General features: G+C 49.6%; 1 protein-coding gene across 1 annotated transcript; it reads left to right on the top strand.

The window, feature by feature from the left end:
- The first annotated feature begins 28,192 nt into the window (after positions 1-28,192).
- Positions 28,193-39,827, top strand: LOC138520477 (uncharacterized). Its single transcript, XM_069632847.1, has 7 exons — positions 28,193-28,657; positions 30,939-31,021; positions 32,787-32,943; positions 36,091-36,249; positions 36,387-37,541; positions 37,626-37,688; positions 39,606-39,827. The coding sequence occupies exons 1-7, from the start codon at positions 28,193-28,195 to the stop codon at positions 39,825-39,827; spliced, it is 2,304 nt and encodes a 767-aa protein (XP_069488948.1).
- The last annotated feature ends 32,262 nt before the right edge of the window (positions 39,828-72,089 follow it).

The raw sequence follows: 72,089 nt of genomic DNA on the forward strand, positions 1-72,089 counted from the left end.
TACGGCGGCGTAATTTAGCGCCTTCCCCACTCCCATTATGCCCTATGGGGCAAAAATGGAAATGGGGAAGGGAAAATGGGAAATGGGGATTTACCGCCCCACTCACCTTGGAATGGGGCGGTAAATCCGCCATCCACCATGGTGTAAACAGAGTTTACACCATGGTAGTAAAGTTGGTGCACTTAGCACCAAGGTTGTAATGAGGCCCAATGAATGCCCTTGTTTTCGACTTTTGAATCACATTTGAAGAGACCACAAAGTTGTCAATTTCGACATCCTGTTTATTGCTATTTGATATAATTATACTGGGTGTTCTTGCTCCTCTTGGCCCATAGAGACTTGCCCACTCCATCTTGAATAGACCTTATTCACTGTTAGTTGTCCAATACTTGCCAAATGTTTTCTTCTTCTTTAATCTATGAGAAATATCTATTACATACATGGCTTATCCGTCTGCTTCCCTTTGTGCCTTGCAATATCCCTTGAAATAGCATCCTTCATCCTGACTCTGCATCCCTGTTATATTTCTGAGGGAGATGTGTCAAATCTTAACACAAGTTGTCATCCATTTTCATATCATGGCCGTCCTAGCCACGTTAGATTCTATATTTCTCATGTACCGTGCGTTACTGCGTATTTACACTTATTGGCCAGCAAGGTACGTTATCTTCTTTGTGTATATGATTACTTTATCATTTCGTCCATGTTTCTTTTGTCACTGCAGTTACTTCATCACTCTTAAGTATTTTCATATTGTTTCTGTACGTCCTCGTATATCTTCTTCATGACATCACTCTGCCCTTGTCAGATTTCACTCAGCAATACATGATGTCCATTGGTGTGTGCTGACATCCTTCCACTCTTTTGTATGTGGTTACATTTGGTATGGTTGCCTGAGTGCATATCGTCTCTCATACACTTGATGCGGTACAGAGATAACACATGGAGTCCCACTCACAGCTCTTCTCCTGCTGTTCCAGTATGATGATGGTGAGGGGGCGAGAGCTAGGGAAAATGTGTCCAACTGCTCCTATACAAAAGAAAAGAAATTATAAGTTCTTATAAATCTAAAAGTAGTGAGTTTGAGCTGAGTGCCTGTGCAATTGATGGGAGACAAAACCAATCGGTCACGGGCTGCAATCTATATTTCGCCCAATCATGAGGCACAGATGTTCAATAAGAAAGAACAATGGGGGTCATTTTGCATGGCACCTAAATTGCACTAGAGGAGACCATGGGCCTGGTTCATGGAATTTTTAGCATGGTGCAAAGTCACTTTGCACCAGTGTTCCCTCTAAGCTGTGCACATATGCGCTTGCCCAGCTTCCTTCTGGGTGCCGCTGAAAAGATTTTTAGCAGCGCACAAAGAGAATTCTCACCTATTAAAGAAAAATGTAATACGGCACAAGTCACAGCAATTACTTGAAATGTTCTTTCTCTTAAAATAAGCAACACGTCTTGATATTCTGCTCATTTGCATTACACTACTATGCGAGAGTGACCGTAAATACCCAAAATCCCTAACAGCAAAAAACACACATAAGAGATTAAAAACTAATATGAAAAACTGGCTCCATGAACAGAAGAATCTAACCAAGATATTCCTGCACACATTAACCGAGTAATGTTCCCTCCCAACCCATGACTCCTAAGCCTGATTCTACCACTCTTTTACCTTATGACTCTAACTTCTGCCCCAGAACACAGATTAGGATAGTACCAGACAACCTTTACTCCTCCTCTCTTGGCTCTGCTAAAGGTTAGCAGATGTGTACCTACATCCACTTGTTTTATGTTTGTTGCAATACGAATAATATTCACATGCCAGAATGTATGTTACTCATTGTGCCTTTCCAAAATCATCACCCACACGATACACTCAAACTACCTGCTCAAATATTGAATACTGACTGTAAGGCCACCTGGATGTGTAACCTTATCCCATACGTCCTCTTCTTTGTACATATGCCACACAAGTGTTTTGAAGCAGCCCCCTTGCAAGTTAACACATTATAAAACTCAAATATTAATTTGCCCTGTAAGGATTTAGAGAAGACAAATGTGATGCTCAGTGTCTCCAACATTAGCATTACTAACATCACCCTATAAGTGGAGAGCACATTGCAATATAATTTACTTTGCCTACAAGAGATAATGGGTATGGACAATGCATGGGATTGCTCGTCCATAGTGTCGGGGCACCGGATATTCAGACAGGAGAATGCTTTTCACACAATCTGCCTTGCTTCCAAGTGTTCAGATTTTTTTTGGGCATAGACCTTCACACATTTTATGGTAACGTGCTGCTATACAAAAAACGGTTTCACTGAGCACTGTGTAATCCTACACAATGATATACGGGTGGAGTATGTTGCAAACAATCTTGTATGCACTGAAAAAGAATTGCATACATGCAGAGGCATGACATTTTTAAAATGCACATAATATGTTGAGGCATTAAATATGCCTTGCTTGCAAAGTATTGAGGGTCTGTAAAAATCCCAGTAAGTGTTTACTGCTACAATCCCTCACTTTTTACAGTGTTCTATCAACTAGTATTGGAGGCTAGCGCATTGGCCGGGGAAGGGTATGGGTGGAAGCGCACAGGTCATCACTCCTTGAGGTTGATGAAAAAAGCAGCTCATTTCAAAAACCAAGTCAGACATGTCGGCAGTACACTGAAGGAAATGTGCTGCTTGTTTGCTAAAGGATAGGAAATTCTAGTACCCATCTAGACAACAGATGCTTCTTTTTCTTTCTATGCTCAGCTGCTGAGGGATTTTCAGTATAACCATGTGTTCTGTGTGTATCGGCTCTAGCATCCCCCTGTGTCTTGTTTAACTGATAACAAAGAATTACAGAAGAGGCATTCATAGTTATAGAAGACTAAAACTATTGACTTTATTATGTGCCCTATCATTTAACTTCCGATGTCAGGGGTATAAGAAGGGCTCTAATCAGATTTTGCTCCCTACTTGGAATCAAACGATTTTTCAGGGAGTAAAAAAAAAGTTCCTTCCTATACCACTACTCTACTGGTCACTAATTCGAAAAAAGATCAGTGGAACTTTGTGGGTTGAAGCAACAACATTCCATGGTTTCTCGTTTTTGTTGGGCACACTTTCATTTTTTTTAGGGAGTAAAAATGGATGGTGTATATGTCTCTTAGTTGGTTTTATCACTACCCACAGGACACGTAATGTGGATAGTAAGCAGAGGCACAGGAATTGTTTATCATATTCTGAGCTGCAGTTATTTCGATACAATAATCATCCTTACACACATTATTAGAAGCATGTTATCCTGTTTCATGATTTACTTCATTAAAGTGGCACTTGAACTCCTATCCGTATGTTTTTTGACACATTGCTTTTAATTGCCATGAATTCAATGTATTCTGTCAGAATTTCTTGACAGCCACATCAGTTTATGACGAGATATTTGTGCTTTGTAGTACATATCAGTGATTTTCCAGTGGCATAAAACTTTTGCAAGGTACTGTGGCAGATGTTGAAGTCTTAGACTGGTTAATGAGTTTTCTGTTTAATCACATATGACATATTTTATTTTAGCCTATGTGTTTGGAAAAAGTGTTGTACAATTTGTCAAGACTTGCAGTGGCTGGGAAGAGGAAATTCCTTTCCAAACTCTCTTCTGTGATGGTAGTTCACTAAATAGGCATGCTCACAAAGTGGATGACCTCATTAGTCAGTTGCGCACATGCAAAGTAATGTGTGCACAACAGAAAATCAGTTCTGCACATAGAGAAAAATATTTAGAGGGAACATTGCTTTGCACTGGTGCAAAGTGACTTTGCACTGCCAAAAAACACCCTGATTCACAGAGTGGTGCAAAGGACATTTTTACAGTGCAAAGTGACTTTGCACTGGTGCAAAATCACTTTGCACTGCAAAAATATGCTTTGCACCACTCTGTGAATCAGGGTGTTTGTTGGCAGTGCAAAGTGACTTTGCACCATGCTAATAATTCCATGAATCAGGACCCATGTATGTTTTCACGGCCAGTAATAGTGGCAGAATCCCCATATAGAATCCTAGGGGACTCCACAGAATGGGGATTTACCACCCTTTCCTGGCACTTAGAATCTGCTGGTTCCATTTGCCGGTCTTCCGGTGGATTCACCAGTAATTAGGCCCAATTGCACTGCCTTTTCCTGCCATTATTGAATTCCCTCCCCTTAACACTGGAGACCCCTTCCCCACTTTCAAACCTACACTCCATAACACCTGTCAAAATTCCCATCCCGAACCCCAACAATTCCTAACTTCACTACCCCGAACACTCCACACGTCACCTTTCCAGTGTCAGCTACTGGTATCTTCAGTCACCACTTAATCCCAAATACACTAAAACAACATTCTCCTCCAACATTCACCAAGTCCTGTTCCGCAAAAAAGGGACCACTTTAGTTTGTAACGACTAACAGGGTAATTCATAGAATTTCGCAGAAAAGTGTCGCAAGCGGCTGGCGCAGAGTGTCCGCGTGCGATTGTCTGCGCCAGGCACGTGCGCTAAAACCGATTTCCGCGCACAGCGTATTCATGGATTTTAGGCTCCCAAACCAGCCGTGGCGCAGAGTATCGCAGCGACCCTGCAGCAGCGCCAGTAACGCCCCCAAGAACGCCCTCGCGCAAGGAAAAGCCATCAAAATCGCTAAATCATCGCAAAGGGCAGCGCTAACCCTGGACCAGTCCACAGGGCTGCCAAACAAGGAACGCAAAGCGGGTAACGTGCATATCAGGGGTACGCGTGAAGTTATACACGCGATTAGCCAGGGTACGTGTATTACAGGGGTACGCGTGAAGTTTTACACGCGATTAGCCTGGGTACGTGTATTACAGGGGTGCGCGGGAATTATCACACGCGATTTGGCTGGGTACGTGTATTACAGGGGTTCGTGGGAATTATCACACGCGATTTGGCTGGGTACGTGTATTCCAGGGGTGCGCGGGAATTATCACACGCGATTTGGCTGGGTAGGTGTATTACAGGGGTACACAGGAAGTTCTACACGCGATTCGGCTGGGTACGTGTATTACAGGGGTGCGCGGGAATTCTCACATGCGATTTGGCCAGGTACGTGTATTACAGGGGTGCGCGGGAATTATCAGACGCGATTTGGCTTGGTACGTGTATTACAGGGGTGCGTGGGAAGTTCTACACGCGATTGGCCAGGGTACGTGTATTACAGGGGTACGTGGGAATTATCACACGTGATTTGGCTGGGTACGTGTATTACAGGGGTACACGGGAAGTTCTACACGCGATTCGGCTGGGTACGTGTATTACAGGGGTGCGCGGGAATTTTCACATGCGATTTGGCCAGGTACGTGTATTACAGGGGTGTGCGGGAATTATCACACGCAATTAGGCTGGGTGGGTCCTCACAGGTGTTCCCTGTACACCCTCCACGGCCCCTGCAGGCAGCCCACAAAACAGGGGACTACCCTGCACACCTGCTCATGTCCCCCTGCACCCCCACCCCCCAGCAGTGCAGGGGCAGCCTTCACCAGGCCCCCACCCATGTCTCCCACCACCCCCACCCCCCAGCAGTGCAGGGGCACCCTCCACCAGGGCCCCACTCATGTCCCCTATGACCACCACCCCCCCGCCACCAGGGGCACCCTCCACCAGGCCCCCACTCATGTCTCCCACCACCCCCACCCCCCAGCAGTGCTGGGGCAGCCTCCACCAGGCCCCCACTCATGTCTCCCACCACCCCACCCCCCAGCATCCAGGGGCACCCTCCACCAGGCCCCCACCCATGTCCCCTATCACCCCCACCCCCCTGCCACCAGGGGCACCCTTCACCAGGCCCCCACTCATGTCTCCCACCACCCCCACCCCCCAGCAGTGCAGGGGCAGCCTCCACCAGGCCCCCACTCATGTCTCCCACCACCCCCACCCCCCAGCATCCAGGGGCACCCTCCACCAGGCCCCCACCCATGTCTCCCACCACCCCCAACCCCCAGCAGTGCAGGGGCAGCCTCCACCAGGCCCCCACCCATGACTCCCACCACCCCCACCCCCCAGCAGTGCAGGGGCACCCTCCACCAGGCCCCCACCCATGTCCCCTATCACCCCCACCCCCCAGCCACCAGGGGCACCCTCCACCAGGCCCCCATCCATGTCTCCCACCACCCCCACCCCCCAGCAGTGCAGGGGCACCCTCCACCAGGCCCCCACCCATGTCCCCTATCACCCCCACCCCCCAGCCACCAGGGGCACCCTCCACCAGGCCCCCATCCATGTCTCCCACCACCCCCACCCCCCAGCAGTGCAGGGGCACCCTCCACCAGGCACCCACCCATGTCTCCCACCACCCCCACCCCCCAGCAGTGCAGGGGCACCCTCCACCAGGCCCCCACCCATGTCTCCCACCACCCCCAACCCCCAGCAGTGCAGGGGCAGCCTCCACCAGGCCCCCACTCATGTCTCCCACCACCCCCACCCCCCTGCCACCATGGGCAGCCCCCACCAGGCCCCCACTCATGTCTCCCACCACCCCCACCCCCCAGCAGTGCAGGGGCACCCTCCACCAGGCACCCACCCATGTCTCCCACCACCCCCACCCCCCAGCAGTGCAGGGGCACCCTCCACCAGGCCCCCACCCATGTCTCCCACCACCCCCAACCCCCAGCAGTGCAGGGGCAGCCTCCACCAGGCCCCCACTCATGTCTCCCACCACCCCCACCCCCCTGCCACCATGGGCAGCCCCCACCAGGCCCCCACTCATGTCTCCCACCACCCCCACCCCCCAGCAGTGCAGGGTCAACCTCCTCCAGGCCCCCACTCATGTCCCCCTGCACCCCCACCCCCCGGCAGTGCAGGGGCAGCCTCCACCAGGCCCCCACTCATGTCTCCCACCACCCCCACCCCCCTGCCACCATGGGCAGCCCCCACCAGGCCCCCACTCATGTCTCCCACCACCCCCACCCCCCAGCAGTGCAGGGTCAACCTCCACCAGGCACCCACTCATGTCCCCCTGCACCCCCACACCCCAGCATCCAGGGTCACCCTCCACCAGGCCCCCACTCATGTCTCCCACCACCCCCACCCCCCGGCAGTGCAGGGGCAGCCTCCACCAGGCCCCCACTCATGTCTCCCACCACCCCCACCCCCCTGCCACCATGGGCAGCCCCCACCAGGCCCCCACTCATGTCTCCCACCACCCCACCCCCCAGCAGTGCAGGGTCAACCTCCACCAGGCCCCCACTCATGTCCCCCTGCACCCCCACCCCCCGGCAGTGCAGGGGCAGCCTCCACCAGGCCCCCACTCATGTCTCCCACCACCCCCACCCCCCTGCCACCATGGGCAGCCCCCACCAGGCCCCCACTCATGTCTCCCACCACCCCCACCCCCCAGCAGTGCAGGGTCAACCTCCACCAGGCCCCCACCCATGACTCCCACCACCCCCACACCGCAGCAGTGCAGGGGCACCCTCCACCAGGCCCCCACCCATGTCCCCTATCACCCCCACCCCCCAGCCACCAGGGGCACCCTCCACCAGGCCCCCATCCATGTCTCCCACCACCCCCACCCCCCAGCAGTGCAGGGGCACCCTCCACCAGGCCCCCACCCATGTCCCCTATCACCCCCACCCCCCAGCCACCAGGGGCACCCTCCACCAGGCCCCCATCCATGTCTCCCACCGCCCCCACCCCCCAGCAGTGCAGGGGCACCCTCCACCAGGCACCCACCCATGTCTCCCACCACCCCCACCCCCCAGCAGTGCAGGGGCACCCTCCACCAGGCCCCCACCCATGTCTCCCACCACCCCCAACCCCCAGCAGTGCAGGGGCAGCCTCCACCAGGCCCCCACTCATGTCTCCCACCACCCCCACCCCCCTGCCACCATGGGCAGCCCCCACCAGGCCCCCACTCATGTCTCCCACCACCCCCACCCCCCAGCAGTGCAGGGGCACCCTCCACCAGGCACCCACCCATGTCTCCCACCACCCCCACCCCCCAGCAGTGCAGGGGCACCCTCCACCAGGCCCCCACCCATGTCTCCCACCACCCCCAACCTCCAGCAGTGCAGGGGCAGCCTCCACCAGGCCCCCACTCATGTCTCCCACCACCCCCACCCCCCTGCCACCATGGGCAGCCCCCACCAGGCCCCCACTCATGTCTCCCACCACCCCCACCCCCCGGCAGTGCAGGGTCAACCTCCACCAGGCCCCCACTCATGTCCCCCTGCACCCCCACCCCCCGGCAGTGCAGGGGCAGCCTCCACCAGGCCCCCACTCATGTCTCCCACCACCCCCACCCCCCTGCCACCATGGGCAGCCCCCACCAGGCCCCCACTCATGTCTCCCACCACCCCCACCCCCCAGGAGTGCAGGGTCAACCTCCACCAGGCCCCCACTCATGTCCCCCTGCACCCCCACCCCCCAGCAGTGCAGGGGCAGCCTCCACCAGGCCCCCACCCATGTCTCCCACCACCCCCAACCCCCAGCAGTGCAGGGGCAGCCTCCACCAGGCCCCCACTCATGTCCCCCTGCACCCCCACCCCCCGGCAGTGCAGGGGCAGCCTCCACCAGGCCCCCACTCATGTCTCCCACCACCCCCACCCTCCTGCCACCATGGGCAGCCCCCACCAGGCCCCCACTCATGTCTCCCACCACCCCCACCCCCCAGCAGTGCAGGGGCACCCTCCACCAGGCCCCCACTCATGTCCCCCTGCACCCCCACACCCCAGCATCCAGGGTCACCCTCCACCAGGCCCCCACTCATGTCTCCCACCACCCCCACCCCCCGGCAGTGCAGGGTCACCCTCCACCAGGCCCCCACTCATGTCCCCCTGCACCCCCACCCCCCCGGCAGTGCAGGGTCACCCTCCACCAGGCCCCCACTCATGTCCCCCTGCACCCCCACCCCCCGGCAGTGCAGGGTCACCCTCCACCAGGCCCCCACTCATGTCCCCCTGCACCCCCACCCCCCGGCAGTGCAGGGTCACCCTCCACCAGGCCCCCACTCATGTCTCCCACCACCCCCACCCCCCAGCAGTGCAGGGTCACCCTCCACAAGGCCCCCACTCATGTCCCCCTGCACCCCCACCCCCCGGCAGTGCAGGGTCATCCTCCACCAGGCCCCCACTCATGTCTCCCACCACCCCCACCCCCCAGCAGTGCAGGGTCAACCTCCACCAGGCCCCCACTCATGTCCCCCTGCACCCCCACCCCCCGGCAGTGCAGGGGCAGCCTCCACCAGGCCCCCACTCATGTCTCCCACCACCCCCACCCCCCAGCATCCAGGGGCACCCTCCACCAGGCCCCCACCCATGTCCCCTATCACCCCCACCCCCCCGCCACCAGGGGCACCCTCCACCAGGCCCCCACTCATGTCTCCCACCACCCCCACCCCCCAGCAGTGCAGGGGCAGCCTCCACCAGGCCCCCACTCATGTCTCCCACCACCCCCACCCCCCAGCATCCAGGGGCACCCTCCACCAGGCCCCCACCCATGTCTCCCACCACCCCCAACCCCCAGCAGTGCAGCGGCAGCCTCCACCAGGCCCCCACTCATGTCCCCCTGCACCCCCACCCCCCGGCAGTGCAGGGGCAGCCTCCACCAGGCCCCCACTCATGTCTCCCACCACCTCCACCCCCCTGCCACCATGGGCAGCCCCCACCAGGCCCCCACTCATGTCTCCCACCACCCCCACCCCCCAGCAGTGCAGGGTCAACCTCCACCAGGCCCCCACTCATGTCTCCCACCACCCCCACCCCCCAGCAGTGCAGGGGCAGCCTCCACAAGGCCCCCACCCATGTCTCCCACCACCCCCAACCCCCAGCAGTGCAGGGGCAGCCTCCACCAGGCCCCCACTCATGTCCCCCTGCACCCCCACCCCCCGGCAGTGCAGGGGCAGCCTCCACCAGGCCCCCACTCATGTCTCCCACCACCCCCACCCTCCTGCCACCATGGGCAGCCCCCACCAGGCCCCCACTCATGTCTCCCACCACCCCCACCCCCCAGCAGTGCAGGGGCACCCTCCACCAGGCCCCCACTCATGTCCCCCTGCACCCCCACCCCCCAGCATCCAGGGTCACCCTCCACCAGGCCCCCACTCATGTCCCCCTGCACCCCCACCCCCCGGCAGTGCAGGGTCACCCTCCACCAGGCCCCCACTCATGTCTCCCACCACCCCCACCCCCCAGAAGTGCAGGGTCAACCTCCACCAGGCCCCCACTCATGTCCCCCTGCACCCCCACCCCCCGGCAGTGCAGGGGCAGCCTCCACCAGGCCCCCACTCATGTCTCCCACCACCCCCACCCCCCTGCCACCATGGGCAGCCCCCACCAGGCCCCCACTCATGTCTCCCACCACCCCCACCCCCCAGCAGTGCAGGGTCACCCTCCACCAGGCCCCCACTCATGTCTCCCACCACCCCCACCCCCCTGCCACCATGTGCAGCCCCCACCAGGTCCTCACAATCCCCAATCATGTGCGTAATGGTCAGCCTCCACAGCCAAAAAGCCCTACCAAGTAACCCATTCACCCACATGGAAATGGAAATCACATGTTACACCCCCAATGTTCATGAAGCAAATGAACCCATGTCCGTCACACACATATTTTCCAATTGAATGGGAAAACACACAACATGACATGCATGAAACCAATGAGATGAAACCACACAGTGAACAATGGAAAAAAAAATGTATTGGAAAAAAATACGAATGCTAAAGAAAGAAAACTAACTACAATGTAAATGTGAAAAAATAAGCTGCATGTCCGCATAAAAACACAAAAGTAGAAAATCAAATCCAAAAAATTTTGTCCAAAGTGAAATGTAAAAACTCTCCATGCAACAAAGAACTATGTACAAAAATAACAAGGGTCCATCATCACAACTGAACTAAGGAAACCTCCTAAAAAACCTACCTAAATATCAACTATATACAAAAAGTGGAGCAGTGTCCGTCGACTCCAAATCATAAGAAAAAACAAAGGAAACCTAAAACTAAAGAACTATATACAAAGGCGGCGGGCAAGTCCAGCGGCTCACTCCGTGGTGTTCCGGGCCAGGGCATCATCGAACTCCTGTTCGATGTCCCGGAGGCGGTCCAGTTCCATGGCCCCGAGGGTCCGCAGGGACGACGCCGTGTCCTCCTCCAACCCCCTGCGGATTGCCTCGAGGCACTCGGCCCGCCTCAGGGCCCTCCGCATGGAGTTCTCCGCCCTGACCATTGTGAGCCGCGCCTCTGCCTCGCACCTATGGCGTGGCCCAACCGCTGCCACACGGAAGACACTCTCTGTCGTGGGTCCTCCTGCCCTCCGGCCGATGCCTGCCCTTCCGATGTCGAAGGCCCCGAGCCTTCATGGCTCCCACCATGTTGCTGCTGCTGCTCTGCCTCTGCCCGTGCACTGCCTCCTGCTGCCTGCACATCCTCCGCCGGCTGGGATGCAGTTGTTGATGTGGCCACCCCTGCTGGACGTCCGACTCCCGACTGTGGCAGGGATGCCTCCTCCACCAGCCTGGCCGCACTGTCAGAGGCAGCTCCACAGGGCACCCAGGTGACTGATGGGTGGGAAGATGGCACAGAGGACGACTGGCGCGTAGGGGGTCCAGTTGAGGAGGGGGTCGGAACAAGCCCCATCAGACGGAGGAATCCGGTCTGGGTGACCTGTCCCAGCAGGCTGACGTGGTCAACGAGCCATTCGAGATGACGTGCAGTCTCTCCATGAAAAGACTGCAGGTCACCTCGCATGGCCCGTTGACGCAACGCCACACCAGCCAGGACAGGCTCAACCCGGACCTGGATAGCCACGTCCGCAGGCAGAGGAAGGCCAGTTGACGTCAGCTCATCCCCTGCCTGGAAACGGGTCTGGACGTAGGCATCCCTGCTGGTGCAAGATGATGCAGGGACAGGATCGGGGACAGGATTGCACACAGGCACCTCCGCGGCGGCCTGTGCTGCCTCCTGTCCCTGGTCCTGGACTGCACCACTAGCACCAGTGGGATCCCCACCTCCAGACCCTGTCTCTGGTGCTTGCACGGCCTCCTCCTCCACCAGACCCCCCACCAACCTGGATGACTCCGTGCCATCTTCCCCTGTTGGGCCCTGTGGGGTCCCAGCTGCCCCTTCTGCTGCCGAGGAGTCCAACTCCAACCTCCGCCTCTTGGACCTCCCCCCGGCAGCTGCGGCCTGGGACGCGGCACCGGACTCCTCACTCCCCGACGAGATGACAACACGGGAGGGGAGCCGGGCCTTGCGTCTCCGGCTGGCGGTCGGATCCCCACCGCTGTGCTCCACAGCACCTTCTCCGCCCTCTTCATCAGTTGACGCTGCAGACAGGGAGAAACAAAACACAGGCAACAGGGCACTGTACAATGGACACATACACACATGACAGTTGCACATGAGTGGCATTGGCAAACCTCAGACATGTCATCACAATCCCCAACACACATGTCATTGCAACTCGCACACATGAGCCATACCACAGCCATATCGCAACTGCCACCACCATCCATACACATACAACAGCATGAGCAGCCAAAGGTGACCCAGACATCACATGCAACACAGGAAGTGCACCACACATGTACACACACCACCACACTTGCATGCATGTGTACACCTCTGCCAAGTGTCACACTGTTCAGACGGGCATCCATGTCACATCTGCCAATCAGGCTTACACATACCGCAGTCACATGCATCCATGTTGCATCACTGTTGCACCCTTGTCAAATACACACACATGCACATGTACACAGTGCTCATACATGCAGCCCAAAACAACATACATGCGTGACATCACGGACATGTCTACTTACATACACATACATACAAACATGTGTGCACGCACAACTGCATTTGCCATGCAAGCCTACACACACAAGCACCATCCATGTCTCACACATTACAGCCCTCGCATGTGTCAGCCCCACGGCCATGTACACCCCCACCCATACTCGACCCCATACAAACAGATGTGCAACCTGCACAATACCGAATAATCACCACACGCACTGCTCACAATCAGGATGCATGTACACTCACCGCTCGACTCCAGACGGGTCTGCTTCTCCAGGACCTGGACGTGGAGCGCTGGGGATATGCGTTCCAGGACCCCCATCTGTTCTTCCGACAAGTGGCCCCGGCGCCCCTTGGCATCCGCTGCCTTCAAGAGGCGCCGGGCCTTGTTCAGGGTCCTGAACCTGAAGTCCTCCCAGCGCTTCCTGACATGTTGTAAGTCCCGGACTGCCACCCCCTCCGCGTTGATGGCAGTCATGATGTCAGTCCAGATCCGAGTCCGTCCTTCCTTGTCGGCGCGGGAACTTCCGAAGAGGGCATCATACTGCCCCAGGACTTGCTCCACCAGGACACCAACTTCGGTGGCACTGAAGCTGGTGCCCCTCTGCCTCTCTGGCCGGGGGTTGTCAGTGGTCACAGATGGTGTTTGCCCCGACATGACAACCCCAGAGGCAGGAGTGGGTGGGCAACTGGGTCCTGGGGCTGGGCTTTGGAGCGATGGAATTCCAGTCGGGAGTCTTCGGTTCCAGCAGGGGTGGTCACAGCAACAGCACCCCTGGCTGATGCGCAGGCAGCAAATGGCAGTGCACGTGGGCAGCAGGCAGCAGCAGATGGTAGGTGGGAGCGTGCTCGGGGCTCTGGGGGGCAGTAGTTCGGCCTTCTGGGCAGGAGCGTGGTCTTCCGTGTGCTTACGCGTGGCCAGCTTGGTACGGAGTGATTTGGCACGTGAAAATCCTGCACGTCAGCGTGAAAATCGAGGAAAGGCCCTTAGCGCGTAAGCGCGTCAGCACGCATACGCGATTCTATTGGACCAAAGGCCCTCAGCGCGTAAGCGCGTCTGTGACGTGACCCGCACGGGTGTTTCCCACACAGCACGTGATGACAGAGCACACGTGGAAAGACTGCACGTCAGAGTCTCATCGCGTGTGATTGGTGGAAATGGCCCTACACGCAGAAGTGACAAAGCGTGTAATTGGTGGAAATGGCCCTACACGCAGAAGTGACAAAGCGTGTAATTGGTGGAAATGGCCCTAGCGCGTACACGCCGCGTAAGTGACGCTGGACGTGTGGCCCTGTATAAAAGGTATGTGTAGAACACGTTTTCCTTGTACGTGCTTTTCGTGGAGAGCGAGTGGGTGAATTCTGTACTTCTTGTCGTTTCACACGCGATTTACTTCACGGCGTTTCAAGTTCGTATTCCCTGTTACCTCTGACAGCTTTTTCTCTTTTTTCGCTTTTACTGGTTTACCTGGGCCTGTTCCCTCGAACAGTGTTCCCTTCTACTGTTGTCCTGTCTCCTCAGACAGCGTACAAATCTTCTTTTGGCGGGGGTGTTGCCAACCAAACGTGCTCCTTTTACACGCTCGTTTACCAGGCAGACGGTGAGTCACGCACGTATCTAACATCTGTGCTTGCCCCGTGTGTAGCCTACCCCTTCAGAGGTCATTCTAGGCTGCGTGTGACACGCATACGTTCATTCTTGTGTTACTGGGTGCCACAGCGTAGTGCAGGTTTTTCTTTCTGCACACGTGGTCTAGGAGGGGTTGCGTGCACGTCATCTCCCTTTTTTGGGGCTCCTGTGCGTAGCGTGACCCGTCATCTTTCCCCAGGGGTTACAATCAGCCTTGCAAGAGCACTAGGGTACAATTACCATCTGGTACCCAACCCCTTTGACCCCCTATTGCCCAGGACAATAGTTTCCAGCCACTCCCATACGCACATTTACATCAGTGCCATGGCTGGGAGGCGAGGATTCCGTAAGGGTGGCAAAGGTGGAAGAGCCACAAGTGGTGGCCGTGGTGGATCCGGTAGGGGACGTGGTCGTTACTTGCAGGGTGAGCCTGTCACCCCATGTGTGGAGGACCAGTCAAGGGCACCCATAACCCCCCCCCTCCCGTTGAGGCTGATGTGGCTGACACCATCCATGCTCAGCCCTTGTTGGACCAGCCCATTGTGGCACCAGATCTGGCTGACTCCATGGCTGACTTCCAGGTCAGCAGGCCTATGACACGTGCGCTGGTGCACGTTGATGTCACCATGCCACGTGCATCTGGGCCAGCAAGGTCATCTGCTGCACCAAGGAGGCAGGGCGGAGAGGCTGCAGGGGCAGCTGCGGCTCCATCCACCCCAGCCCTCACACACCCAGCCAGGACAGTGTCGGTCCTAGTCCATGCTGCTGACATTCCCCCTGACACCATCACACTAGAGCCAATGCCTGCACCAACTCCCATGCTGAGTGTGCAATCCCACACTCCTGATACAGAGTCCACCAGGGCTCCTGCCCCTAGTGTCCAGAGCGGCGCAGGACACTCAGGATCACCACCACCTTCCAAGCGGAAGAGGAAGAGTGCTCGTCCGGCACTGGCTGATGCCCCAGACACGGCTACACAGTCCGGCCCATCCAGGAAGCCCAGCTTCACGGATGACGAACTGAATGCACTTGTCGAGTATGTGTCCGGACATGACAACGAGATGGTCATTGTTGCAGGATCCAAGACCACACCTGCACAATGCCAGGCACACTGGCAGACCGTTGCGGACATCGTAAGTGCCCTTGGAATCGTGAGGCGCACAGCCAATGATTGCTATAAGCGCTGGAATGACCTAAAGCGCAGGGCAAAGAGTAAGCTGGCCTCAAGTCAAGCCGCAACTCTAGTGACTGGAGGTGGGTCTCCAGTAGTAGACATGGAACTCACTCCACATGAGTCAGTCGCTGGGACCTACGTCACGGAGGAACAGATCCAAGGCGTGGGAGATCTGGCTGATTACGAGGCATTGTCCGGTGAGTGCACATGCATGTGTGTGTCATCCATGTGCATGGTGTGTGTGTGAGGGCTTCTGTTTGTGTGCCAGGTGAGAGTGTGTGCGCCTGAGTCGTATGGGTCAGCCATGTGCTTCATGCAATACTTCCTGCGCAGCTGCATTTGGCCATAGCAGTATCCCTTCTGCCAACAGTAGACATCTAGCCCAACTGCACGCCAGTTGCCCTTGAAGTGTCACCTTGCCACAACATAGTTGCTTATTTTTCACTGTTCATTCAGTCAGTTTGTTTGCATTCCACCACTTTCACTAGGCATGTCGCTGTCCACTAGTCACATGTCTGACATGGCTATGGTAAAGTGGAGTGACTTTGTTACCTGGATATCATTTGTACACACATGTCCCTGTGCAATTGGACCATTTCAGACTGGCAGCTCCAGGTGAAAAATCTGACCTGTTAGAATTAGAAAAGCGATTACATGCGGGAACTGGACTGAATGAATAGGTGCTGCCCTCCTCTCCATCTTCACTCAATAGCAATGGTACATGCCATCTGTGTGATGGCATGTGTGTTTCACCTGGCAATCACAGGCCAATGTGTGATGCCACTGCCAGGCAGCATGCAGAAAATGTGTTCATCTTCCATCTTGGTGTCATCAGTGTGTGCCATTTGCCTGCACTTCATACGCAGTGAGGGTGCATGCATGGGAGGGTTTTAGTCATGTGGGACATGTGTCAATCAAGTACTGGTTCTCTTGCTTCTCAGCCCTCATTGTGTGCCATGGTGCTAATGCCTGTTTCCATTTCTTTGTTTTCATGTCTTTGCAGGGGAAGACGCACCTGATACTGCTGGGGTTGTGGAGATGGTGCAGACCCAGGAGGGGTCCGAGGGCCGACCAACCACCAGTGAGGGACGTGGTGTGGTGGTGGGGGAGAACCCACAAGTGCTGCAGGTCGTGCTCTCAAGGGGTGTCTCTGGCTGCACCTCCCCCGAGCTGTACTCAGGTGTTGATTCGGATGAGACCTACGTGCCGTCGCAGGTGAGTGTTCCAGGGAGGGATTTTGTTCTGTCTCACCCACCTGCACCAGGGTCAGAACCCTCCATGGGGATGTCAGTGTTGGCAGCTACGCCTTCGGTGGTTACGGATGCAGGGTCACACTCCGCGACATCTGATCCTGTTCCTGGGCCAGCAGATCAGAGGGGGAATGCAGTCCTGCAGCCTCAGGCAGTGCCGGCACAGCAAGGCGCAGTTCGCCTTGCCCCAGACAGGTGTGGTGCCCGCCGACGTGGTGGCCGTACGCCACCCGGCAATACCGCATGGGAGCAATCCATTTACGGTATGGCAACCCAACAGGCTGCATCATCCGAGATGATGGCTCAGGCCATGGATAGGGTGGCCACTTCCATTGTCCCCCCAGAAAGGCTGATGGAGCGACTAGAGCAGGCAACCGACTCCATCTGCCAGTCACACAGGGAGGACATGTTGGGGTCCAACAGGGACAGGCGGGCGGCACTGGCGACTCTGCAGGAGGCCATCTCCATTGAGTCCCAGGGCCACAGGGAAGCCCTGAGGCAGGAGCTCCTTCACCTCAGGACGACTCTTGTTGAGCTTGAGGCTTCAACACACCAAAGGACAGAACAGCAGCTGGAGCGTCTCACCCGTACGCTCTCAGCTGAGATGCAGGCAACGAGGGCGGAGGTCCGGGCATCCCGTGAGTTGTTGCATGGGGACCTCCGCACACTCATCCTCCAGAACCAGACCTACCACACCCGCATGCTTACAGCCATGGAGGAGCAGACTAGGGCCTTGCGTGGGCTGCCTCCCATAGTGCAACCACCTCCGGATGCAGCTGCACAGGGTGATAATAGCGACAGCAGTGATACTCCCACAATAGGGTAGCCGTGTGGGCCATGAGCCCATGGAGGTGTTTTATCTTCCCAGGATCCACGCAGGTGGGTTCTGGTGTGCATCCTGTCCTCGGACCTCCTGGGTGGCCTCCCCAATCTCCCCGGGCCCATCAATGGCTATTTTTGATTGTTTCTTATTTTTATTTTTATTTTTATTTCTTTTATTCCCAATTTTTTTGGGACGATTTGTTGGCTTCCGTGGTTCCTGTGGGCATACGCTGCATTGTGGCTGGGCACATGCAGGCTTGTAATGTATTTGGTTCAGATGCTTGGGTTTGAGTCACACACACCCCTCCTGCTTCCCGTTTCCATGGGCTTGCAAAGGGTGTGCCCAAGTGACAGTGAATTACACAGTGACGTTGGACTCCCATGAGCTGTGTGGGCAGTCTGTAGTCAATACTGTGTATACATTCCTAGTGCATATTGCTGTTGTGTTGTACACTGCATGTTGCATTGATGTGTAACTCTTCTTCTGTGTCTACCTCCCAATTTGCAGGTCCCTTCCTCATGTCTACACAAGGACCTCTAGTCTGGAGATGGGGTCCATGTTGGCAGCAGTGCACCTACAACTCTACATGGCGCCAACACTGCACAGTTGGTAGTGGTGGGAGTGCAGGCATTTCCAGGTGGTGAGACTACTAATATGTAACATTTGTGATGTCATGTTAATGGTAGTACGTGCTCAAGTATGTTGTTGGTCCGGCATTGCTGTGAGCATTTCAGGTGTTGCAGGTTTCTAATAGGGACACTGTACATAGTGAGACTAGTGTCATGTTGTGGGGATTACTTTGTTTACCTGCAATTAGCATGACATGGCACGGTGTGTCGTGTGGCGGTGCTGGGGTTGGGTTGGCTGACATGGCACTGTCCTCTTGTTGCATTTTGCAAGTGGGTATTCATTTTAGCTGCTTCAATGTGTAACTTCACAAAACTGCATTGGTGGTGTCTGTGTGGGTAGGGATGCACACATTGTGACACTTCCAGGTGAACAATCTCAGGCTGATATGGTATTCACGGTTCATTCTCCAGACATTCAGGATCAGTGTCAGGTTGAGTCATCATTGATTGTCAGATGGAATGTGCCAGGGCAGTGTGAACTCCACAGGGGTGTGATTTCTATGTGAAGTAATTAGCCACTAGCTGTGTACGGGCTGCCTCCCCCCGTGCCCTTTCCCCTCCCATGCGCAGCGGCTGTGCATGTGGTTGGGGATGTGGGGCCACCACCATGTCCACGGCCAGGCCCCGGCGTGTTGCAACGTTGTGCAGGACACATGCTGCCACTATGATCCTGCACACTACTGGGGGAGCGTATAACAGCTGCCCGCCAGAACGGTCAAGGGAGCGAAAGCGTGACTTTAGCACTCCGAATGTGCGCTCCACTATGCCCCTGGTTGTAATGTGGGCTGTGTTATATCTTACCTCGGGTGGCGTGGTGGGGTTCCGAATTGGCGTCATCATGTGGGGGCTGAGAGGGTAGGCACTGTCCCCTGTGGAGGTGGTGATTGGTATCATTGGTGGGGTTGTGACCTTGCTCAGTATCCAACATGCATGCATGTGCAGTGGCATACATACTCACCAAGCAGCCATGTATCGCCATGCCGCCCAGCTTCTAGGTCCCGGCTTAGGGTGGACATTCGGTAAATGAAGCTGTCGTGGGTGGAGCCGGGATAGTTGGCATATACTGAGGTGATGATTCCCTTGGCATTACATGCTACATGCACGTTGATGGAATGCCAGTGCTTGCGGTTCCTATAGATGTGCTCAGATGCCCTGGGGGGACGTAGAGCCACATGGGTGCAGTCGATGGCACCTAGCACTTTGGGGAATCGTGCCACAGCGTAAAAGTCCAGCGCGGCAGCATGCCTTTCTGCAGGTGTTCTGGGCAGGTATATGTGCCTGCGGACTGATGGGCGTGCAGTGATGATGTTCAAGACCTGTTGTAGGCAGCGTGACTGGGTGGCCTGTGACACCCCACCCACTATGGCACTTGTCCGCTGAAATGATCCAGTGGCTAAGAAGTGCAGTACATTGAGGACCTTCTCCAGGGGGCTGAGTGCTTGGGAGCACAGGGTGGGTGATGTGAGGTCATCCTCCCACTCACTCACCAGGTCCAGTATAATGTGTGGTGGAAACCTGTACCTCCCATACACCTGGTCATCAGGCATCCCGAAAAGGCTGGTTCTGGGTGTGAATATTCTGGCCCTGACTATCCTCCTCCTCCTCCTTTGGTAGCCCACTGCCACTGCTGCTAGGAACGGTATGTTCATCCTGGCGTCTGAGCTTGTTATTGTTAAAGTGTGCAAATTTATGCTTTGCGCGTGTTCTAGGCGAGCGTGTGACCCGCGCACCCCTGGAATCCAGTTCCCAGTCCAATAGCGTGTGGAAATTCACACGCACCACGGGATACAGGTTCGCTGACGTACTTGCGTGTGTAAGTGCCCGCGCACCCATTAAATACACGTACATAGGCCAATCGCGTGTACGCGCACTTTTGTCCAATTACACGCGATGACACTCTGACGTGCAGTATTTCCACGTGTGCTCCGTCATCACGTGCTGAGTGGGGAACACCCGTGCGGGTCACGTCACAGACGCGCTTACGCGCTGAGGGACTCTGGTCCAATAGAATCGCGTATGCGTGCTGACGCGCTTACGCGCTAAGGGCCTTTCCTCGGATTTCACACTGACGTGCAGGATTTTCACGTGCCAAATCATTCCGTATCAAGCTGGCCACGCGAAAACACACGGAAGACCACGCTCCTGCCCAGAAGGCCGAGTTACTGCCCCCCAGTGCCCCGAGCAGCCTCCCACGTGCCATCTGCTGCTGCCTGCCTGCCTGCCTGCCTGCTGCCACCGTGCCCTGCCATTTGGTGCCTGCACATCAGCCATCTGCAGGGGTCCAGTTGCTGTGTCCACCCCTGCTGGAACTGAAGACTCCCGACTGGGATTACATCGCTCCACAGCCCAGCCCCAGGACCCAGTTGCCCACCCACACCTGCCTCTGGGGTTGCCATGTCGGGCACTTCCACATCTGGCACCAGTGGCAACCCCAGGCCAGAGGGGCAGAGGGGCACCAGCTTCACTGACAACGAAGTTGGTGTCCTGGTGGAGCATGTCCTGGGGCAGTATGATGCCCTCTTTGGATCGTCCCGCGCCAGCAAGGAAGGACGGGAGAGGATCTGGGCCGACTGTGTGGTTGCCATCAACGCGGAGGGGGTGGCAACCCGCAACGTCCTGAAGATCAAGAAGCGCTGGGAGGACTTGAGGTCCAGGACCCTTGTGAAGGCCCGGCGCCTCGTGGAGGGGGGCCGGGGCCGCATGAGTTCCATCCAGATGAGGGTCCTGGAACGCGTACGCCCAGCGCTCCACGCCCAGATCCTTGAGAGGGAGGCCCGTCTGGAGTTGAGCGGTAAGTGTCCAAGCATTACTGTGTGAGACAGGGCATGTTGCGGTGTGCTGGTTCTATGATACTTGCCTGTATGTGTGCCATAGGCCATGTATGCATGTATGTGTGCAGGGACATCATGGTAATGCATGTGCGACCAGTGATGTGTGACCCACATGGTTGTTGCATGTGTTCAAATGCCGCATGGGGAGCCCTATGCAGATTTTGAACATGAGAGCATGCCAGTCTCTGTACCTGGACATGGGTGGGGGTGAGGGATGGGTGCTGATGTCAGGTACATATATGGTAGCCATGTCTGTGTGCCTGACCTGCGTGTCTGTGACTTGTGCATGCCATGGATGCATGACACATGTGTGTGACAATGCACAGATTCAGTGAAGCAGCCAAATTACCCTTGTATCCGCTGTGTTTGGTGTGTTTGGGGCCAGATGGATGTGACTGAGGTGAAGTGTGTGCATGTGATAGGCATGAGCCATGATGCATGTGAGTTACATATCATTGAATGTTTCAAGAGTCCATTGGACATGCAGGGAAATGTCCATGGCATGCACCATGCCTGTTACTGTGTGTGTTTTGCCTGGACTGACCCATGTGTTGTGGAGGGACATGATGGAAGTGTACTTTGACAGTGGTGCTCATCTGCTATTGCTTCCTGTCTAGGGGACCATTGTACAGTGCCCTGATGCTTGTGTTCTTTGTCTCCCTCTACGCCGCGGCTAGTGAAGAAGAGGGCGGAGACGGCGCTGTGGAGCAAGGCGGCGGGGATGCCCCCACGGCTGCAGCGGAAGGGGTGGGTGAGCCCCCACAGGGGCCTGCTACGATGGGAGACGGTGAGGAGCCATCCAGGTTGGTGGTTTGCACAGAGGAGGAGGAGGCCGCCACTGGGGCACACATGGGGCCTGGTGGGGGCATCCCTGCTGGTGCAAGTGGTGCAGTCCAGGGCCAGGGGCAGGAGGCAGCACAGGTCACCGTGGAGGGGCCTGTGCATGTCGCTGTCCCTGACCCTGTGAGTGCACCACCATGCACCAGCAGGGATGCCCCGTCCCAGGCCCGTCCGCAGGTAGAGGGGATGTCCATGTCACCTGACTCCCCTCCACCTGCGGACGTGGGAACCCCTGGCCGTGTGGAGAAGGTCCTGATTGGGGTCGCGATGCGCACGGCTGTGATTCGTGATGCCGTGCGTGCTTCCCGGGAGGAGGACGCACGTCATCACGAAGTGCACCGTGCCGACGTGGCCCAATTGGGATCGGCCATGTTCGGGGGTTTCCTGCATGTGTTGTCCAATCTGGCGGCCCTCTCCTCCTCTGTGCAGGCTATACACCAGTCGTTCTCCTTGCCGTCTTCCGGCCCAGCTGCCACCAGGGCCCCCTGTGGACCTGCCCCGACCAATGCAGCCAGCTCGGTGGGGATCCCATCCCTGCCACAGTTGGGAGTCGGAGGTCCAGCAGGGGTGGACAACACAGCAACTGGACCCCAGCAGATGGAAGATGTGACAGCATCATCGGGCAGGGCACGTGCACAACGGCGTCGGTGGTTTCCATCAGCCTGGATGCCGTCGTTCTGGCAGAGGCAGTGGCGTCGGAGGCAGCAGCAGGCTCGACGTGGGAGGCATCATGGCTCGGGGCCTTCAAGATCAGAGGGGCAGGCATCGGCCGGAGGGCAGGGCAACCCTGGGATGGTGGTGTCTTCCGTGTGGGAGCAGTTGGTCCAGCGGATAGGTGCGGAGCGGCAGCGGGCGGAAGAGGAGCGGCTCACCATGGTCAGGGCAGAGTTCTCCATGCGTCGGGCGTTGAGGCGGGCTGAGTGCCTCGAGGAAGCTCGCAGGGAGTTTGAGCTGGACATGGGGTTATCCCTGCGAGACCTCGGGGCCAGGACAGAGTCCCGCCTCCAGGACATCGACATGGAGTTCGATGATGCCCTGGCCAGCAACATCCCCGAGTGAGCCGCAGGACTTGCCCGCTGCCTTTGTATATAGTTATTTAGTTAGTTAGTGTTTGGTTTCCTTTATTAATTTTTGTATTTTTGGACCGCTCGGACAATGGCCACTTTTTTGTATATATTATTTTCATTAGGTAGTAGTAGGTTTCATTTATGGTGTTGGGCTCATGGACCCTGGAATTTTCGTGTATATAGTTTGCTTTTTGAAGAAACATTTTTTTTATTAATTATTGTGTTCACCATGAGGAAATGGTTTTTCATTATTTTACTTCCACATGATTTTGCTTTGGACAACATTTGTTTTTGGATTACTTTGTTTTTTTTATTTTTACATTTGTTCTCGGACATGGACCATTTATTTTGTTATCCCCATTGTTGTATGTTTGATTTTTTTACTTATTTTTCATCTTTAATACATGTTTTTTTAACTTTCACTTGTGGTATTTTCTCATTGGTTTCATACATGTCATGATATGGGTTTTGACATTCACTTGCACCCATTGTGTATGTGTGTGTGACGGACATGTGTTCATTTACAGACTTGCCATTGGGGTTGTATCATGTTATTGCATTCACTATGTGGGTGGATGCAATCCTTGCCTGGGTGTTTGTGCTGGGTATGCTGGCCATTACTGCCATGATTGAGTATCGTCAGGACCTGGGGGCAGGGGGACATGTGTGGGTGCCTGGTGGAGGATGCCCCTGCACTGCTGGGGGGTGGGGGTGGTGGGTGACATGAGTGGGGGCCTGGTGGAGGGTGACCCTGGTGGCTGGGGGGGTGGGGGTGGTGGTACACATGAGTGGGGGCCTGGTGGAGGGTGACCCTGGTGGCTGGGGGGTGGGGGTGGTGGGTGACATGAGTGGGGGCCTGGTGGAGGGTGACCCTGGTGGCTGGGGGGTGGGGGTGGTGGGAGACATGGGTGGGGGCCTGGTGGAGGGTGACCCTGGTGGCTGGGGGGTGGGGGTGGTGGGTGACATGAGTGGGGGCCTGGTGGAGGCTGCCCCTGCACTGCTGGGGGGTGGGGGTGGTGGGAGACATGAGTGGGGGCCTGGTGGAGGCTGCCCCTGCACTGCTGGGGTGTGGGGGTGGTGGGAGACATGAGTGGGGGCCTGGTGGAGGGTGCCCCTGCACTGCTGGGGTGTGGGGGGTGGTGGGAGACATGAGTGGGGGCCTGGTGGAGGGTGCCCCTGCACTGCTGGGGTGTGGGGGTGGTGGGAGACATGAGTGGGGGCCTGGTGGAGGGTGACCCTGGTGGCTGGGGGGTGGGGGTGGTGGGTGACATGAGTGGGGGCCTGGTGGAGGGTGACCCTGGTGGCTGGGGGGTGGGGGTGGTGGGTGACATGAGTGGGGGCCTGGTGGAGGGTGCCCCTGCACTGCTGGGGTGTGGGGGGTGGTGTGAGACATGAGTGGGGGCCTGGTGGAGGGTGCCCCTGCACTGCTGGGGTGTGGGGGTGGTGGGAGACATGAGTGGGGGCCTGGTGGAGGGTGACCCTGGTGGCTGGGGGGTGGGGGTGGTGGGTGACATGAGTGGGGGCCTGGTGGAGGGTGACCCTGGTGGCTGGGGGGTGGGGGTAGTGGGAGACATGGGTGGGGGCCTGGTGGAGGGTGACCCTGGTGGCTGGGGGGTGGGGGTGGTGGGTGACATGAGTGGGGGCCTGGTGGAGGGTGACTCTGGTGGCTGGGGGGTGGGGGTGGTGGGTGACATGAGTGGGGGCCTGGTGGAGGCTGCCCCTGCACTGCTGGGGTGTGGGGGTGGTGGGAGACATGAGTGGGGGCCTGGTGGAGGGTGACCCTGGTGGCTGGGGGGTGGGGGTGGTGGGTGACATGAGTGGGGGCCTGGTGGAGGGTGACCCTGGTGGCTGGGGGGTGGGGGTGGTGGGAGACATGGGTGGGGGCCTGGTGGAGGGTGACCCTGGTGGCTGGGGGGTGGGGGTGGTGGGTGACATGAGTGGGGGCCTGGTGGAGGGTGACCCTGGTGGCTGGGGGGTGGGGGTGGTGGGAGACATGGGTGGGGGCCTGGTGGAGGGTGACCCTGGTGGCTGGGGGGTGGGGGTGGTGGGAAACATGAGTTGGACATGGGTGGGGGCCTGCTGGCAGGTGCCCCACAGTGCTGGGGGGTGGGGGTGGTGGGGGACATGAGTTGGACATGGGTGGGGGCCTGCTGGCAGGTGCCCCACAGTGCTGGGGGGTGGGGGTGCAAGGGGACATGAGTTGGTGTTCATTAGTTCAAGGAGACATGTGCCTTTGCTGGGGGGCATGCCCATGTTGGGTGGGCTGCCTGCGGGACATGACCAGGGATGCAGGGTAGTCCCCTGTGGTGTGGGCTGCCTGCAGGGGCCGTGGAGGGTGTACAGGGTACACCTGGGAGGACCCACACTGTCAAATCACATGTGGGACTCCCCGGCACCCCTGAAATACACGTACCGTGCAGAAATCGCGTGTAAAACTTCCCGCGCACCCCTGAAATACACGCGCACAGGCTATTCGCGTGTGGAACTTCCCGCGCACCCCTGAAATACACGCGCCCAGGCTATTCGCGTGTAAAACTTCCCGCGCACCCCTGAAATACACGCGCACAGGCTATTCGCGTGTGGAACTTCCCGCGCACCCCTGAAATACACGCGCCCAGGCTATTCGCGTGTGGAACTTCCCGCGCACCCCTGAAATACACGCGCCCAGGCTATTCGCGTGTAAAACTTCCCGCGCACCCCTGAAATACACGCGCACAGGCTATTCGCGTGTGGAACTTCCCGCGCACCCCTGAAATACACGCGCCCAGGCTATTCGCATGTGGAACTTCCCGCGCACCCCTGAAATACACGCGCCCAGGCTATTCGCGTGTGGAACTTCTCACGCACCCCTGGAATACACGTAGCCCGCTCCCCCAGGCCCGATCGCGTGAGGAACTTCACGCGAACCCCTGTAATACACGTAGCCCGCTCCCCCAGGCCCGATCGCGTGAGAAACTTCACGCGAACCCCTGAAATACACGTAGCCCGCTCCCCCAGGCCCGATCGCGTGAATGACTTCACGCGCACCCCTGAAATACACGCGCCCAGGCTATTCGCGTGTGGAACTTCCCGCGCACCCCTCAAATACACGCGCCCAGGCTATTCGCGTGTGGAACTTCCCGCGCACCCCTGAAATACACGCGCCCAGGCTATTTGCGTGTGGAACTTCCCGCGCACCCCTCAAATACAGGCGCCCAGGCTATTCGCGTGTGGAACTTCCCGCGCACCCCTGAAATACACGCGCCCAGGCTATTCGCGTGTGGAACTTCTCACGCACCCCTGGAATACACATAGCCCGCTCCCCCAGGCCCGATCGCGTGAGGAACTTCACGCGAACCCCTGTAATACACGTAGCCCGCTCCCCCAGGCCTGATCGCGTGTGAAACTTCACGCGAACCCCTGAAATACACGTAGCACGCTCCCCCAGGCCCGATCGCGTGAGAAACTTCACGCGAACCCCTGAAATACACGTAGCCCGCTCCCCCAGGCCCGATCGCGTGAATGACTTCACGCGAACCCCTGTAATACACGTAGCCCGCTCCCCCAGGCCCGATCGCGTGTGAAACTTCACGCGAACCCCTGAAATACACGTAGCACGCTCCCCCAGGCCCGATCGCGTGAGAAACTTCACGCGAACCCCTGAAATACACGTAGCCCGCTCCCCCAGGCCCGATCGCGTGAATGACTTCACGCGAACCCCTGTGATGCACGTACCCTGCTGAAATCGCGTGTGAGACTTCCCGCGCACCCCGGTATACACGCACACGTATTTTTTGTCAGCGGGTGTCCGTGTTTGTGGGTACCCCTTTGCACGTCATTTTTCCTGGAGGGCCACAGTATGGGACATTCATCATGGCAGTATATAGGTGCTATTTGTTGGCGCACCTTTTGGCGCACATTTCTTACAGCCGCAGAGACGCTACCGCCTGCTTTCTTGTGGCGGTCGTGTTTGTGCCTGTGCGCTGGTTTGAGCGTGCGCTTTTTTCCCCTATTCTATTCCATAAATACGTGTTGTAGGCGAGCGTGTGGGCGTTCCGCGCACTTCTGCCCTGTACTTCCCCCGTGACGCCCACGTTTTGGCAAGTTGTTCCCCATTCCGAGTGTTACGCCCGTGTTCCGCCTACTTTTGTTGCGTGCGCCGCGCTATGTGCGAATTTCGCTGTGGCCTGTGCGATTTTCGCTGTGACCTGGCGCACGCTGTTAGATGGCCTGTGCGCCAACGTGCGCCGCGCACTTTTTTATCGCACATCCGCTGGTTTTCTCGCGCACGGCCTTCCATGAATTGACGTGCGCTGCTTTTCGTGCGATTTTCGCACTTGCACTGCGATTTTCGCTATTCCACTGCGATTCGCACGTTTTTGCCCACTTGCGCTGCGCTAATTATTCCATGAATCGGCCTGTAAATATTCAGGGGCTCCCATCCTGCTCCTCATCATGTGTTTCTTTGCCATGTCCCTCAAGTTGACCATCCATTGTCAAATCCATGCCAATGTTCTGAATTTTTTAAAGACACAATATACTTTAAAAAAAAAATGATTTTAAATGAATCTGTGGAATGTATGGAATTAGTGTGAGCACACCAAAGTTGCACTTGGAAGCTAGAGCTGCCTCCAAACATTGTTGTGCTCTCTGCCAGCTGAGTCACTTGACAGACAAGGTGGCGAGACTCTCTGTAATATTAGGTCATGGGACCTAATCCAGCCGAACTCTGAAAAAGTCCCGGGCGCACCAGCGTGACAGCTGCCGGTGCTGTGTGTGCTCACAGTGCTCAGAAAGCAGAGGGTGGGAGGCTAATGCACGCGCAGAAACTGGGCAGACGATATTGGGTAAAACCAGGATAAATAATTGCTCAATTATGCTCAAAAGATGAAAAGCATTAAGGTTGGGCTCCGCCGCTCCACCCTTCTCCCATCATCGTTGGATGATAAACAGCCACAGGGCGCACACAACTCAAGCGAAATGGACATGTGGATGAGGTGGTACGTGCTAATTAGCGGTAATTAATGCCAGCAGCAGGGCTTGTCACCAGGACAGGTAAGGTCGGGGAAATGGAACACCCTCTGGATTCCCTATAAAAGGTTGGAAATCCTTTTTATTCTCCAGCTCACCGGTCCGGATGCCACACTCTGCTTGAAGGGGTTATCCACTTGACGCAACACCATGGCTTACCAAAGTGTGAAGAGCAGGCAGAGTAGCGCATCCATCCAAAGCAGTGGTCATAGAGTAACTTCCCACTCTGCCGTTGGGACCAATGCCGGCCATGATGGCTGGGTTAGCAGGAGTTCTGGAGGAGCCGGGGGAGCTGGTGGCCGTTTCGGTGGTGGTGGAGGTGCTGGGGGTGGCTATGGCGGTGGGGGCGGATATGGTGGTGGTTTTAGTGGTGGTGCAGATGCAGAGGGTGGAGGGGATTTACTTCTCAACGGTGGGGAGAAGGAGACCATGCAGAATCTCAACACCCGCTTATCCTCATACCTGGACCAAGTGAAGGCCTTGGAGGATTCCAACAGTGAGCTCGAGCATAAAATCAGAGAGTGGTACGAGAAGAATCGCCCCGGAGGAGCTGGCGGAGCAGCAGCCGCCGACTACAGCAAATACTTCAAGCAAATAGAGGATCTTCAGCACCAGGTAAGGAGCCGGCTTTCGGCCAAGCTTGCACCCCATTGGCATTTCTTCATTCACCACATAGAGAATTTATCATTTCTGTAACCTGTGCTAGAATCCCACTCACAGGGCAGCATGTGTCCAGTGCTTGGGATTTATTTATTTATTTATTCACATTTGTAGAGCGCAGAGCAGCCCGTGGGCATCGTGGCGCTTGTTACAAGAGATACGTGCTTAGTTACATAGAGGAAACAGAAGGAGATGCAAAAAGTACATATTTGGTTACAGGCAGAGAAATCAAGACAGTCAAGAGGGGGGCATCGTAGGCAGTAGATTAGTTGAAAAGGGTGGTTTTCAAGGTTTTTCTAAAGATTGGCAGGGATGGTTCTGCTCTGAGAGAGTTAGAGAGGGCGTTCCAGAGTTGGGAGCGATGTGAGGGAAAACCAATGCCGCCTGCTTTGGTTCTTAACAAAGAAGAAAACAGGAGGGCAGGTTTTTTCTGCCGCTGCTATCAATTTTTATTTTTAGTCATGGCGAAAACAATAGAAGAACAGATTTTAGGAATGAGTTTGTATGCTCTGCTTCAAAAATATTAATATTGCTCGACAATGAGTAATTTCATTGAATTCTATTGCGTTCTTTATGCGTAAACACTACCCATATAGATGCCCCTTGATGCCGCGTTCTTTAGGAAAATGAGGTGAAAATAACACATTTTAAATGATGCCTGGGTGTTCTTTGAAAATACGTTCTGCAAGACAAAATGGCTTCGATTAAAGTTGGTGAAAAATGGCTTTCTTTTTAACTATTCTTCCATTTCAAACCACAAGGCTAAGTACTACAATATATGTGACTGGTTCATGGGAGGATTTATTCAGAGTCATATTATTCGGCTACAATATGGCTTAAAAGCATCCCTTGCAGAAGGAGATATGATAGGTTATTTATAACACACTTAACACCGATAGAATTCTAAGCCTGGACCAGGGGATCGAACCTGTGTTGCTTCCCATGATCTTGTTTTCAAGGCGAGCACGTTGCCGCTGAGCTATCCTCCCAGGAGATGGGTCACTGCTTAAAAGTTGGGAACAGGCAATTATCTTTTCTGTTGCAATGAGGAATGAAATTAAGGGAAAAACCCTACGACTGTGGTCCAAGGATTTTAGAACAAAAAAATAGAGCTGTTCCTTGAAAGTTGCAGGTTTTTTAATCCTTCACAAATTCACAGAGGCTAGATGTTAGGTAGGTGAGAGACCTACTTGAGAAAAAAATGAAAATTCAAACCTTTGCTTTTTAAATAGTTTGTTTCCTGCAGAAAAATAAAATAGACTGTATTTTTGTGTTGAGGTGACTATGAAACGATTTAATGTAGGGGACGTATTCTATATTCTGGAATATAAAGTGTTAGCTGTGTGTTCAATCTTCTAGATAAAGCAGGAGATTTTAGCAAATGTGCAGCTTGACCAGAGTGGATGGATTGCAGAAGCACTTAAAGAAAGAGGCTTCCAGGAGACATTTCTCTGATCAACTTCACTGTTCCCAGCATATACCTACCATGGTAGTCAAAGTGGAGGGGAAGTGGAAAATTGGCTACAATGCCATATTGTGTGGAAAGCTTTCCAAGGGATCGGCATCAATCACACCAGCAATGGGGTACTGCGCCTCCTCTATAACGGACATTCTGACAAATTCTTTAAGCATCTGTTTATTCAAATACAATACAAGCCGAGCCAGCAAACAATGGCATAGCCTGCCATAAAAGGCAACGTGTTGCACCTGTTTATATTAATAAAATATGACATAGTCCTGAAGCTGAGAAATGGGACGAGTCCTCATTCTCCAGTAGATGACACTTTTATATTCCAAGGCTAAAAGACTATACCAGTATACAGGCATTCGTTGGTGTAATTAGTGCTTTTGTTTGGAATGATCTCCACCTAAAAGAGGAATGTAACCAGAGTTCCACTTGCTGCTCTGTTGTTTCACTCTACGCATTTCGGTTTTTAAAATGTGGTGACCACCCTCCTGAAGACAGTCGAGAAACTCAGAAATCTATTTACTTTACATACAAAAAGAGCCTGGAAGAGGAGATGGGTGGTCGAATCAAGTGAAAGAGCCGGAGCCATCAGGGTTTGAATTCAAATGACAGAAATTGAAGAGAAACAATCATCTTTGCTTTTAGACAGTGCAGTCATGGTGGCCAAACAAGGAAGGATGGGTCCACTTAATATTCAGTGGTGTGGGTTCTTTATGCATTGCCAGACAGGAAGTGATATCATGCTTTGTTTAACCTTACATCTTGCAGATAAGTGAATGTTGCATAAACAACTCCAAGGTCGTCCTGCAGATTGAAAACGCAAGACTGGCAGCAGATGACTTAAACATGAAGTGAGTTTGGGGGGCCTTCTTCTAAATGGACTTATGGTGCTGAGAAGCATCTGACTTCTGTTAAGAAACTTAATACCCACAAAAAGTACAATTTCCTGGTCCAGGGTATGACCAGTCAGATGCTGTTGTTTTTCATTAGGAGGATGTTTCAGTTAGCAACACTCTGTCTGGGCTAAAATGAAAGTTGTGAATTGTTTGCCATATATGTGTGACCGTTTAACCACAACAAACCCACAGCACCTCAAATATATGCTTTTCTTGAGATATCTCATAATTGAAATGACAATGGCAATTTCTCAATGCAGAGTGTTGTAAATGACTTATTATTTGTCTAGCTGAAATAGGTTGTTTTTTTTATCTGTGTTTTATAAGAGAGCAACACATTATCACTTTTCAGAAACTCAGAGGTGAGGTGGAAATAAAAGTGAGGAAAAAGGAGAAAGCATTGCTGAGGTCATGGATGTAAACATTTGGAAAAACAGAGAATAGGGCTAAAATTGGCTTAAATGCAAACATGGGGACAGAAGAAGAATTGTGGCGATAATGGTCTTAAAGACGGGACGGATGGCGATAGGTATGGAGACAGAAATGAAAAAAATATGTATTTATTTTAGTGATTTATAAAATAGACTGTTTGTACAATAGGTTTGCTGGTAGATCTACATTGCAGCATTGTCCTTGTTACTGCTATGATATATTTCTTATAAAAAAGATCATTACATTTTGATTACAAATACCTCCCTTTGAATTCCTCACACATTTATTGGGAGGGTGCTTTGTCGCAAACTGGTATTTTAAGATACCTTCAAATTGACAGAGAAAAATATAAACATATCCACAAATTCCAAAACTGAACAAAATACACTAGTTTATATTACGCCTCTCTTAAAAAGTAAAATTTCCCCAACATTTCTGTGGTTTTTGATGCAAGTAGCTGACAATGGGTTATGCTTGCATAGGCTTCGGATGTGTAATCTGCACCGTGCTAGATAATTTCGACATAGCGTGTCATTGAAGTTTCATTGGTCGGATCACAGTGCTTTCCCAGCAATGGCCCGCATTGGCCAAAACCAGCTCGTGCTAGGTTGGAGGAAATTCTTGTGTGTCTGTTCTGTTTTGGTGTGTCTCTGTCCTGTGTTGGCACACATATAGCCTAACACGGCCAAGAGCCCTCATATTTGGTTGTACCCACAATGACTTTCTTGATAGGTCACAGAACACAAGCCCAATCCTAGATGCCCACCGATCATTTTTCCCCATTCCTGTTTCTGATGGGTATGTCCTCCAGTTCACTGTCAGTAAGGGATTGTTTAGACATCTCTGTCTCACTGCATTCTTGCAATGCCCCCTGCAACGTATTCTCTTGTTTGGCTGTCACCATTATAGGAAACAATCTCATTTAACACACTTGAGCCATGTATGTCCATGAAAACATCCACCCCCTGGATGTGGGACCCCTATGTATAAGAATATCAAATGCCGGTGATAGGAGTGGAATGAAACATTTACATATTGGATTCCTAAAATCTATATTCAATTGACCGGTGATGGATATGGTACCCAGAATGTGACGCAACAGATCTTGCGGTTCATGATTTGGGTTGGTGCTGATATTGCAGCTGCAAAGGCATGCAAGTGACTAGCAATAGGATATGATCAGTGTTATGCCAAGATGCTGGAAAGACACATGTTTTAAATTCTAGTTTGAAACCATTGCCAGATAAAAAAAAGAATGCAAGCTCGTTGTTTTTTTTTTAAATTCCAGGTTTGAAAATGAGCAGCACTTTTTCCAGAGTGTCGTGGCTGATAATAACGGCCTACGTAAAGTCATGGCAGACCTTACCTTGGCGATATCGGCCTTGGATAGAGAAGTCGAGAGCCTGACTGAAGAACTGGCCCAACTGAAGAAGAACCATGAGGAGGTAGGGCTGTGATGTCTCCAGGTTGCAGGTTCCATATGGTGACATGGGGGTTTGAGAATCCAAAGGCAACGTCAACATGCTTCTACCTATGAATGTAGAAGTGGGCCAATTGTGTCATGTTGCCTGACATGTGACTCACTCTTCCCCACCATGGCCATCCTTTTAAAGAGATAGCACTTTATGGATAAATCAAGAGTAGTCCTGATGTAAATCAAGGAGGTGCTTATGGCATATTAACCTCTTCCTGTTGTGGGGAACTGATCATTTGATGGCATGACTCAATTTCCTAGACCAAAGACTAATACACCCACCTGTGCTCATGATACACAAGCCCAGTCCTATCATATATGACGTGTTTATGGTAGTAATTAGTGTTTTAATGCTATGTAGGGTTCACTTTCCTACCACAGGCTTTTTCGGTGTTGTCACCATCCTTCTCTCTCCAACCCTTATAAACCCCCAACTCTTCACTCAAGCAACTGTCTCTAAGACAAGCTTTCAGGTCAACCGAGTGGTTCTCAGGTCCGTCAAAAACAAAGCAGAGATGCTCTAGTTCTGTATTATCGATGCAAAGTCTCCTTCCGTTGAATGTTTCTCAATTGCAAAACATGTCTCAGGACCTTTCACATGTATCGATTTATGATAGATTCATATGCAAAGGTCTACAGTGAGTCGAAGCCGAGAAAACACAAACTTCCTATAATGGGTTAGGAGGAAAACCAAAGGAATATGCTGAACTGCCTCTCTCATTCCTGTCAGTTAGTATCCAAAGAGGGAATAGCTAAAAGAGTATGAGGACTTGACCAGCACTGTCCGGCATGTTGGAGATTTTCAGAAAATGTCTCACAAGACGAAGGGTCCAACAACAGCTCGAGCCTAATAACTCACGTCCGGCGGACAGAGAGCAGAGCAGAGGCATCGCTAGGGGAGTGTTGGGGGTACTATGGCCCCCGTCTTTTGTTTTTAGCCACGGATAGAAGCCCTGGGGCTACAACCAAAAGGCTAGCTAGACCGGAGTCCAGACAGTCCTGACATTAGCATAGCCCTGGATCTTTTCCTCCCTCTAAAACTTGGTCACTCCTTAGATCAGAAGGAAACACGTTCCTATTGCTAGGAACACATTGCAATCTAGTTACGTTGCTTGCTCTGTGCTTCCAGTAACTTTAATATTATGATAGAACTCGGATCCTTCAGCTGAGATTGGATTAAATGACAGGTATGAATCAGGAATGCATGCAGATTGGAACGAAAGAATGCAAAGAAGACTGAAATGACACACTGAGAAGATATCACATTACAGTAACACCCACAAGGAATGTGGCAGGGCCTTGGCATTCTTCCCCATCATACATTAGCAACCCCATAAACACTGCTGTTCCATCTTTAGTGTGGGAATGCTTGGCAAGGGGTTGTCATAAGTTTAAACACATTTTAATGAGATCAGTAATAAGTGTTCGAATACCTTGGCTTTTTAATGTTTAGACATTGCCAGTTTAAAACATACTAGGCACGAGTCAAGTCATAGAAAAAGCCCCTGCAAAGTACTGAGCCCATAAAACAACTATCTGCACGCAAATGGTTTTTTGAGCGTTCCATGTATTAGTGGATTTCTAACCACAAAGTAACCCGAGGCACAAAGAAAAACAAGTCGCACCCAGAACGCCCACAACACGCCCCCACGTAAACCAAAATTAGCAACATATAACAACCTTTGCACCTACCTTATCCCCACCATCCAACACCCCAGCAATACTGAGGGCTGTCCCCCGTAACCAGAGCAGCACCCTGGCGAAACTGAGTACGAACCCCAGTAACCAAAATCTGCGCATTTAATCTGCATTCCATTTCACATAACTCTAGGCATCGCTCGTTTCATCTGGGTATAAACCCCCATAATTCATGGCAGCACCCTGCTAATCTGCATGCCATCACCCCTAACTCCAAGCCGCACCTCACCTACATACCGCCACCTCTATATTGCTATGGTCACGTCACGTTACCTTGGAGCATTGGTTCGTATGCGTTTTGTACTTTGCATCTCCTATCATGTGGTCGTAAAATCACGAGTTTTGCCTGTTACTTTTCCCGATGTGAAGTTGCGCGTAGGAATCCATGAATACAGTTAGGTTTGTGTGTGAAGGGACGGACACGCAAGGAAATCACACACCCACATTATTCCTCGTTCTTCCTCATTTTGCAGGGAGAATGGGGAATATGCACGTTCGGCCGCCTATTTATCTCTTTGCGTAGGCCCGTCCCACACTTTGCATGGAGTGTCGTGCAAAGCGCTTGACTGCAGAGTCGTGACGGACCCCTGCAATGGCAGAAAGACATGCAAAGTCAAATCCATTAATGGGAAAAAGAAGTTGTGTGCGCTGAAAAGTGTGCACATTCACTTTTCAGCGCGCAAAAAATTCTATGAATCAGGCCCACTGTCTCATGCCCTGATACGTGTCTGTTTATGCCTGGCAAAACGTGAACGATGAAAACAGAGCAAAAAGTGCCAGACAACATTCTATTGATAAAAATGTAAAAACAAATGCAGAAGGGGTACTCAGTCTGCTACATCCTACTTCAGTTGTAGCTTTCTTCACAATCATATTGTGTGGTAAATTAGGTTGTTTACATAAATATTAAAATGGCGCTGGCCCATTCTGCTTCAGCAAACTGTATCTGGTGATGCCAAAAAAGGAGGTCTGTAAAAGAGCTGGAGACAGGGCACGATCCACACCAGCAAAAAGGTTTTTTTTTCCCATGTATGTCAAGGGGTACCACTTTTCAGGATTTGAAACTACCTGAGCCGTGAAGTTAAACAAAATTGCTGTAGCCAGCGAGCGCATTGCCCCTGAGCTATCCTCTGGAGATACGTATGTTACACCAGGGCCTGAGATGGCAAGGCCCACCCAAAATCTGTAAATGCCCCCTCAGCCGCACTGTGTAGATATTTACCGAAGTTAATGTGACTGCTGTCGGCCCAACTACATTAGCTTCAGGCCCCACTTGTTAGACAATCCTGGCTACGCCTCTGTGTTACACTTGAAAACTAAATTGCCTGTCAGTCACTGGTGTGATAATATGCGGACTTGAGGAAAGGCCCCTTGGAGCAAGACGTTTCTCAAGGCTTTGCTTTTCTGCCCCAATGTCCAGGAAGTGAAGGGACACCAGGGAGCCTGTGGCGAGGTGAACGTGGAGTGTAACGCTGCACCAGGAACCGATCTGCTGAAGTGCCTGAACGATATGCGTCAGCAGTATGAAGAAATGGCCGCAAAGAACCGCGAAGATGCCGAATGCCAATTCAACGAAGCGGTAAAAGCATTCATACCAAAACTAAGCAAACTCTAACAAAGCTAAGCTTTTTCACAGCTGATAATGTGCTCAGAGATTGTGTTGAACACTCTCGACCTTTGTATTTACCTCATGCTCTTCTCTGTCCCCCTCCTCAGTGCAAAGGACTGAAGCAAGAGATTGACTGTGGGACTGATCAGGCCCACTCGGGCAAGAGTGAGATCTGCACGCTCAAGCAAAGCATGCAAGCCCTGGAGATCGAGCTGCAGGCTGCCCTTGCTATGGTAAGTGATCGGCTGCAGTTTACCCTCAAGAGTCCCACCACCCCGGTTCTTCTTAGGCATGCCATGCATCCTCCGCATTTGAAGATCTGCGACCTCAAGCGCAGCATGCAAGCTCTGGAGATCGAGCTGCAGGCCGCCCTGGCTATGGTAAGTGATTGGCCGCAGTTTACCCTCAAGAGTCCCACCACCCCGGTTCTTCTTAGGCATGCCATGCATCCTCCACATTTGGAGATTTACGACCTCAAGCGTAGCATGCAAGCCCTGGAGATTGAGCAGCAGGCCGCCCTAGCTATGGTAAGTGATCAGCCGCAGTTTACCCTCAAGAGTCCCCCCACCCCAGTTCTTCTTAGGCATGTTATGCATCATCCACATTTGAAGATCTGCGACCTCAAGCGCAGCATGCAAAACCTGGAGATCGAGCTGCAGGCCGCCCTTGCTATGGTAAGTGATTGGCCGCAGTTAACCCTCAAGAGTCCCACCACCCCGGCTCTTCTTAGTCATGCCATGCATCCTCCACATTTGGAGATCTGCGACCTCAAGCGTAGCATGCAAGCCCTGGAGATCGAGCAGCAGGTCGCCCTAGCTATGGTAAATGATCGACCGCAGTTTACCCTCAAGAGTCCCACCACCCCGGTTCTTCTTAGGCATGCCATGCATCCTCCACATTTGGAGATTTGCGACCTCAAGCGTAGCATGCAAGCCCTGGAGATCAAGCTGCAGGCCACCCTGGCTATGGTAAGTGATCGGCCGCAGTTTACCCTCAAGAGTCCCACCACCCCGATCCTTCTTAGGCATGCCATGCATCCTCCACATTTGGAGATCTGCGACCTCAAGCGTAGCATGCAAGCCCTGGAGATCGAGCAGCAGGTCGCCCTAGCTATGGTAAATGATCGACCGCAGTTTACTCTGAAGAGTCCCACCACCCCGGTTCTGCTTAGGCATGCCATGCATCCTCCACATTTGGAGATTTGCGACCTCAAGCGTAGCATGCAAGCCCTGGAGATCAAGCTGCAGGCCACCCTGGCTATGGTAAGTGATCGGCCGCAGTTTACCCTCAAGAGTCCCCCCACCCCGGTTCTTCTTAGGCATGTTATGCATCATCCACATTTGAAGATCTGCGACCTCAAGCGCAGCATGCAAAACCTGGAGATCGAGCTGCAGACTGCCCTGGCTATGGTAAGTGATTGGCCGCAGTTTACCCTCAAGAGTTCCACCACCCCGGTCCTTCTTAGGCATGCCATGCATCCTCCACATTTGGAGATCTGCGACCTCAAGCACAGCATGCAAGCCCTGGAGATCGATTAGCAGGTCGCCCTAGCTATGGTAAGTGATCGGCCACAGTTTGCCCTCAAGAGTCCCATCTCCTCCCTTGCACGTTTCTGCCTCTATTCATACACAGAAAGGCAGGTCTTGGAATCTTGACTTTCTGCTGCTCTCGGACACGTAGACATTTGAAATTCTACTATTGCAATGCCTGGACTTGTCTTGCCAATCCCTGTCTTTCCTTGCCTTTCCTATTCCATGCTTGTCATACACCGTTCGCAGATGTCTTGCTTGTTCTTGTTATTACATATCTTTCCATTCCTTGTCTTTTCTGGCCATCCCTTGTTTTTTTTTCTTTCCATGCCCATCCCATTCCATGGATTCATCTCTTTTGTCACCCCCATAGTTCTCCAAGATCTTCACTGCCATTTGACATTCTTGCTTTTCATGATTCTGCTTTGCCATTCTGATCTCTTCACCGCCAGTCTTTATTTTACTCTAGATATGACTTGCTACTTTTGCCAGCCCTTGTTGTTTTCTGAAATTTATTTGCCCTCCTTTCTATTTCTTGATTAGCTTGTGATGCATTCTTCATATAATTCAATGCTCTGGCTTCTTGCTCCATGTTTTCCCTATCTCCTCATACATCCCGTGTTCTGACTTCTCCTTCCTGCCCTTCCTTTTCATTCCTTGCTCTTCCCCATCCTTTCTTGTGGTTCCTTTAACATTCCATCCTCTCTTTCGCTCATGCGTGTTTTATTTTGTACCATCGCTTTTCATTCCTTGTCATTCTTTGTTTTTCCTTGGCATCCTGTGTCCTCTCCTAGCATCTATTTTCACTTGCCCATCCCAGTTCTTCCGTGTCCTTCACGATTCCTTGCCATTCCTTGCCACCTCTTAATCTTCTTTGCTATTCCTTGTTTTCCTTGCCATTCTCTGTTCTCACTGGCAATCCATTCTCCTCATTTGGTCAACGGTCTTTGAATCTGGTCAGATAGCACAGCGAGTTGAGCTCTTATCCCTGGTTCGGTGTGCAGTCTGCTGTGGCAGGTTCGAATCCCAGCAAGGTGAACTCTGCCTTTCACCCTGCCAATATTGATAAACTGAGTGCCACTCTGCGGGATAACGATGCCATCTGTTATTTGAGTGCTCTGAGACCCAGGGGTGTGTGCATAGTATTATTGCCAATCCCTGTTTCCCTTCCCCTTCACAGCTCTACTTTGTCATTCCTTGCCATTATGTGTCCTTGTTTGTCAGTACATGTTACTTGTGTTTCCGCTTCATTGCAATTTCCCCATTTATCATTATCATTATCATTCCCTCTTCTCTGGTGCTATTCTATGTTAGTCCAACGCTATTCTCAGTTCCTTATTGTCATGTCTTGTTTTCCCTTGTCTTTGATGCAATTTCTTCTTCTCCTTGCCAGTGCTTATTTTTCCTTGCCATTACTTGTTCTTCTTTGCTACTGCCAGTTTTATCTTGACATTTCCTGAACGTAGTGACCACTGATTGTTCTTGCTTGCCATTCCTTGTTATTCCGTAGACATTCATGTTCTTCTCTGGCATGCCTGTTACTCCCTTGCTTTTCTATTTTCTTCTTTTCTAGTCCTTGTACGGATTTGTCCTTCTCTGCTCTTTTCTTGACATTTCCGGTTCTTTCTCTGCATTTCTTGTTCACACTTGTTGTTTGTTGTTGTTCCTTGGCAGTTCTTGCTTTTAGTTGTCATTCTTTGTTCTTCATCTGCTATCCCTGTTCATCCTCCTACTCTTTATTCACAATTGTCATCTAATTACTGTTCATTATCATCTTTCCTTGCCTGTTCTTGGCAGAAAAAATCCCTTGAAGAGACCCTGGCGGAAACAGAAGGACGCTACTGCCAGCAGCTCGCCCAACTTCAAGCCAAGATCAATGCTCTGGAAGAGGAGTTGGAACATATCCGTTGTCAACTTAACGGCCAGTGTTCAGACTATCAAGAGCTGCAGGATGCCAAGACCTTGCTGGAGAAGGAGATCGAAACCTACAGGCAGTTGCTCGACGGAGATGGAGGGTGAGTCGTCGGGTTGGCTATCCATTGCTCCATTCCACTCTACTGGTGCCCATTTTCTTCTAAAAAGCTAAAATACATGGGTGCTGGAGGTCAAGGGAGTTCTAGGCAATCGCCCAAATGATGTCGACCAACGGGGCTTATAAAAATGAACACGGGGTAAAATTGTTGGATTTTCAACATTTCGACGAGCAAAAAAACAAGACAGGATGTTTTATAGAACAGATTGACAGTGCTACTCATGAACCCATGCAGTAGGGAAATATGTTTAAGTGTAAGGGTTTTTTGGCGAGCTCGACGCAGCAAGACATCTTGCGCTAAGAGACAGAAAGGACGGGAAGGAGAACCTTTAACCAGGGAAACAAATAACCTTTCACGGACCATCCGAAATCCATGCTATTTGACAGTAAGTGGAAAATAAAGGGGGGCGTTGGCTCCATAGTGTGGGGATTATACCAAAAAGTTGCAGCATCCTTGATGGCCACTGTGGAACCTATCATCAATCAGGAGGCGCTAGTTAGAAGGGGTAGCGCTGACGTCTTGGGGTGTAGTGGAGCCGTATGTCTGCTTGAAAAATGGAGCCCAGACCATAAAATGCTTTCTGTATGACACCAAGCATCTTGAGGTCAACCCTACACTTGGCTGGTAACCAGTGCAGTTCTTCTATAAAGGTAGAAACATTTGTGAGGCATGGAAAGTACAAGATTGGAAGTGTGGCTGTAGTTCGAATCCACTGGAGACCTCTTAGCAGACCTAAGTACAAAGAACGACCACCGTCAAGTTTAGACGAAACGAGAACAGAGACCACATTAGCTTTATGTTACTGCGGAAGAATGAAGAGAACTTTACAAAGGACTTTCAAAGTCAAACAATAACTACTAGAAAAAGCTCTTATCTGGGGTCCTAGCACAAATCCTTTGTCAAAGTGAAATCCCACATTTCTAACAAAGGAAACTGCGGAAGAAAGGAGACCCAAAGATGGCAGGCAACAGTGGTACTCCTTCAGATCAATGATAGCCCTCTCCACAAATGTCTGAGTGCCGCAGAGCTAGGCATTCGCATACTTGAGAAGCACAGTAAAATCCTTTGGCACACACAGTCTAAAGCTCCAATGTCCTCTCCTTCTGATCAATTTTAAGAAATTCTGTCCTGATCCAGTGTCCATTTTTATGCGGCCAGTATGCACCGAGGGGCCATAGTATGGTATAAGCAAAGCTTTAATAGGCTATGTACAGAAATGTATACAGTGTTCAAGAGCCACATGTGCTCTTCTCTGACCAATCCAAAATCAGTACAAGTGGCTCATGCATGTCTATTCTGTTTCCTTTTCTTCCAGGGCTTCACACAGTTCATCGGGCGGTGCACAGGGCAGAGGTTCACAGTCTCAGTCCAGGTCCCATTCTGGGTCCCAGTCTGAAACGAAAGGTAATTCTCATCTACCCTTTGAACATGACCCAGCTGCATCTTCTCAAAGGCCTAGAGCGAGACACCGGAAATGACCTAATTGAAATCAAAGCGACCAAGTCAACCAAAACACTAACTTTCCTCATCTAAGATCCGATTTTAGACTAGTGTAGTCTAGATTGGACAAAGGTATGTGTAGACTAGACTGTAAGTTAGTGGTCTCTACAGTCATCGCCAAAGAAATGTAGGGATTGTTTGCAATGTAGTGGTGACACTAACAGCAACATTTGACAGTGCGTGAATTTCTCTAACATGACATACTTTTTAAAAACATTTGACTTGAAGCAATACAGCTTTGCTGATGTTATGTTAACTTATACCGTGCACCGCTACCACCTAGGGGCAGTCTCCAGACACTCTATGGTTATTTAGAGGATCATGGTGGAGGTGGGGGAGGGTCATGCTGCCGAGTTCATAAAAGATTCCAGTTGGCTAACATATACAGAAAGCACTTACCTGAAGCAGATTGATCTATTAAAAAAAATAGAAATCTGGTCTGGCTGGTAAAGAGAAAATGGCGGATCACGCTAGACTTGAAGACTTTCAAAGGCGTAGCCCTCTCCAATTACCTCTCAAGGTCCCCCGAGTCCAGCCGCCCATATGACAAAGACAATTGTGATTGAACTATCCATTTTTAATATTGGGGCTGGCAGGCAATGATGACATACATTTTTGAACTTAATACAATCTATTGACCAATTATTGGTAACTACACATGTTAAGACTATATATGGCTGTTCCTGTGTTTGTCCTTTCTCGCTAGGTTCCTAAAATTGTGTTTTTTTGAATTTCTTCTGGGTGAGTTTTTGTTTTCAAATAAGTATAATTGAACCGTTGTAGAGGGTGAGAGGATAGGACATAAGATAAATATAGGAACGCAGCATATCATCTAATTTCAAATGCCCACCATTGCCTTGGCATTGAAATGCCATGACCCCGGAGGTGACTCATCAAAATATCGAGTATGAAATAGAAAGGGGTCAAATAAAGTGTGCAAAATGTAGGGTGTGTATAAGTTTGAAAAAAATAGGGCATTGTCTTGGAAGGCTGTAAAGGGGTACCGAGGGTATACGCTAAGCAGTGGAACAGACATGGGCACATGCAACATCGGGTGTTAGCTCTGTTAATTATACACCAACAGAGATTATGTTGGAAATCCATTTTTGACAAAAGGCAAAGGCACTTTTTTTGCATCGAGCACAAGCAATGTCTTCAGTGGAAATGCAATGTTCAAGTTTCCTTTATTTTGTGGTCAGTCTGACAACACTGGTTATTTTGCTGTGAACCATTATGACAAATCCCCTCCTACTCATCTCCCACCCAACCATCAGCAATAGTGTCCCTTGGTTTAGCAGGTCACTAGTAAACATTCAAGATATTGGGCCATTGTGCCTGGGGGTCTAGGGGAAACCCCTCTGTGACCGGCTGAAGACCCAGGACGAATTGCTATTGTCCGTTGCCGTGGACTCAGAATTCTTCAGAGCTTGCAATCCACTCTGTGCTTTTTTTTCTCCCTAGCACCACAAAAAACAAGGAAGATCCACACCATTGTGCAAGAGGTGTTCAATGGAAAAGTCATCTCAGAACAAGTCAAGACACAAGAACAGCCATTTTAAGATGAGGTCAAAACCACTCCACTCAATCCCAACAGGCCTACAACGTGGATAACAAGCCAAGGAAAAGTCTCCGGCGAGATGGGGGAAGAGTTGATGACCAGCAAATTAAATAATCTAGCTTTGGATTCCAAGCACATCCTTGTATTCAATGTGTCAAGAAGGCTAAGCACTATCCTGATGCACCTCTCTGAACCTTTTGCTTCAATAAACCTTCTTTTTTATTTTAATAATTTGTATTGTTTTAAATATTGAGAATGATACAAATATCAACAAGTTACAGACTTTGAATGAAACAAGAACCATAAAGAATTTACATAGTGAATGATTTTGATCAATTGTATTAGACTTTGTATATAACTAATTCATTTGTTAAATTCACCTACGAATATAATATGAACTATAGTAGATATTAATAACATTAATATAACAAGTTGTATATGAATAATAGTAACTCTAGTCTGTAAAGAGTGATTTATCTGTAGTGAGTTCAATAAACTTTCTGATTGCAAGCATCACTTGTTTGTTTGGCTAAGTCTTTGTGTTGGTCAGAGATTCAAAAAAACTACTGCCGTTCCATAGATCATTGAGATGTTAATTGAGTCAAATCTCAATGTATATATTTAAGGTTTCAAGCATATTCTGAATACTATCTTTCAGGTTGTCCGAGTGTGGTACTGTAGTTCAATTCAATTAATCTTTATTAAGATATTTTATAAATCCATAAAACTATCACAGCTGTTAAATGTTCATTAAAAATCAATTCATGTGTATCCCTAAAAGCTAATACGTAAACAAGTCAACAAATATTCCTACCAACTACTCTTATAGCATTGATCCAGAGACATTATACTTCAAAGAATTAGTCTCAACGATACAAAGAATCGATAGCCACAAAAGAACTGTTACTATTTGGAAATTGTCAGAGATTGGCACGGGAATAAGCTACAAAAATGATATGATATGATATGGCATTTATAACGCGCCTATACACAAGTGTTTCAAGGCGCGACTAGGCAAGGGCAGCGAACAGACGGATGACAGACATTGATCTTGCTAGGCCAGGTGACATTGAGATTGCGCAAGTGCACAGGAGGGAGGAAGGGGAAAAGTGCAGGGGGAAGGAGGAAGGGGATGTTCAGTGCATAGGAAAACAGTCAAAAAAAATATTATAATGAGACAATAAATAAAAGTGTAGCCAGCTGGTGACAAGTACAAGGGTAAGTGCAGAACATCAGGAGTCAAGTGCAGCAGAATACATTGCTTGGTGTGGAGGGTGAAACACAAACATTTCAATTCAATTTTTGTCAAAATATCCACAGAAGGATTACCCCAAATACCACCTGCACAGCAATCAATTCCCTTTGACTTGGCCTCTAAAAACTGAATTGCAGGTTGATCTGCCCCCAAAAATTGACTGGAAAATGTAAGATAACATAATTGCTCTTATTCAGCAACGTAGAGGTTATCATTACATGCTACTTTCATAGATGTTTGTGGGCACGCCTTACACCCAGATAATCATACATTCTTGGAAGAATAGCTTTATTAAGATACAAATTGGGCTCGTTCCGCTTCTTTTTAGAGTGAAACATGATGTGTAATTTGGAAATATTGATTGCAAGAAAAACGTTCACTCATAAAGTCAGCATGGCCATTAATCAGATCCTGCAGGGCTTTTGACCTTCAACTAATAAACACAGCTACATCTGCAAGGGGGATAAGTGGTATTGACCTACCAAACAAGTGGGGTTCTGTAATTGCAAAGATGCATAGTGCAAATATAATGGGACTGGTTAAGATGCTACAGTGTGGATCTAAGGGTCAGTGTGTAGGACAAGGGAGATTTGGGGATGTCCAATGGTGGCCTGACTAACTCTACCATAACCTATTTTAGGGTCAAGTCCGGAGCTAGAGGCATGCATAGCAAGGCAGCCAATGGAAAACCAATGCTTTCGCAGACACATTCCCCGTGTCTCTGCAGGTCTTTGCCTTGATTCTGTAGCACATTAGTCAATGGGGGTCATTACGACCTTGGCGGTAAGGGGTTAACAGCGCCGGTAATGGTGCCGGAGCCGTCAACCCTTTACCGCCCCATTACGCACGCGGGACCCACAAAGGGCGCCTGCTAAAACTAGGTGCCCTTAGCGGGTCCCGCTAGCAGACCAGGGAGCTAACAACGGGCCCGTTATTAATGGGCCCGTTGTTAGCTCCCTCCCCATTCCCATTGAGCCCTATGGGGGCCTGAATGGGAATGGGGATGTACCGGGTCCGGGTTCCTTGAATGAGGAATTACCGGGTCCTCCAAGGTTGGAATGGCCCGGTAATTCCTAATTCAAGGAACCCGGTACAGGGTAAGGGGGTACCCATGCCGCAAATTGCGGCATGGTTACCTCCAAGGTCGTAATGACCCCCAATGTGTCCATAGTTATGGATACAAAACTAGGGCTACCACAGTCCAGAAGGATGGATGGGTCTTCTAAGTACACTGTTTTTGAAGCTGTAAAGCCTAGTCGTTTAAGTCAAACAGAGGGTGCTTCTCAATCTGGATGAGTGCTCTGATGCATAGGAAGGACTGCCTTTGATGCCTGCCAGGAGAGCCATACACCTTCACCTGCTGTACATCATTTAGACAACAGGGCATTCTCACAGCAAAGACAGAAAGACAGTCCACGTGTGGTGGGATGCAGCAAGAACATGCTCCAGGTTACATACAGAGTGGTAAAATCGCTCAAGATGCTACAAAGTGTCAGCTGACACAAAACCACCTATATGTGTTATCACTGTAGAGGATATACTTCTATTGAGAGGACGAGTCAGCTGGTTCGATGTTCATCATGAAGCTCCCAGAGGATGGTGCATGAACTGGGGAACTGTGAAATAACACTTGTTGCCCAATATAATACAGAAAGGTCTCGGGGATTTGAAGCCTTCTTGCGTAAAGCCAGTGGCCATCATTAGGACCCAGGCGTTAAGGGGTTTACGGCGCCATAAACGCCACCGACCCTTAACGCCTGATTCCAAGGTCCCTTTGCGGTATGGTGACCCCGGCTCCAGGTGAAGCCCCTTTGGCACAGTGAGTTGACGCTCATCTGAGAATGGGAAGCTGTACATGGTGGCCCTTTGGCTAAGGACATGGACCAAGAGATTGAGTGGTCCTGGTGTCTGCAAATCTCCAAAAGCCGCCCCGTGCATTGAAGAATACCAGCAGTAGGTGCACAGCAGGATGGGAGTGATGCTTCCAAATGATTAGACATGTTGCAAAATGCAGCCAGCAGCGTGCTGCACCTGCTGAGGTTTCTTATCTAAGCCCAGAGGCAGGTTTGCGTCCAGTCCATTCATGTACTGCAGGCGCGTCGCCATGAAAACGTGGAGTTTCCAGTGACACATCCAGTGCGTAGTTTGTGGGGGTGTTTGCTAGGGCTCAGCCCTGGAACTTCTTTTTGAGCCCTGGCACTTATTGTCTCAGACTCATTTTAATTATGAAGTGGTGATAGTCAGTGCATCCATCAACCCCAATGAGCAGGGGCGAGCTGTAGTGTAACCCCAAATGTGTGGACACTGCGGGGAGCAGCTACGGGTAGTGGCAGCAGTGGTGCCCACCCGCAGTGTCACAGGAGTGCTAGAAAACATTTGGGCCCTGGCACTGGTGTTTTTTACAAATTAAGCACTTGACAAATCCAATGATTAGTTATTTTGTGTCATGTTATGTTATCTCACTGGGATGGAAGCTGCACACGGCTGCGTTTACATGGCTCAAGGCACTCTGGCATATCTAAAGCAGAGCAAGAGCAGCGGTTGAAGTGGGTGGGTGCGGTTGGGAGCGGTGATCCTCTATTTCTTTTATTTTTTATGTTTTACTGTTCCTATACTTTTATTTGAAAAAGAAACCATTCCCAAGTAGTGCAGGAAGAAGTTGAAACTTTCACTTCAGTGCATTGCACTAACAGCAGGTGTGTTTGTTTGGGGGTTTAGGATGTGCATGGGAGGCGACGCGGTGATGAGGTCTGTGCGTAGTGGGGGAAGGTCAGCAAGGAACATCATTCCACTACTTCTTTTCATACAATTCGACCACTGCAGGAGGGGGTTAGATTAGGGAGCAGAGGGACAATACTAGATATTTTGGTTGTTCTATTGATGCCAGGTTGGTGTTATTTGTCTGGCACACAGAGGCGCTTGTTTCCATAGGGATGCCATGTGTGCCGATGGTGCTAGGATGTTTTGGTTGGGGTATGGCATGTAAATTGGTGGAGGAGGTGTAGTGTTGTGTTGCTTGAAGTGGTGTATTCATGGAATTATTTGAGTTTAAAACATGGATTTGCGTGCCAGTCTGCCCGCAAATCCCCATTCATCAAACAGAGATATGCGACATTAGATTTACCAACAAATAATTTCTTGCATCAGGGTATTATTACCCTCATTCATTGAATTATTTGCACACAAATCTATGTTTTAAATGCAAATAATTCCATGAATCATGGTAATAATAGTATACATGTAGAGCGTTAGGATATAGGAGATTGAAGGAATTAAGGGAGGGTTTGTGAAAAGCCCAATACGCAGTTTGTAGCATGGAAGAACACTTTTGCCATAATGGGGAGGTTTACACTAAACACTGACAACTACAGGGGTCAGGCATTATGTTGTTATCAACATTCAGCACAAAAGAAATTACTTTTATTTAAGTGTGATATTTTGTATTGACTGAATTGCAGGGCATGTGCATTCATGAAACAACCGGGATGCCATTCCAATCAGAAATGACAAATCTGGGATGCACTAGAGAAGTCAATGTCAATCCCTGGGTAGGGTCCCTTTACAATAGGGGCTGCATGTCTGAATCAGAGTGAACCAGTGGATGCAGGGGAAGCATAACGAGCCATAGAGCCATATAGGATGAGGAAAAGTACTATTCTGTTAACATTGATGAATATGCATTTTTACAATGTTTCAATATCCCTGCGACATTTTCAGGAGAAATTGGCTGGTGACAGTTATCGAGGGCCAGTGAGGTAAGAGAAATGTCTCTTCTATGGTAAACAAGTGGACCGTAAGTCTGGTCTTTGACAATTCCACTGACGGGCTGGCTTTTCGTGTTGGGGGAGGGCTTTCCAATGACGTAGTGGGGAAGTAGAAAGATGAAGAAGAATTAGTGGGAAGCACAGTGAGGGCAGGTTGTAGAGAGGTACAGGGGTGTGAAGAAGTGCAGTGTTCGAGTGGGAGAATAGAGAGAGATACAATTAGTTAAGAAGAGGGGGGCAAGACCAGGCATAGATTTGTAGACAAGGAATAGGAATTTAAAGGGAGATTTAGCCTGGAGAGCCACGAGCATGGTGTTGGGGTTAGCTCATGGGCAACGCACTTGTCTTGGAAGCAAAACAACGTGCTGCAACACAGGTTCAATCCCCGGCGTTATAAATAACCAATTACAATTACATTGTTAAACGGGAAATCATATTGTGCCTCCTTTTGATATAGAAGGAAGTTGGAAAAGTTACGGAATGAAGAAATTGATGGTGATGGTTTGAGCGCTATTTTTGTACAGAAACGGTTCCTTCCTCTTTGTAGGTCGATGAGTGAGGAAACACAAATATGCACAAAATATGCGATTAGATAGATTTCAGACATGTCGATATCTCCCATAGAAGTATATGACACGTATAGTCAGTATATGTCAGAAATTAAAGTGATACAGGTTATGGTAGAATACCTGCAGGATGAATGTATAAAGAGAAAGGTTTGTTGTCCCGCAGAATTATTGAATATCTATAAGGGAGCTTTTACATCTGACACTCCTTCAGCTGCTTTAGCGCTCGATTTAGCTCTGTTGCTCAGTAAGCGTTCAGAGTTTCCTATATCTCAGTTGCCTATGAGAGAGGTTCCACCAACATTTGTCCCAAAAGTTGAGATTCCAGCTAATGTTGCAGCAGGAACTGCTGCTCATGACATTCCTGCTCTTTATGTATCACAGTTTGTTCATGCCCCGTTCTCAAGACAGGAAGTGAACACCATCAGACAATCCATCCCAGATATTAGAAAGAATCCGACAGGGTTCTATAAAAAGATAGAATCTGTCTTGCAGTCGTCAGTATTTACTCTGAGTGATATAAATTTGTTATTTCCCGTGCTCCTAGCCATTGATTTGTGGAAACAAATTAGGACAGTAGATGATGCAGCAGTGTTAGGGGACACATGGGATAATATGATTAGACAAGATAGAGATAGACCAGCTGGTGAGAGACCGCCACAGGTAATACTGACTTTGCCTGATAGAATAGTGACAAAACTAAAAGCCATAATTCCTGAGAGAAGGATTGTTTGGGACAAACGTACTGCTTGTGTCCAAGGGAAGTCTAAGGGTGCTACCAAATTCTTTAATCGGTTTGAACAAGTGTTTTCAGATTTCAGTGGACAAGATTTGAGCACAGAGTCTGGAAAACAATTATTTGTAGACACATTTGTGCGTGGATTGTTGCCTGACATCCAGTTGCAAATTATGACTTCTGAGAGTGCTTGGCAGGCTAAGTCTCAGTTTGAAGTATTGCATATGGCACAGTACTATGAAAACCGAGTCAATAATGAAAAAGAGAGAATCGAAAAGAGAAAGGGAGACCTGAAATCTAAAGTGCTATTGCAACAGATTGTTAGAGGTCCTAGAGGGAGTAGTACACAGTTTAGGGGACAGTATGTTCCACAGGGTAATGCGCCATTGGGTCCTCTACATGCGAACCAATGGGTTTATTGTAGACAAGAGGGTCATTGGCGAGCACAATGCCCGATCCTCCAGCAGAGGTCGAATAACACATTTGGTACCATGGGTAGATGATCCAGAGGCCACCCTGGGGCGCTGGGTCCTGATAGAAGGCAGTTTTCTCAGAATTCACAGCTTTTTTTCACAGGACAATCAGTCACCGAGTGTGGATAATAGAAACATTTTTGATCATCCTTCTACTGCATATCTTTCCGAAGACCTCCCTTTTGATGACATTTTGTTTGGCTAGGATTGCCCGAAGCAGGGTTTGGAACCGATGCCTATTCCCGTTCATCAGAAAGGTCCCTATGTTGAAATGATAGTGGGAAATAGGAAACATCTATTCTTGATAGATACAGGAGCACAGAAGTGTTCCATTGACCATTCACTGGTTCCAAACATTCCACTGTCAGGGCAAACCAATGTTTCTGTAGGGTTTTCTGGTACACCAGTAGTTTGTCCGGTTTCTTCGCCGGTACCAATTACACTGGGTCCATTCACGCATCACTGTCCATTTCTTTTGACAATGAACTGTGGAGAGAATTTGTTGGGGTTGAATCTGTTGAAAGAATGAAATTCGGCAATTCATTGTTCTTCGGATGGAGTGCGTTTGACGATTTCACCACAGCAACCTTCTGTCTCTCAGTTCCTGACTAGACCTTTGCTGCCGGAATTTAGTGATGTTCCGGAGTGTGTATGGGCAGTTGATGACAATGATGTCAGTGTTCCACAAATTGAGCCTGTTAAAATCATTTTGAAACACAGAGTAAAGTTGCCACGTATTCCTCAGTAAATGATTTCGGTTGATGGTGAGCAAGCTTTGAAGTGGATAGTCTCCGATTTTGTACACCGTGGGGTAATTGAGGAAATTGCAGGTACTTTGTGCAATAGTCCGATTTTGCCTGTGTATAAGAAAGGCGATAATGCAATTCCTTTTCATTTCATCATTGACTTACACGCTATCAATAAGATTGTGCTCCACAATTTCCTATTGGGCCTGATGTAACGACGATACTAACTTTGATCCCAGCTTCTGCTACTCACTTTAGTGTTGTCGACCTTAAGAATGCTTTCTTTAGCATTCCTATACACAAGGATAGAAGATACCTGTTCGCAGTCACCCTAGGGGGACGCTCGTTTACATTCACCCATGCGCCACAGGGGTACCCGGAAAGTCCGAGCATTAATAGTAGGGCATTGAAAGAGTAGCTTGATACACTTGAGTTGCCTACCACTTGTACATTACTTCAATATGTCGATGATCTTCTTTTAGCTGCTGACTCAGAAAGTGCCTGTAAGGAGGGCACCGTGTTGTTGCTTATTCACCTAGCAAAACATGGACATAAAGCTTCACTAAAAAAGTTTCGATATTGTCGACAGGAGGACACCTATCAAAGGAGGGAAGAAGGTTTACGCCTGAATGGATTAAAATCATTTCTAGCATTTCTGTCCCAAATACACAGAAGGAAGTCAGAGCCTTGACAGGAATGGCTTCTTACTGTAGGCAGTGAATCCCCAACTTCTCACTTGTGATTAAACCAATGTTGGCTTTGACAAATAAGGGCATTTCCTTGCCATTGCCGTGGCACTTGGAACACCAGAAAGTGTTTGATCTGCTGAAGACTGCACTGTGTTCAGCACCAGTTTTGGGCACACCAAATTATGAAAAGGCCTTTGAGTTGTACGTGCATGAACGTGATGGATGTGCTTTGGCTGTATTAACACAGGAACATGGAGGGAAGAATAGTCTGTGCGGTTACTTTTCTTCCGCCCTTGATCCTGTTGCATGCACTTTGCCAAGATGTTTGAGAGCTGTCGCTGCTGCTGCTGTGTCTGTCAAACAGAGCAAGAGTATGGGCCTAGGCCATGCTTTAACCTTGTTGGTACCTCACTCCGTAGATGTTCTATTAAACAGAACACAAACACAACACCTCACCTCCGCACGATTAACAAGATACGAATTGATCTTGTTCGCACCGCACATTAAAATTCAGAGGTGTTGTGTATTGAATCCGGCTGAACTATTACCTTTCCCGCAAGATACCGCTTGCAGTGATGAAGTGTCACATGACTGCCTTTACACCACAGAGCAAGAGACTAAAGGCAGGATCGACCTAAAAGATACTCCTTTGAATGACCCACAAGGGGAGCTGTTTTGTGATGGCTCCTGTTTCAAACTTCCGGATGGTACATCCAAGGCTGCTATGCCATCACCACACTAAGCCAGATTTTGGAAACCAAAAGAATTTCGCATAACTCTGCGCAGGCCGCAGAGATTATTGCATTGACTCGAGCTTGTGAACTTTCCGAAGGGCTTAGAGTAAACATATATACTGATAGTCAGCATGCTTTTGGGGTAGTTCACAACTTTGGTATACTTTGGGCAGAACAAGGTTTCTTGACCTCACATGGAACAAAGATTCAATATGGCTCCTTGATCGTGCGGTTACTTTCAGCGCTTGCACTTCCAACTCAGTTAGCGATCATGAAATGCGCAGCGCATCAGAAAATCATAAATGATGTAGGAAAAGGGAACGCTTTCGCTGACCAGATAGCCAAACAAACTGCCACTGATCTCTATTCAGAAATGTACACTGCAAGGGAAGCCACAAATGTTTGTACCATAGATGAGGGTATTGAATCTGTAAAGAATATCCAAGCCGATGCCATGTTAGAAGAAACTAAGCAATGGGCTGACGGTTTGGTGAGGTTGGATGATGACGGGTGTTGGGGGGATAAGTTAGAGGGAAAATGGATTTTGCCAGACGCGTACATTACCATGATGGTCGCAATGGTTCATGGGCCCACCCACATCTGTGTAAGGAAAGTTTGCAAAATGTTGGAAAATGTCTGGGTGAACGATAAAATCTCAAAAACAGCTGAGCGTTTTGTCCAAAGTTGCATGATCTGTCTACAGCACAAAATGGGAAAGGGCACATCGACACCAAGGGTTAGTTTTGGTCCACCTTCTGTCCCCTTCGAAGTCATCCACTTTGACTTTGTAACAATTTTAATTTTGTTTTGGATGTTATTTGCACCTTTAGTAAATGGGTTGAAGCCTTAGCTGTGAAGACGATACAGCAATGACAACGGCGAAAACCATGCTTAAGGAATATTTTCCTAGGTTTGGTTTGCCAAGGGTCATCTGGTCGGACAATGGTCCACATTTTATCGCTGCTGTAATTCTGCAGATATGCTCAGGATTACAGATTGATAAACTGTTCCATTCGGCTAGACATGCACAGACTGCTGGATTGGTAGAGAGACACAATGGAATTTTAAAAACAAGCTTGCTAAGACGTGTGCCGGCACCAAATTGAAATGGCCGGACGCCTTACAGATAGTGTTACTGTCAAGTCGCACCACCACACAGACTAAGACTGGGCTCTCCCCATATGAGGTGGTCATGGGTAGGCCAGCTAACATTTGAAACGTCCCAAAGCCCCGGGCCCTGAGGGATATTCTGATTACTGTGACCGGTTAACTAAAAATCTGTATTTGGTTTACCAACAGGTGAGAGAAACCCTTCCGGTAAAACACGAGGGGCCAGGTCACAGTATCCGACCTGGGCAGTGGGTGCTTGTGAAAGCATTTGAACAAGCATCCTGTCTCGCACCCCGGTGGAGAGGCCCGCACCAGGTCCTCCTGGCCACACAGACAGCAATCCGGGTGGAAGGAAAGAGTCACTGGATACATGCGTCGCATGTTAAGAGGATTCCCTTCCCTTTGCCACACGATACAGAAGACACGGAGAATCTTACCTGCTCTGCCCCCAACGATCACTCAGCATTGAGCAGTACTGAGAGTGCTTCGGAGACACTCCCTGAGCCCGTGGGACTTGGGAAAACAGCCGCTTCATCTCCACACTATCCTGCAGATCCTTTTTCACCATTGTTAGGTTCTGTTGCGAATTCACCACTTCCATCATGAAGCAATGACACGTTGTTCGGAGATCACACCGTACCAGGAGTCACAAGGTATGATCTGCGTCCACGGAGCTAGACTTACTGCATGGTTCGGCTGTGCCACCAGGAAAATCATGATAGGGCTTGTCTTTTGCCCTGTCTTTTGTATACATAGGAAAGTTGTTGGCCGGGGGTAGGGAAGGACTAAGAAAACACGCGATCGGGAGATGGCCAGAAAATGAACTCCGGCATTTTTCATTTCAAAGGAACAATGCCTGCTACCGCCTCCACCCATAGGGAACAAACAAGTGACAGTGTGGCCAGTATTGACAATGGACGATCGAATACATGGTCTCTTAAAACGTTTTCTTGTAATCATGTTAACCAGTTTCACAATAGCAATTGCTTTGGGAATTTGGTACATGGAAGAAGTATGTCCTCTCAAAACACTTTTTCCCACTGAAAATGTACGCACTGTATCTACACCTTTTGTGCATCTGCACACCCTATCTCCTGGAGACTCTCAACACAGACAGAGTTACCACAATAACACACTACTGCTTATAATTAATGCAACACATGCCATTTTGAACAGGTCTAATTGCTGGGTCTGCTCTCACTTACCGCAACATGGAGACAGGGGGTTGGGCTGGTATATTCATCCTTTGCCTCTGACTACTGAATGTTATGCTTCTTTAAGGGCACTATTCTTTGGCCGATGGAATGATAGCATCTCAGGGAATTTTGATGGAACAAATTTGAATGAATTCGAAAGACAAGTTCTAACACCCCTGGGATGCTCACTTTTTGCAAATAGAAGCAAGCCTAATGTCGCTTCCATTAGGCCTTTTGTTAGACTGTCTCGACCTTTTCAATCTCTATTCTCTTTCAAGATGACTCCTATAGGCAATAGGGATGCCCCGCCACCTTCCTACACCGTTAACCATAGGCCCAGAGGGCGCTAGAGAGCCGTCCAAGATGGCTGCTCACTAGAGAGCTCCGCACCGATCCCGAGAAAGATCCTGATAAAATAGCTTTATTCTCCCCCGAATCCTCCCCCATCCACCTCGATAACATACTCCAAGTCTCTAACGACTGGCAGATACCAACTTCATCGCCGTCTGCCATTATCCTGGTCAATGCAGTGGCGGCAGGGGCGAGGCCGCGGCGGCGCAGCGCTTCGGCCGCGGGGTGTCCGACCCTCCAGCATCATCCTCGCCCGAGCGACCGTCCCCAGATCAATTAAGGAGCAGGCTGCCAGGCGAGGCGGGCGGCGCCCGGGCTCCTTGGAGGTGGCGCCCGCGGTAGGCCCGAAATGCACGGCCCGAGAATAGCGGAGGCGGCTGAGGGCCCGCCGGGCCCACCTGCACCATCGGCCTTCCGGTCGGTCAGAGCGCTGACACTTGCATCCAGCCCACAGAGCCCTCCAGACCCAGCCGGAGAGTGAGGGCACACACCATCGGCACCAGGGAGGAGCGGCGCCCCCCCGCCCACCCCGGGCCTCTTCCCCGGCCCACAGATCCCAGCACGGCTGCCCGGCCGCACTCTATAGGCCTCCGACTCCGTGAACTGCTAACGGCCCCAACCACAGGCAATTCTCCAGCAAACGATCAGACGAGAGGCCCACGCGGCTGCCCCACCCAGACTGTCCGAGCCCGGCCGTGAAAGGGCTTTAAAACTCACAAACTCTCCAGCCTTCTAGATCTACATGGCCCGGCCCCGCCATCTCCGAGGCGGCTGCCGGCGGAGGCCCCGAGCGCGGTCGAGCGACTAAAAGACATAGCGGGAAAACTCTTCGCTGGGGCCCACGCCGAGTTGCGACAACTCCTGGGCAGTGGCTACCTTGTGGAGGGCCTCTGCTGTTTTTCGGCACCCCGGCACTGGGACATGTCGACCACAGCACCACACAACCGTCACCCAGGCCGGACGGGTGGGCCCTTTCCCGCCGCACCCAACGGAGTCGGAAATCCATATCAGCATGGGCAAAACGGACAAATCGCAGCGAAAATTGTTGTTTGAAACCGGGGCCATAGCCAAAACTCCCAAGCAGTCGAACCGAGAGTTGGTGTCATCACCAAGCATGGAACAAGAAACCGAGTCAATACCCACCAATCTCTCGACATACGAGAAATACTGCTCGATCTCAAAACAGGAATAGGCAACCTCGATGCCAAAATTGACACCCTATCATCCAAAGTCGATTTAATACAACACCGCCTCGATAAACACGGCGAGAGGCTCGACAATGTTGGACAGAGGGTCTCCGATCTGGAAGACAACTCCACGGCCCTGTCCTCCAAAGTGTCATCTTTAGAACGCCAAGTAGAAGAAATTGTCGCCAAAAACAAAGACTTGGAGGGGCGCAGTCGCCGCAACAACATAAGACTGGTTGGGATCAGAGAGCAACAAAATCCTGCAAAAATGGAAGAGTTCGTGGAACGATTATGTAAAGATATCTTTGGAACAACCACCTTCTCGCCACTATTTGTCGTTGAAAGAGCTCACAGGATCCCGACCAATTGCCCAATTTCAGGGTCGGCAACTCGCCCCATAATTGCCAGACTGCTGAATTTCAGAGACCGCGATCTAATACTCAGGTTGGCCAGGGACAGGGGCGACATTCAATTCGATGGCGACAAAATCCAAATATTCCCCGATTTTTCACCAGCGGTGCAAGCGTCCCGAAGAGCCTTCGGTGGAGTTAAACGCCGCCTCCGAGAGGGGCAAATTCAATATTCAATGCTTTTCCCAGCTAAATTACGCATCCTCCATGCTGAAAAAACGCAATTCTTCTTGTCACCAGAAGAAGCCAACAGCTTTCTCGATAATATCGGATGGCGCCCATTACGTGAAATGCCTAGACCACGAGGGAGAGTGAGGAATTGGGGCGATCTGCCCTGAAAAGCACCCCACATTCAGCTCGACTTAGGAGATCGGGAAATGAGCAAAAGCCAGTTAAACACACCTCGGGATAGGTGTTCTTGGAGGGCACCAGTGCCCCGTGCACAGCACTGTTCATAATGTTAATTGGGGGGGTCACATTCGGGCGGGTTGGGGGTTGCCTGATGGGGAGGTAAAAAGGGGAGATGGGACACAAGTTGGGGAAAGTGTCCCCAGAAGACACAAGCCAAGAGTTTTAGACGTGCACCGACTGGGGCCAAAACCAGCCCCACCCGAACCCGACCGGGAACAATGTCCCCGCCCTGGACTTACCAATATCCTTGTCGGATCATCATACACTCTAAAAAAGCAGCCTTAAGCACTCAAAACCACCAAACAGTGACAGCGCAGCTGAAACAACGGAGCAACTCCAAGCAAAATTCAAGCTAGCTACATGGAACATTAAAGGAGGCAATCAGCCCTCCAAAACCAGGAAGCTGCTACACTACCTCCGACGCCACAATGTTGATGTGGCTCTCATACAAGAGACGCATCTACGACCGAACTCAGAAAACCACTAGGCGAAAACGTGGGGATGCCACAGGTACTTCGCCTCGTTTTCATCATACGCAAGAGGTGTCGCCATACTCATCAGCAAATCAACAAACTTCAGACTAATTCGGACCCAGAGCGACTCGGAAGGGAGAACACTGCTCGTTCAAGGAACCATAGACGGGGAAGAAATAATCATGATCAACTCCTATGCCCCTAACATCGACGGTTCCAACAATTTTGACTGGGTCCAGACCCACATTGCATCAAACAGGGAAGCCACAATAATATGGGGCGGCGATCTGAACACCCCGCTCGATCCCCGTACAGACAAAACACACAAAACAACTGCTCCTCGCTCCAAGGCGAGTATGCAGATAACCGAAATATGTAAAGCGCACGATCTCATCGATATATGGAGAAGCAAACACCGTGACTCTCAAAAGTTCACCTTTTATTCCTGGGCACACAAATCCAGCTCGAGACTTGATTACATCCTAGTGTCAGCACATAGCAGACTCCAATGGGGTGATTGCCAAATCCTACCCAGGTCCATTTCAGACCACTCAGCAGTCACCTTAGTGTGCACGACATCTCGGAGCAACTCCACCAGGGCCCAATGGATATTCAAGCCCAGAGCCCTCCAAGATCAACTCTTCGTCGATGAACTGCGTTCCGAACTGGGCGCATTTCTTGAGACAAACCAAGGCACGGTGGCTTCGCTGGGAACACTCTGGGAGACACTGAAATGTTTTATCAGAGGAGTGTGCCTAGCAAAAGAAAATGGAATCCTAAAGAGGCTAAGGGAAGAGCTAAACACATGCGAAAATCGCCTCAAAATACTTGAGCAATCAGCTACAGCTACAAATACTCCCACCTCGCTAGCCGCTCTCAAGGCAGAATTGGACTCCTTCAGATCACTAGCAGATAGAGAAGCCAAATTCCTAGCAAGCCAAAACAAAATCCGCCAGTACGGCGAGGGGCAACGACCCAGTGCCCTATTTGCAAGGCTAATCACCGTGGAACGAAAACCCACGACAGTCGAAGCAGTGCGGGACACGTTGGGAACCCTGGTATACTCTGAAGACGACATACTGGAAACATTCCGCAAGTTCTACCAAAACCTATACAACTCCATTTACTCCAGGGAGCCCGCCGAAATAACAGAATACCTAAATACAACCAAACAATATTGGACAAGCGCCGAGCTACGCGAGCCATTAAACGCACCCATCACCTCAGAGGAGATCCTAGAAGTCATTAAAGAATTACTGAGCACCAAAGCCCCAGGCCCTGACGGCCTAACAGGTGAATTTTACAAATTTTTCGCAGACATTCTTGCCCTGCTCTTGCTCCAAGTCTTCGAAGAAGCCATAACCAAGGACCAACTTCCACCAACTCTTTACACGGCGAATATCATTCTCCTACACAAAACAGGTAAACCCAAGGACGATTGTGCCTCCTACAGGCCCATATCACTAATTAATCTGGACAACAACATTTTTGCAAAGATCCTGTGCAGGAGGTTGATGACACTCATGCCCGCAATGGTTCTGGCGGATCAAGCAGGATTCGTTCCAGGTAGAAATACATCATTCGGCCTCAGAAGAATGTTTGGAGCGATGGAGGCCCTCAACCCAGAAAATCAAGAGGTGGCAGTGCTTCTCGACGCCGAGAAGGCGTTTGATTCTGTGGAATGGCCCTTCCTATTTGCAATATTAGAAAGAATGGGCCTCAGCAAACGATTCATCCAAATGATTGGCCTTCTCTACAAATACCCGACATCTAAAATCAAACTCTGCAACAAATCCTCCTCCGAAATCCTCTTACGCCGAGGAACCAGACAGGGCTGCCCACTGACAGCATTGCTCTTCGCCCTGGTCATGGAACCCCTTGCGTCTGACCTAAGGCTTTATCATCTGCATAGAGGTCTCGCCTTCGGCCCTCACAAAATGGTGGTTTCACTCTACGCCGACGACATAGCACTCTTCCTTCGCGACCCGTATGACAACCTGAATCCGGTGATGCGAGAAATCCTTAAATTTGGCAACTTTTCTGGGCTAAAAATCAATAATGCAAAATCGATAATCTTCCCCCTCACGGAATCAACCAAAGAATTTCAGGATGACTTCGGCTTCCACTGGCAACACTCGAAGGTCTGATATCTGGGGATCCTCATGTCCAGAACCAACACCGACATCATGCAAGACAACTATGAGAAGTCACTTGCCACTATCCAAACCAAAGTGAACAGATGGAAAACGCTCCCCCTCACACTTTGGGGCAGAGTGTCCCTGGTGAAAATGGTGATCGTCCCTAAACTACTTTATGTTTTTACAAACATCCCGCTACTACTCACGCAAAAATTCTTATGGCGAATCAAATCCATCCTCCTCGACCTTATCTGGACTGGCAAGGTTGCCCGAATAGCACACAGCACTATGATCCTTCCCATAACGCAAGGCGGACTGGCTTTACCTGATATAGAAAGCTACTACTGGGCAGCGCAAGCACAGTTCCTGAGCCATTGGTATGCAACACACTTCATCCGGCCACATGTGCAAATTGAAAGAGCTCTAGCAACACCCTACCTTCTCTGCGCAGTTATACTTAATGAACCTACGGCGCCCTCAATGCCGATGAACACAATGGTCACGACACATACGATTTGGAACGAAATTGCCAAAAGGAACGGAATCCAAACCAGATATTCCCCCCTCCTTCCGGTGAGAAGTATCCCAGGGATACCCATAACATCTGAAAAGGTTTTCCAGCTCTGGACCAAGAAACTGCAAATCCATTCACTAGTCTACCTGTTTCCGAACGGTTCGTTCCTCTCGATTCAGGAAGCTCAAGACAAAGGTGGAAACAATGCCCTCAACGTTTTCATGTATTACCGCACCCGACACGCCATACAGTCTAGCTTTGCCACGTTCCCGCTCCAACCACCAACCTGGCCACTGCTCCACGGAGTGATTCAAGCCCAAGGTGATGGCCGCCAGGTGTCAAATATCTACAAGGCCTTGTTAACAGAAAAACTCACTCACTGCTTAAAAAAGCCCGAACAAGGTGGGAAAGAGCGCTGAATACTACGATACCCGACGAAGACTGGGCATACATACTACGACTCACGAAAAAAGTGGCAATAAACACAAAGTACAAACAAATTCACTTCAACTTTGTCCATCAGGTCTACCACACTCCAGCAAGACTTCACGCCCAGAGGACGACAATATCCGCCTCGTGCTCTCGCTGTGGGCACCCGGAAGCCGACTTTGTCCACCTGGCATGGTCGTGCCCCGAAATAGGAGCGTTCTGGACAGCAGTCCTAGAGACAATCTCAGCTATAATTGGAGTGAATCTACAACCTGACCCAACACTAACCATGCTAGGACTAACCAACCAACTACCAGATCATACCAGAAAACTGGCGAATCTACTTTTGGTCCTGGCACGCATACGAATAGCTTGTAACTGGGGCAGAGGACCACCACCAACACTAAAACGATGGCTCCAAGATGTTACCTACTGTCAAGACACCGAAACAAACGACCTACGAACTCTGCCCCTCCACGCACACCCCCCCGATATCTGGGGCCTCTATATTGCATACCTGTTAAACGCAGATGACGACTCGAGCTCGCAGTCTTCACCTCCAATACAAAACTGTAGCGAGCAACCGGACACTTCAATAATAGCCACGAGTGCCGAACAACAACAACACTAGAACTGATATGAAACTGTACCCGACATTAAGCGGATATCGTTCCGAGGGGGGTGTGGGGGGTTAAGGGGTCCTCTGACTGGTGCACGGTCTTGTAATGTCTCACTTTTTCATTGTTGGAAAATTAATAAAGAAAGTTTTAAATAAAAAAACCATAGCCCCGATTCAGTTTCTTTCTGCATACAGAGGAATGGTACTCAGTCAATGGGTGATTTCAAGGTTGCACCAATGTTGCGAACTTGAGCAGTGAGGACAGACCTTTGTATGTAGGCGAACCTGTCTACTTCATTTGCGGTAATGAAGCTTTCCCATGGCTACCTAGGGATTGGCAGGGAACCTGTTATTTAGGAATTCTGTTACATGGGGTATTCATAGCAAGTACCATAGAAATCTCTAAGGCTCGTCCAAGGCGGGATGAATATGGCGATACTTCATCACAAGTTCTGGGTGACGTAGCAAAATCTTTTGTACCTTTTTGGGGGCAAATATTAAACTCTGAGGATATCAGAAGACTAGCGAGAGTACTAGGGAGAACTATCAACCGGACCTCTGACATACTCTATAACATGACTCTAGAACAGAAAGCGATAAGGTTAGTGGAACTACAGAACCAGGTGGCATTAGACGTCATCTTGGCTGAGCGTGGTGGAGTATGAAAATTAGTGGGGTCCGCTTGTTGCGTTTTCGTACCGGATTCCTCCCCAACCATCTTTAAGGCTACACAAAATCTGCACGTCCTTAGTTTAGAAGTGCACGTTCCTGAGGAAAATTGGATCTTAGCGCTTGGTTCTGGGACTTCTTACGATCTTGGGGATGGAAGCTACTTTTGGTCTTATTGATTATTCTGGGTATTCTGTTGTTCTGCTGTTGCTGTATACAATGTCTTCCTGTCATATGTTCAGTGTTAGGAGGATGTTGTGCACAGACTATGGGAACATTAGGACAAAGGGTACGCACACCGGAAAGAATGACCAATGAATTTGTGTTGAAGGAAATTTCCATCATAGACCTCATGGCGATTGATATCTCTGACGAGTGTGATTCATGTTGTATGGACATTGAGACGTGGAGTTACTCGTAAAGTAACTAATAGTAGTTTAGCACTTAGCTTAGGCCAAAAGGAGGGTTTGATAAACGGGAAATCATATTGTGCCTCCTTCTGATATATATTGGCCTAAGCCTAGTTGCTCTGAGAAGAAAACCGTGTTGCAAAGTTCCGATTTTGGATCGACTTCGCCTCCATTTTGGGATCATCCGCCATTTTGATTTCTGTTCATATGTGATTCTCTGTTCTAAAATGGTGGACTGGGTTTCCAACTTGTAACCAACTCTTCCAGACCTTTGAGTCTAGTTAATGGTTAGATTGTCAGAGGGCCAAATGTTCAGACTAGGTAATGAGACCTTGCCCCGAGCATGATTTGTGGTCTAAGGATTGTCTGCACTAACAAGCCTCATCCACTAACACACATCGAAGACAATGTAATGCAAATGTCAAGCGTGGATACTGGCAGAACTACATTATGAAGCAATATGTGCTAAGGCTCACTGCTAAATCCAGGAATACACTTTGCCATTGTAACTAGTTGGAAATGCAAACCTATGTAATCCATGTGCATATTATTGTATGAGCTATATGTGAACTTGGCACAAACTCTAGACCGCAGATTATTAACCTGTAGAGGGGCCAGACAATATTGAAGGATATGTATAAATAATGCAAGTGTTTAGATGTCCAGTACCTCTCCCTCCTCACTCTGATGGGCTGGTACTCATTGCGGGGTAACGAGAGCCAGATAGCTATCTGTATCAGAGCTGTGTTTCTTTGTAAATGCGCAGTATTAAAAGACTTGTAAATCTTTATAGCCCCTGTTTGGTGTATTTCCTTGTGTGGTACACAGCCTTGATATTTCCTTGCTTTTACAACATAAGGTGAGAGAGGACAGTCGTAGGTTCCACAGGCTGCATGCAGCAAAGTTGAGAACATTGTTTAAAGGAGAAAGTTGACGTCCAAGGAGAAGTCTCTGGAAGTAATCAAACTTGCTGAGCATAAGGTTAGAGATTAGGGTTTTGGCCAAATGGTGAGTGAGGTGGGTTCAAATGTTACTTACATTGAAAAGGTGAATCCTGGAGGCAGAGGCAGCTGCTGTTATTAATTGGTGTCTTAGGTCTTAGTCAAAGGGGATGGCAAGAATGTGAACATCAGATGAGGAAGTCTGGTGGTTAGGAGGGAAGGAGGTGGTAGATAGGAGATTGGGGGTGTTAGCATTGTAGGGAGGGAAAAAGATGGCTTCTGTCTTGGAAGAGTTAACATCAGGCCATGGATGGCGGCTAGGGAGCTGTCGATGCGTTCAGAGATAGTGGGCATGAAGGAGGGACATGACAAAAGGTTCTGGCCATCATCTGCAAAGAGGTGGTAGTGAAAGCCAAAGGACAAGATGAGTTTGCCCAGGGTGCACCTGTAGGGAGGGAAGAGGAGAGGGCCAAGGACTGTTCCTTGGGGCACGCCTACAGGCAGGCATGTGCATTAGAGGTCAATGAAATGAAGAAGGACAGTTGAAGCGGTAGGAGACCCCCTGATCGAGTATCATTCGATAACCCTTGTGAATAGGCGCGTTATAAATCCCATATCATATCATATGATGTCTACAAACCTGAGGAAGAGGAGGCTCAGATGGACATAGGCATGGCCAACAGTGTTAAATGCTGTAGGGAGATTGGGAACAATTAGGATGGTGGAGTGGTGAGTAGTGGTTAAAAAGTTGGAGATATAGGTGAGAGCAGTTTCATTATAGTGATTGCTCTGGAAACCTAATTCAAGGGCATCGGAAAAGGGAGTGGGCTTTGAGAATGCTGACAGGTCAGTTAAAGTCAACTTTCACAAGGATTTTGATGGTGTGGGGCAGCGGGGTGATGGGTCTGTAGAAAGTGTATACTATTAGTGTCATCAGTGGGTATATTGATGTTATGGGTGCTAAAGGCTGTTTTGTAGCAGGCAAGGAAGATGCATGCAAAGAGGGAAGGATTGAGGCGAGAGCAGAGGCAAGAGCAGGTGACAGGTATGAACTCTTTAACTGTTTGTAATGCAGAGGGGTTCATGGGAGCACAGGATGGGTTAGCTGAGCAGAGAATAGGTTAGAGTTCACTAGGTGAAGTGGGGCTGGAGAGATAAAGGGTGATTAGGGTGTTTTGCGTCTTTGTGATATTGGAGGAGATCTACGAGGCACAGTGTTTATGGAGAAAGGGGTGTATAGTGAGAATGTTCTAGGGTGAAAAAGAATAGCCTGGAGGGTCACAGGATACTTGCTGGGTTGTTGACGGAGAGAGGGTATTGCAAAGGGAAGAGCAGTAATAAGGGCAAGGAGAGAGTATTTGTAGGGAGAGAGAAGAGAAAGGGTTTGGTCCTTGTGGCAGCTGGGTTGGTGAAGGCACATGGTTGTCTTCGATTGCAGGATGCCTGGAGAGATCCACGGGTGAGGTAATGGGGAACGTGGGGTGAAGGAGTGAGCAGGGGTATTGTGTCAGTCAAATAAGGTATGAGTGCATTGCTAAACTCTGCAAAAGTGAGCTAAGTGGGGCAGGAAAATGGGGGAAAGAGAGCATGAAGGGAGGTAAGTATAGTTGTGATAATACTTCATCGAGCTAGTACCTGATTTTTTCTTAAAACGTTAAAGATCGAAATAGCTACTAGAAAGTCAGGGGTAAGAAAACAAGCATGCAATGGTCAACCAACCTGACACTAGCCCTGAATCATAAATATTAAGCTGAAGAAAACATGGTGACCATGTGCGCTATACCTTAAAATTGTAAGTGGTGTGAATACAAAACAGAAGCAATGTTCAGAATGTATAAACAAGACGTTTTTCTTTAATCCATTGCTGCCAACACATGTTTCGACCTTTACTAACAGGTCTTGTTCAGGGTGTGGAATTGGAGTAACAGACGTGTGCTAACACCAGTTGTTGATCATGAGTGTCCTACTTATTCCTTGAATTCTATAATATTCCTCAGTTCCTTGCTAGTCTCGTACCAATCTCTCACTTATGTAAGACCTGAATTAAAGGCAGCTCCACTGCCAATTATTTCCAAAAAGCATCTGGATCTTTCAATGTGTCTTCCTAAGCAATCTTGAGTACCAAACCTGAAATGTGTTCTCAAAATATTCAATGAAAAGGTCTCCTCTTGCCTCTAGTTCTGATAATTTAGGATAACGTTCTATTGAAAGGCACACCAATGTAGGCACACCAATGTAATGGCCTCCTGAGAGGAACGTGCCCTTAGGTCATATACTCCAAAAAGTGTCTTTATTGCCAGAAGGTTTCAACAAATTTAGAGAGTTTGTGGGACCTCTCATCTCCACACTGACTTTGCACTGACTTTGCACTGTTGCAAAGTCACTTTGCATTGCAAAAAAACACTTTGCACTACTCTGTGAATCAGGGTGTTTGTTGGCAGTTCAAAGTCACTTTGCACTGTGCTAAAAATTCAATGAATCAGGCCCTACATGTGTTTGACTGTTCTGTTAGTTTGGCAATGTCTTGAGCTTCTATGAGTGACTTTGTGTGAAATCTCTGAGAGTTTCAGTATTCAAATATTGTATTTGAATACCTGTGTGTGTTAACGTTCCATGGAAGTGGGACTGTGTAAGGCTGCCACACGAGTTGTCCATGTGAATACTCAGTTATAAGTGTTTTCGAAGAAGCCATATTGTGTACTACTATGCAGGCTCGGACTGGCCTATAAGGCAATAGGCCCATGGCCGAACCAAAAACACAAAATGCTGTTGTGGGACACTTTTTGGGCCAATGTGGGCCAGTTTGATGAGTTACTGCACCATGTAGCTACTAGTTTTGACCAGTGTTACTGAATAAATATTCATTAAAATGCGCAATTTGCATCACATTTTACCCCAAAACTCCCCCTTGGGTACTATTGAAACAGTGTAACTAAAGGAATGAATAGCCATTTGCAACTGTGGGCCACTTTTTCATTGGTGCCTGAGACAATTGTATGGCCCAGTCCGACCCTGCTACTATGTATGTATGTATGTATGTATGTATGTATGTATGTATGTATGTATGTATTTATTTAAGGGGTTGCAACGCCCTACATGTAGGGACGCTTCAGAGTGCAGATACTATAGGTGTATGACAGAGGCCCAGTGCTGTGGCAGTGTTCGCTGGACTGCTCTCCAAGGCACTGCCTGTACCTCTTCTCTAGAGACCATCTGCCTGAACCCACCTTCCCCTTAGAGTGTGGCCGCTTCAGGGAAGCCTCCTCTTCTTGAGCAATGTTCTACAGCAGTCGAGTTAATGATTTTTTTGGTGCCAAGAGACATTAATTGTCAACTCTTTGATGACTTAATTTCTGAAGCTGACAGCCCAGGCATGGCATTGTGCCATCGATGACTGCAGTTCTAAAGGAGCTGACACACACGAATTCTCCCCAGTCAGCATGTGTGAGAACATTTTTTTTCAGCCGGGTCTGTCTGACCTATCGGTTCTCACCCAAGCCGATTCACCAAAAATATTCATGATTTGTCAAATGTTTTTTTCAATTCTCTGCTCTTTATACATCAAATTAGCTTCTTTGTATTTCAAATGGTAGAACTGAGATTCAGGGCGATGGTAACATTAGCCCAGGATCACACAATGTGGACATGCAGAGAAGCTGGATTGAGAACTCTTGACACATCTGCACTTAACAACTTAAGATCTTGAAACCTGTGTCCCTGCTTCCGCCATTGTGTGATAAATAACCAAATATGGCTAGTGCTTGTGTTAAGTGCTTTCAGAGGTTTTTAAAGGGGCACTGTGATGAAACATTTTGTTTTGACACATTAATGGGAAAACATTCATGCAATTCCCAGTGGCAACATTGAGAACGCCGTGCCAGATAGGTTAAGTAAATAGCCTGAAAATAAGCCCTCAAGATGATCCTGAAAGCCGCCATCTTTAATAACAACTCGGGTGGGGCCATGGCTCCAGGACTTGACCCATCACTACAGGGCTTTTTCCACAACTCCGCCAGTCACCAGCTGCTGGTACAAAGGATCGATACTAGACTTGAGTCGGGGAAACATTTGGCAGCTCTGAAGTGCAATTAAACAATTCTAAAATGGAATAATTCATGTTACTTTGGAGTGCCCCTTTGAAATTGCCTTTCCGTCTTACTACCTTTCTTCCTTCTTTTCTTCTCCTTTCTTCTAACTTTTTCATTATTATACTATATTAGCAGTACCCACCCATCACTGCTGGGATCTGTAGCTGACATGCACGGGGTGCGGGGGTCCTGCAATAGCCTTGTGTATGTTACATTGGGTCCTAACTTCCTATTTTTGAAAAAGCGCAAAATCGGTAATATCCCTAAATCGCCTTTACTGATAGCACAGGGTTGAACCCCGCTCTACCCCAGTGCAGGGAGAATGGGCGGGTTTGGTCAAATGTCACCATTGCCAGTACACCGCGGACTGGTATGCCGGCCTTTGGGCCAAAACATCATGCTACCAACTGTTGTGGGGCTGGAGCCAACAACGGCAAAATCGTCAATCTCCCGACATCGTCCATACTGATATCACAGGGCAGGACCTTCCCTGTGCTGGGCGAATGGGTGGGGGTGATCAAATGTCACTATCACCAGTACACCCCCACTGGTATGCCGACTTGGGCCAACATTTCAGCCAACCAACTGTTATCGGGCTGGTGCCAACCCCGAACATTCAAACAAACCTTCCCAAATATATATTGATTTTCCTCTTTTATTTTGCTATTTATTTAATTTTAATGCTTATTTCTTTCCTTCCTGTATCCCTTCCTTATTCACATCCCATTTACCCTGATTTCTTCTTTCTTTGTTCTTTTTTTACGTTCCCTACTATTCATTTGACTGTTTTCTGTGTTTCTTCCCTCCTCTCCTTCATTCTTCCCTTATTTCTTTCTCACCTGTACTACTTTGTTTACTTTATTCCATATTTCTTTACCTTTTTCCACCTTTCTTTTATTATTTTCTCTAGTCCCTTCTTCATGTTTTCCCCTTTCTTAATTTCTTTCCTTCTTTCATTTATTGGATTGATTTTTCTTCCTATCTCTGTTTCCTTCCTTCTATCTTTCGTCCCCATCATTAAGCAATATATAAAGTAATCCTGCCCAGTAAGACATAGGCAAGTGTATGGAGCAAATGGCTTGCATTTGAGCTAATTTGCATACCCACAATGCCTTGTTGATGTAGCATTGAACCGAAGGTGTACTTCCAGGGATGGTTAGTAGGCGTTGTGGCATGTGTGACTTGGCTCAAATAGAATTTTGCACTTTCATATTTCAGGTGGAAGGTTTTTTTTCAAAACTTTTTAAACCCACCATAATTTAGCTGGTGTTTGTTAAACATGCCCCAATGCTCCAAAGAATGTCAGAATATACTGCACTATTCTATCACTTATAATGTTCCTCAGGGTTCTGCTCTGTTCCTTTTGCCGTTTGATGTTTATATCCAACCTTTAACTAAGCTTATTGAGTTTTTGGGATTCTGGTGTTATTTGTATGTGGGCTACACTAAGATTATAGGTCAACTTGACCTTAATTTGCAGTCACTGGCTGAATGCTGCCACTCTTGTCTCATTGCTGTTGTTAACAACTGGCTTTGCCTCAATGGAGACACAACAGAAGTGCTGGTAGTGAACCCACCATCTTCAGCTTCCCTTTGGAGACCTGCCTTCTGGCCGGCGCCTCTTGGAGCACTACCTGCACCGGTTACCAAGGTTAAGGATCTTGGCTTTAAAATGTCTTCTTCCCTGTCCGCTGAGGCAAACGTTGCTGCCATCTGTGGGGTGGAGCTAAATGGGAGATTGCTTTTGCATCCTCAAGCAGTCAGAGGTGGCTGAAGTCCCTTTCTTTTGAGGCTGCAGTGCGGCTTGATGGCTGGATCAGGCATGGCCGGCACGCTTCTAGGTTCTTTCGTCTAAGCTGGACGCAATTGAAATGGCTTGGCTCACTGCGCTGTGTGCTTCTCCCCAGCGCTGTGTCCAGCACTGCTGTGCCTTTGTGGTTTAGATTTTCCGGTCTGTTGTCAGATTCACGCCAGCTGTTCCCTGCCTTTGTGGCTGAAAACTACCCAGTGTTTGCACTTTGTCCATTACTAGAGTGCTTGTCTTACAAATTAAGTCCCGTTTGTTAAGTGAAACTGGCTCTCATGCTAAAATGGTTGAAAGGGAAGACCCTCCTGCATGTGTAGCCATGGGAAATAATTGTGTGAGGAAGTTTATGGCTTGAAGCACCCTGAGAAGACAGCGTCTCCGGAAAAATTGCTGGGACTCAGGGGAGAAAGAGCGGGGTGCTGCTGTGGTTGTTCCAGGGATAAATGCAGTGCAGCAGGAAGTAGTCACCATTCAGAAGAATCTTGCTGGTTTATTTGATGATGTCTCTAGTCGTATTCAACCCGGTGACTCTGCCCATGTGCCATCGCCTTGAAGGAGGTGGTGCATTCTCCGTCTAAAAGCATGGACACTGTGATTGTTTAGTCTATGGCGCAGTTATGTCCGGAAAATAAGGAGCCTAATGGAAGTGTAAACTGGCATTCTATTAAAGACAAGATCATCTATGATCTGAATCAATGTCAAACTTATCAGGATTTTGGCAATTGGGTGGACTTCTTTGATGAGATTATATCCCACGCCTCCTTGAGTAAGATTGATAAATAAAGCTTGTCAGTGTGATTTGAGAGAGCCAGAGGTAAATAGGATGGGTACAGCAGTCAAACCTTTGTGTCTGTGAGTACCAGTGAGGAAAACCCAGCAAATAAGATCAAAGCATCTCAGTTCCATAGCAAGTCCATGATGTGAATTCTACTTTGGTAGAAGTGGCGAAAGGGGCCTTTGTATCCCCAAATAACACTGGATAGCGTGCCAATCCATCACCAAGAATAGTTATGGCTTCTCAAGGGTGAGATATTCACGTCATGAAGTCAAGAATGCCTGTAATATATGTTTTCTCTCACAGAGATCTGGCTATGGAATGTAGGAACATTATAATCACAATGTTGAAAAGCCAGAGAAAGTGGAAACTATAGAGACACTCAGGAACAAGTTTTTGTTTTGGTTTAATTCTAAAGTGGGCCCTGGTTGTGTAAGAGGGCAGAATTTTAGACTCTTGTGAATGATGCATATTAAAGAATGGTGCACTGGGACCAACACTGACTGTATTGTTACAGGCTGTGGTCAGAGTAGACTTTCTTCATTTCGGAGCCTATGTAACAACTTGACCAATGTATCAATTACTACTAATGTATGAATCATACTTAATTAATTTTAGTCAATAGTTATCTTGTGTCCTTTAAATGCAGATCTAAGTTTTTTCTGTCAGAATTAGTTGTTTCTTTCAAATAACTTACTCCTGATGGCGTGTCCTTCTTAGTATCTGTTGTATGTTTTTGTCCGCGCTTCTGTGCCTAAGGGCTTTGTTCCAGCGCATTATAAATACATACATAAACATTTTAAAAAGAAGAAGATCCATTTCAAATGTAAGGTTCTAGGTAAAGTTCTGTCATTTCTTCCTACACATCTCTGTCCAGGGTTGTGGCTACTATTGTCTCTAGAACCTTGGATTATTGCAATTCTCTGTACCTTGCCCAACATGCTTACTTAGTTCATCGCCTCCAAACCTTACAGAACGCGGCTGCCAGAGTTGCAACTGGTTCTGGCTTCTGTGTTTCCATCTCTAATTCTTAAGTCACTGCACTGGCTTCCTGTTTTCAAGCGCGTTGCATTTAAAGCTCTTTGTACAGTCCATTGCACTTATTATGGCAATGGGCCAGATTATCAACAGGAGAAATTCCGTCCTTATGTTCCCAAGCGTTCTTTCAGATCTGTGACTGCCTCTTTGATTGGGGTTTCCATGTTTTTCGCGATCACGCATCGGTGGCCGAGCCTTCGCAGTGGCGGTTGCCCAGTTATAGAATAGGCTCCCCTGGCTTCTCCATGCTACAAAGGATCATTTGAAATTTCGTGAACTTTAGAAAACTTGTCTGTTTTCATTTTTATTTTGCTTTTCCTGTTTTTATCTTTTTTCCTCAGGCTACTCCCAACCTGTTAGTGTAGTGCCAAGATGCCCTTGTGGTGAATGCTGCGCTCTGTACATTGGATGACATAACATAACTGATGATCCCATTCTGGCTTGGCATTGTGGTATGCTATGGATCCTCTTGCGGTTTATTGGAGAAGTTGTGGCAGCATTGCTTCTGAGCCTTTCATGTGAGAAGGAGGGAGTCGCTGCAAGAAGATCCCCAATGGCAGCCAATTGGGTGCGCCGAAATGCTGTGAGGTTTTGCCTCAATGGCGAGAAGTCCCTGGATGCTCTGCATTTTAGCAAAATGGTTCAGCAGAGGGGATAGGAATTCAGACCTGACCAATTAGATTATATTTTGGCATGTCCTGGAAGAAAGAAGTGTGAGGTAATTTTCACCGCCTTACATCTGTTTGCAGAATGCTTAAAGCACTTTATACAAAATGTGCTTTTGAGCCTTTGAATGATTTTATTTTCATACCTTTGACCCAGCCTGAAAGTAGATGGGTAAATGTTTCAAGGGTGAATTAATTTGTGCAAAGGGCAGACATCAGAACTTGGCAGAGGCAGAATCGCATGCTGCTGCGTGCAGAGCGAATGTGTGATGATGATGGAGTAAATACCGGCTACTTTAAGGCGCTAGTCATTCTCAGTAAACACGCTGTCACTGGAGAATTGATCCATGTTGCAAGCAGCATTAGACTGGGTGCAGCTCAGTTAAACGGCGTTTACGTGTGACAACCAAAACAATGCCGACGATGTAACGCTGAAGGGTTTGCAAACAGCTGTTTTGTACCATATGCCAGGATATAGGACATGGAGCTACAGACTGTAAAACTGTGAACTCGTGTAACCTCTGTGGCTACAAAGAACACGTGTTCAAGGACTGCCCACTGTCCTATGCCTTTAAGGCAAAAAGAAATGGCACTGCAAGAGCAGAAGTCTAATTTCTCTCAACCAGACACCACCTTGGAAGAGTTGGTGGCTGAGGAGGCCATTTTAGAAAGCATGGAGGTGGGTGAAAATGAATGTGGCACTGCATTTCTTATTGAGACATCTTGTGAATAATCTAAACTGTAGGCTGCTGTCCCTGGTCAAATGTGAACATTGTTGAGAAAGAAGATGAAACGGGTGGTGTTAATCGTCATGTAGCCCTCCAGCAACATTCACCTGCAAAGGGGGGGGAGGGGGAGCCCTTGATTCAGAGCGGAATAGTGCCAATGAGGCAGCTGAGGGATACTTGAGAGACTCAGGGGTTGTGGAGCATCTGGATTGCACATTAGATAGATACTAGAGCTCCAGGTTTGAGTGCTGGGAAGCCCCGCCCAGAT

The sequence above is a fragment of the Ambystoma mexicanum genome, chromosome 13, assembly GCF_040938575.1.
Source record: "Ambystoma mexicanum isolate Mex_15411 chromosome 13, UKY_AmexF1_1, whole genome shotgun sequence".
Lineage (NCBI taxonomy): Eukaryota > Metazoa > Chordata > Amphibia > Caudata > Ambystomatidae > Ambystoma > Ambystoma mexicanum.

Excerpts from the sequence above, each read along its gene's own strand:
- LOC138520477 (XM_069632847.1), top strand. The coding sequence starts at position 28,193 with ATGGCTTACCAAAGTGTGAAGAGCAGGCAGAGTAGCGCATCCATCCAA. Across the intron at positions 31,022-32,786 it reads GCAGATGACTTAAACATGAA|GTTTGAAAATGAGCAGCACT; the intron begins GTGAGTTTGGGG and ends TTTAAATTCCAG. Across the intron at positions 37,542-37,625 it reads TGCAGGCCACCCTGGCTATG|ATCTGCGACCTCAAGCGCAG; the intron begins GTAAGTGATCGG and ends CCACATTTGAAG.